At 48.9% G+C, this 69866-nt stretch overlaps 2 protein-coding genes across 2 annotated transcripts; one reads left to right on the top strand and one right to left on the bottom strand.

Annotated features, from left to right (window-relative positions):
- Positions 1-224: 224 nt before the first annotated feature.
- LOC142363603 (creatine kinase B-type-like) lies at positions 225-7927 on the bottom strand. Its single transcript, XM_075439303.1, has 8 exons — positions 7841-7927; positions 7022-7234; positions 5729-5883; positions 4677-4809; positions 3608-3779; positions 1921-2044; positions 1014-1203; positions 225-466 (listed from the first exon to the last, which is right to left on the bottom strand). The coding sequence occupies exons 2-8, from the start codon at positions 7212-7214 to the stop codon at positions 288-290; spliced, it is 1146 nt and encodes a 381-aa protein (XP_075295418.1). The 5' UTR covers positions 7215-7234; positions 7841-7927; the 3' UTR covers positions 225-287.
- A 6362-nt stretch (positions 7928-14289) lies between these two features.
- LOC142363643 (tRNA (adenine(58)-N(1))-methyltransferase catalytic subunit TRMT61A-like) lies at positions 14290-35177 on the top strand. The gene is made up of 3 exons (XM_075439582.1): positions 14290-14650; positions 24211-24477; positions 34849-35177. Exons 1-3 carry the CDS (start codon positions 14320-14322, stop codon positions 35175-35177), a joined length of 927 nt encoding a protein of 308 aa, XP_075295697.1. The 5' UTR covers positions 14290-14319.
- The last annotated feature ends 34689 nt before the right edge of the window (positions 35178-69866 follow it).

Consider the following 69866-nt stretch of genomic DNA (forward strand, 5'->3'; position numbering starts at 1 on the left):
AGGAAGATGTGCTAACACACAAAAACAGCCCATCTAGCATAACTAAGAAAACCAAGTCGCTTAATTCTCAAAGACATTTAAGCTCACACATCCAAGACATCTCAGGACAAAACAATAGTTCATTTTGTTTTCAGCAACATCTCAGCCATCAAAAAAATAAACTCTAACACAGATGGATGGAAGACTTCTCTACAGTGTAACTAAGTGGGCTCTGACTCCAGGGGTTTGAATTGGAGTGACATTTTATTATTCATCCAATAAGTTAGGAAGCATGAGAACAAAGTGCTTTATTTCTGAGCTGGTATGAGGTCATCAATGGACTGGCCTTTTTCAAGGCGTTTCTCCATTTCGATGAGCAGCTTCACACCATCCACCACCATCTGCACCAGCTCCACCTCAGAGAAGCCAAGGCGATCAGCATTGGAGACATCAAACACTCCTCCGACAGCAGCTGTGTCCACACCACCTGGAGAAAGAGACTTAGTCAGTACACCAACCACTGCTGGAGCAGGTGAGTCTACCTTTCCTCCCTCACTAGCTTGAGGTGGGAACACAGCAGGGCAATTGTCTACAAGCTGCCACTGCTGCCCCCTCCTACACACAAGGAGATAAAGCTGCATGGGACTGCCAGCATGAGCCACAGAACATGCCATTAGGCCAGCTCTTTGCTCTTTTAACCCATGAGCAAGCTAACATGTGGTCAGAAGTAACCACTGTAGCTATTTCCTAGCCAGAAGTTACATCAGGGTTCCCACCCCTGCTTACAACAGGAACAGCTGCCACCAAGTCCCCCTTATCTGGTGCTCAGAATACCACACAGGACACACCCAGACAGCCAGATACAGTAAGGTACAAGCAGAGCACTAGCACCCCCAGCTTCAAGATACTATTTTGAGGCTTGGCTATCTCCATGTGCTTTTACCAGGGTGCCTTTTGGACAGTCTGACAGACTCTTCCAGGTTTTTGCTGGTTTCTTAGGGCAGCCTGAGTAGGACATCACTATCACCTCTCACCTGTGCCCCGTTTCTGCAGCCGAAGCCTCTTCAGGACTTCTCCAAACTTCTCATGTTTCCCAAGGTTTGGTAGCTTGATGTGCACACCAGCACGGAGCCCTGTTCCCAGGTTGGATGGGCAGGTCAGAATGTAGCCCAAGTGTGGATTCCACATGAACTCGTAGTTTTTGGACTTGAAGAGAGTTTCTATCTATAAATAGAGAGAATGTATGTTTAGAGATTGTTCTCTGCCTGAAGGATGCAGGTCATCCATTAGTGCTCATCTACAGCTTCAGTTACATAGCAACAGCCACAACAGTTTGAACAGCTATTTAAGGCAGGCCCATAAGCCCCTTCCATTTGGAAAAAAAGAGGGCCACCAGTAAGTTGCTTTATCTTGCTCCTAGCAGTGAGACAGGCTAAGTTTAAGTTACACTACAAAATCTGAAGTCACTATCTTTTGGGAAGCTTGATTTAGTACATGTCAAGCTGGCACATCTGTTTGGATTAGGGAAGCGGCTGGTAAGGCTCAAGTTCATATCAAGACCAAAAGCATAGAAGAGCTTTCAGCCTAGAAACTTCAGTTCAGCTTTGCCTGTCCACGTTCAAGGAATTTCTCCTCCCACCCAGGGTCTCTAAACACTCCATTTATAGAACCATGTAGAAATTCTTGAAGTACAGCTTAGACACTTGGGTAAGAGTGCCACATTAGAGGAGTTATTCTAGATTTCATAGCTGCAATGCTTTGCCAGTATAGGTGTTCCAGAGCCCTCACAGCTCTGGATCTCATCATGGTGTTCCCACAGACCCCAGCTATGAAGCACCACCATGCAGGACGCGGGAAAGGGCTTGGAAGAGTTTGCATTCTCAGCTCTAACCAGAGAAACACGTACTATCTGAACCTACAGCTCGGGCAATATTGACTTACCTGTGTTAGCCCAGTACAGAAGCGGGTAAATACTTCCTTCATGTTGCCACCTTTCTGCATGGAAATAACTCTAAGGTGATCCTCCTCATTGATCCAAACAAGGAAGGTCTTGTTATCATTGTGCCTAGAAGACAAAGCAAACAACTTTTTGTCTGTCCCACCTGACATTTTCAGTATAGTTATTACATCACCAAATTACTCATCATTGTAGCTTTTATTTCGAGAGGCTCACTTAGTTGCCTCTTCAAATAAATTAATCTTACTTCTTTTGTCCACACAGGACTCAATGGAGTTAAGCTAGTAGTTTTCACCCTGCTCTTTTCAAGAGGTAGTTTGAATTGGCCTGTATCTAAACAGGGAAGAATGAGTAATAACATGACATTAGCCAGTCTTACACTAGCAAACCCTAAAATCCATCCATCCCCCTAGCTCACTTGTCACCTAACTTTACAAATTTAGGAGATTTCACCTGTTCAGCAGAATTTTCAGAAGGGTGATCAGTACAGACTTAGAGGCAGCCCTGTACAGTGATCTTCATAATGACACCACGCTGACAATGTATAACAAAGCCTTTTATCAGGAATTTTGTCAGATTCTGTTCAACTGCACTTCGTACCTTACCAGAGAACTAAGCTGAGTTTTCACTATTAATTTTAGATCAGGGCTCTTCCAAGACACCGTCAAAGCCTCCGAACACCAATGAGCCCCTCTTGTCCTAGCTTGCAGCTGGAAGCAAGTACTATCAATATTTATCATGCTGATAATTTCTCAGCTTGATTAGGATCAAAAATTAACTAGTACCTGAGGAAAGCTATTTACGCAGACAACACTGAGACTTTACACTTCAAGTTAGTAGATTAGTCATGCTCAGATGACAGCGCTATCTAGTGCTGGCGGTCTCCAGGTAGATGATGCAATCTTAAAGGTGACCTACAGAAACAAAGCATTCTTCCTCTGCGTTGTACTGAAGCAGCTACAGTAATAAAGTCAGAGTATTCCAGTTGAAAAAACCTAGCCCTTGGCTTAGAAGGGAGCAAGTTAATTATGCTGCAGAAGCTCCCGAGATGCAGAGTTTTATGTAGGTGACCTACATCCGACAAGCAGAATCCTTCCATTCCACACCTCTTCATCAGTCAACTCATGTCACCGAGTGTCTGGGGGCTGGGGGGAAGGGGGAATCTTATCACTAGTCCAAGTAAAGCCATACTAGTCCAGCATCAGTGAGCCTCTGCACGCAGAAGCAATGAGACTGCAAGGAAGCAACTATGCATCCAGTACCAAGTCTGAGCTAAGCCAACGCTACGGTTTGTTACCACACATTACTCTAAGCTCCCAGGACAAGAGCTGAAGGTAGTGGCACATCTGCTCCTTTACAAGTCATCTACTTTCACAACCTGCTTCAGTTATTGCCTGGTGCTTCACTAATCTGTGCTGGATGGGTAGGCTCTGGTCACAGGCTAGTCGAACTGGCTTGTTTCTACCAGCCCAATGTGGTTCATGGTAACACTTGTCCAAATTCTGCTGGTTTACATGTAGCTTCCCCAGAGGATAACACACATTTCTCATTAGATTCTGTAACAGAAGTTCAGAAGCTGTCACTTTGCCCAACAGTACGAGCCACAAGCAAATCTGCAAGATTTTTTTTTGCAGGGACTTTGTACAACTCCTCCCTTCCAGGCATACTCACCAGATACCCCTGGCATCAGGCCAATCTCGTGCCATCCCAGATGCCAACAGCAGAGGAGAAACTGGCTTGTCAAACAAGAAGTGATCATCAATCAACTGTTGCTGCTCTGCATCAGTCATGTTCCTCAGAGCATAGTACTTCCCCTTGAGATCACCTTCCAGGCTACCCAAAGCTGAAAGAGACAGTCACTTTTAGGATGGGACCAGAGATGCCAGACACTACCAGCACGTCAGAGACCACACACAAAGTATGGCAAGGTCTGATCTGCTGGGTTTGGTTCCTCCCTCGCTTTAATCTGCAATGGCAATGCCCTCACAGCATTACGGAACTTCGGCAGCATCAGATGATGTGTCTGCACCTTCCAGGCTGATACAAGTAGCCTTTGTTCCTCACATGCAGTATAGAATCATTACTGCTGCTTAACTGTAGAAGTGCAGTGCTTTCTTCCAAGGAGAATCAAGGTCATCAATACACAAACACTATTATTCTAGTCAAGGACTGTTACCCTGCCCTTGAGAGGTTTTGGAACAACTACACTCTCAGTTTCCAGAGCTGCACCTTGAGCATATCTTTTCCTCTCAATAGAGTTGGGAGGCAATAGAAAAAAAAACTTGCAGCTGAGGAGTTCCACTGAAAACTAGGGCTTACTCTAGTCCACATTTGGAGCAAGACTACACCTCTAAGCAAGCTGAACATTAATGAAAGTCAACTAAAAAGCAGCCACAAAATACTGCAACCGTGACTCAAGCCCTGAAGTTGCTACGTACCTGTTGTATTTCAAGTTTGAGTCATGATGAACCAAGATCTTTCCCCACACACATAGAAAGAAGCTGTCAAGATTGGCAAAGGTCAACTTCATGCAGTCCAGCTTCCCTCTGACATGTGCTCTTGCTCTCAGCTACAAACTGCAATGCTGAGGCAGCTGTAATGTAACCAGCCTTTTCCAGGACAGGCTCTGTGTTCAGACTAAGTACTGAGGCAGGCAGCTTTTGCCAACTGCCTCCATTTTCAAAATGCAAAGAACGCCTCTTGCGCAAAGGATCTAAGTAGTTTCCCTGACGCGCTTTACCTTCAACAGAGAGCTTTTCGATAGCCCGCCTCTCTCCTCGACTACAGTGCGGGGGAAGGCAGAATCCACGGATGCTTCTACCGGTTCTGACACGGGAACTTAGCACGTAATTGGGATCCAGGTCATCGCCTCCCTACAAGGTTAGGAAACCAGTGAGTACAACTGTGTTGCCAAGATACCTACCATAAGTCCATGTAGCTTCCATGCATTGAAGCATACATCTCAAACTTGAGATATTGACTAATTGGCCTGTAAGCCAGTGTCTTATTTCAGGACCATTTTCTTCAGCATTAGTTCAAGCATATGTGTAACACAACCCTTGTTTTGAGGCTAAGGCTACAGCTACTAAGTAGTGCCAGAAGACGGAGATACAACCAGACTATCAGTTTTATCCCCATTTCAAACTAAGGTCTGGGCTTCCGTTACCCCTTCAGATCTGCAATCTAGAGGTGTCAACATGAGGCAAACCCTTGTTGCTTAGGTAGGCGTTTACTCTTGCAAATAAGAACTATTCACTACTGTCATCCAAAGTCTCTTTTCAAGATGACCTATGGCTTGCCAATCAACGTGGCATTAGGAATTCCTCAAGTCTACAGTAACATTTGAAATCCATGAAGTGGGCAGAAATCCTTACTCCTAGCCATAACAAAGTCTGTTCTATAGCACAAGACCACCAGGTGACATTTAAGATCCAAGATAAGATCGTAGAAAGTGTTCAGTTTGATGACAGTCTGTGAGCCCTAGGCCAGTGCTGTTTAGCTTGACTTAGCCCACAGTTTATGGAAATACATGTTGAACATGTTTGGCACACCCTACATTGCAGCAGCACATGAAGCAAGCTGCTGCTGCATGCCAGCTGCCCGGTTCTACCCAGCCACTGACATCCTACAGCAGCAAGATCTTAAGTCTGATTGGACTGGACACACAGCCTATGGGTCTGTCCTGGGTGAAAGTGAGGGGACAGAGACTGAGCAGTCAAGTTTAGGCAGCTGCCAACAACTTTACCCAGCCCTCAGACAAGTAAGCATCAGTAATTGATCAAAAGTTCATACCTGCAGGTTATCAGCATTCAGGTCGGTCTTGTGCTCATCAGTTGGTTTGTAACCACCATGCCTGTCTTCGATAACTGGATCAAAGAGTTCCTTAAACACGTCATAGGACTCTTCATCACCAGCTACGCATCCTACTGTCATTATGAAGGGATGGCCTAGAGTGGTAATAAAGTCAGAAGAGATAAGTTTGGGTGATGTTTGGCTGTATTCCAGCACAGCACTAACCAGGCAAGTTCTTTAGTGGTAGGTCTAGTCACTTCGAAACGTATTCTTACATACAAACACTTGGAGAAGCCCTACATTTTACACTGCATCCAGTTAGGCAGATGCAGTGCTATGGAAAGCCACAGCTATTGCCATTAAATCACGCTCATTTGTCAAGCTTGGTTTAGGACAAATTTGCTCAGCACATCCAGTTTCACTAGCTAGTTTAGACCACCAGATACAACTTTATGTCTGAACCGTCATGCTTTGCTGTAGGCAAGCATGCTTGGCTTTTTGTTCCTTCTGCTACAGACAGAGCTGCATTTCCGTAGTCTGCTCATAAATACCACCTCCACAAGATTAGCTTGAAGTCACCACACTCTTAAGCACCAGTTACTCCAGCTGGCTCACACAGAATATTCTCAATGCATTTTACCAGGATTATCAACCCTAGTCTGAATGACATCATCCAGGGTGAAGCCACTGGGCGTGGCTCTGTCTCTCAGTTTCTTGTATAAATCCAGGGTTAGAACTTTGGCCATGTGGTTGTTGTGGGTGCTCAGGTCCGGGTACTCCTCATCAGGAGGCAGTCTCTGATTATTTAGTTGGGCCATTTTGATATTGCTAGAGTAAAAATAAATACTGTAATGTTAACATGAAAACACATCTGCTCCCCCTTTTTTCATAGAAGTGCTAGAGAACATCACATAATCAGTTTGGAATAGGTATAGACCACAACAGCCAGGTAAACCCGCATAACGTCAGGATTGGGTTTTTCCCTCCCCCGATTGTGTTATAATTAGAATGCATTTGGGGTTTTGCTTTTCTTTTTTTGTTCGGATTGAAAGTATTTGGCAGAGCAGTTCCATAATCGAAGTGTCTGGGAACCGATGTGTCAGATCACAGCAAGGAAGGTGGCTCGACAGAACAAGGCCTCTTAACACAGCCATGGGTTCAGAGCCATCTGGCAACACTTTATGAGATTTGCCTCTCAGCAGCTCAAGAGCTTTGGGTGTTGTTGTCCAGAAGCACTTCCAGTAAGGAGGGAGAGCAGATCCTTACGCAGATCTAACGGTCCCCAGCCGTTACCTGGGTTGTCAACCCCAGTCTGGATGACATCGTCCAGCGTAAATCCACTGGGAGTCTGTTTATCCCTCAATTTCTTGTACAGGTCCAGGGTCAGCACCTTGGCCATGTGGTTGTTGTGAGCGCTCAGGTCAGGGAACTCTTCTTCGGTACAGTACTTCATCTTCAAAAGGTTGTGGCTGTTTGAGAAGGGCATGTCTGACCCTACCGCAGTCACTAGGGGAGAAAGAGGGGAAGCCTATCACGGGGGGCTTGGTAGGCCCCCGAAACGCCTGGGGTGGGAAGCCGGAGCCCAGGCAAGGTCACCTTGGCTGTTGCTCCACCCCTGCCTTTCACACCTTCGCTGCCGCACCACCTTCCAGAGAAGCCAGGAAGGAGGAAAGAAAAAAGTTCTTCGCCTCCACCAGCCCTGCCCCGGGATCTGTGAGGACGCGGCAGGGCAGGGGCTCCCCGCTCCTCCGGCCCCGGCCCGATGAGCGGCCGTGCCCGGCGAGCCACCCCGAGCTGGGAAGCACCCAGCAAGGCGTTATACAACGGGCGGCTCCCTCAGGGGACCCGGCTGGGGCGAGCATATGTCACTACCCTGCTAAGTACCGGGTTAATCCGGTGTTAGAGTGGGAGCACGCCCGGCCAGCACCTGCCCCGCCGGAGCTCCGTGCCACATCCCCCAACCCTTCCCCGCGCTGCCCCCCCGCAGCCCTGCTCCCCCTCCTCAGCCGGACCGGCTCCACCCCACGCGACGAAGGGAAAAAGAGTAATTTTTTTTTTTTTCTTAAATGTGATTTGAAAACTGAAGGACGGCTCGGCTGCCCCGGGACTTACCGAGGGCTCCGCAGCCACAGCAAGGACCTCCGCACCCGCCCTGCGCCCCGCCGCCGCCCGAGCCGGACTGGAGCCGCGTCACAACCGCCGAGCCTCTTTTATAGGCAGCTCCACCCACCGTCCCATTGGCCACTATTTATAGCCCATTCATTCCATTGGGCGGGGCGCGGGGGGGCGGGGCGAGCGCCTCACCGCTGGCCGGGCCCGGGCTTGCCGCCATTTTGCTTGGCCTCGGGGAGGCAGAGCGGTGTGGGGCTGGCGGGGTTGCGCCGGGGCTGCTCCCCGCAGCGGTCACTTCGCCAAACGTGGACACGCGTGCGGAACTTCATCTCCACGTCCCATTGGCCAAGGGTTGTCCGCAGGCGGCGGTGCCACGGGCTCCTGCTGCGCCTCAGCTGGACAGGAAGCGGGGTGGTGGTGTAAAGCGCAGCCAGTCTCCTGCTCTTGTCCTGCGCCAGACTCTCCTGCTCTTCTCATGCGCAAAAAAAACAAAGCCTGAAGTTTTAGCGGAGAGTGGTTGCTTTCCCGCTGAAGACAGAGGCAGGAAGGCTGGGATTTGACCCATCTAAAGCTCACCGGGAATTCCTGAAAATAGTGACTTCCATCGGTCTCTTCTTAGGAACCAGGGTTTGTCCCAACGCTAAGACGCAGTTGGGAATCCCAGTGTTTGCAGAAATAAATACACTAGTGACGTGAACGACTATCTTGCTCTGACTTTCACCTTTACATAACAGTTTCTCTTTCTCTGACGTGCGTTTCTCACAACAGAACCCAGGTTTATCCTGCTGTCCAAACAGACTGTACTTGCCCACGTGAACACGGATCTGCGTCGGCAGGTTCCTTTGTGTGACACAAGTTGTGAATGTCGGGAGGCGTCAGCTGGAACTCCTTCCCCACCACAGATCTTTCAGCACCACAACCAGTGCCCTCACCCCGACCACGAGAAGCTTGTGCGCTGTACAGAACTGCTTCAGATTTAAAAAAAAAAATAATGTACATATAGAGGGAACCATTACAAAATCAAAAGCATAGACTGCTTCAAATAAAAATGCGTTGAGTTTGGCTGCCATCCAGATTTCCGAGTTATTCCAGGTCTGATAGACTGAGATGATGAGCATGCAGATCTCCCCTAGAAGCCACGGGCTCGGCATCTGTGCAAAGCTGCTCTCTCATCTCCCGGATCAAAGAACTAATCCTCTCTGTAGTTCTCCTCTGCCTTTTAACCTCACAAAGTCTTCCCTGACGTTTCACTAGTTTCACACAACGCTCATGCTTCAGAATAGTGTAAGTTGCAAATGATGTCATCGCTAAGCAAGCATGAAAAGAATGTGTAAAATTGTACCGAGTCCTCAAAATAAATGTAACATTGCGGGATGACCTCAGTTGGAAACAGTTCTGACTGTAGATTTTTTTTAATGTAAAACACTCAGGTTTTATTTTTAACTTAGAACAATAGAAATAAAACTAAGAGCATTTTCTTACATTGCACCATATTTTTGTGCTGTTTTTCTTCACAAAAAAAAAGTGTGTCAGGGTAGGTACTGAAGGCTCCTTTTGTCTTCCTCCTTAATCTGTTGCCACGCAAACACAGAAGCAACCAACTGTTCTGTACTATAATAGTTCTGGAGATTCTGTGGAGTCAAGGTCACCTCAAGAACCAAAATCCAAGGATCCATTTCTGTTCACGGGATACGCTCCTTCCCCCCTGGTCTTGCAGAACAGGGAATACCAGTAGCTGGCAGTATTCTTAGTGTGCCAGTCATTACAGCACTTCCGACACAAACAGACACCTCTTCTTCACAAAAGTTTTGTCTGAACAGGAGACATGGCAAGAGAGTCACAGGTGGAAAACCACCAAAATAAATCCCATTTACGTGTTTAATAAACAATGCACCCGCTACTCCCTTTTCCTCACCACTCTTTGACAAATTCCCAGCATGCAGGAAGTCAGAAGTGGCTATTACCTCACTGGGCTTTATTCAGACGGCACTTTAAGATTTGCTGAAAGCTGTGTGTAAATTGGATCCGACCTTTGTTACAGCACCCCATCCCAGCTTCCCTAATGACTTAATTAGAGATGCTGTGCAGTGTGTCAACAGTCTCTGATCAACCATTTTATCTAGCTCATCTGCTGAGAGAATGCTTTCTTTGGATAAGCCTGTATGGGCTGTTAGACGGTGACAAAGACACCCATACGTACTGGTACTGTCCGTGCTGGGATGATACCTTAGTGCATAGTGACTGACACGCTATGTTGCCGTTCTGCAGCTCAGGGTGGAAAGGTGGGGTGATGACTCCAGAGATCTCTGCACTGAGCTTTACCAATGAAGAATTAAGGGAAGTTAATCATGGGCCATGCAGCTAACTTCCTAAGAGGCTTAATTATAAATGTTGTGCAGTGTACAACTGCAAGAGGAGATGGGTGTTAGCTAGTGAATGGGTCTTCTGAAATTACTCACGTGAACGTAAGATGAACCTGAAGAATTAGGGGATAAACATCTTGAAAATCTAGGAAGAATATTCCAAATTAGGAAATAGCAAAAGAAAGTTGTTTGCTACAAGCAACTGAACTGTTTCCAATCCCTAACCGACAACTAAACAGCACTTGAAAATTAAACATAACTCTCATGTCTCCGTAGATTAAAGAAATTGGTTATAGCTGCATCTGCTTAACTTCTCAAATGAAACTTCTCATCCTATTTACATTTATCACTTAAAATATATTTGCCTAGTTATTATCCTTGGCATATTTTTTCACACTGTTTAGGCAGCCTGTTGAAAATTACTGATCGTTTCCAGTGAGCTGAGTGCCTGTGGAACCTAGGAGTTGCTGAGTGTCTTGATCTTGTACACAGTCCAGCCCACAGTGATCTGAACAACAGTTAATCATGGGAAAGAAAGGACGTAAGAACAGAAACAGTGACAAATGCAACCAATGACACTAAAAATGACAGAAAAAAACCAAGGTAGGTACAAATATAAAGGCGCAGTAGAGCCATGATTGCCAGTGAGGAAAAGAGTTGAGTAGGAGTTTGCAGTTTAAGAAACCTCTGAAACTGCATATGTTATGTTTAGATTAGATGGAGGAGAGTTTCATAACTCAATAACACAGACTACTGCAATTATGATATGGGCAGGTCAAGAGCATAACAAAAACACACGTTCTCACTGAAGGCAATGCGCAAAAACTCCCTTATACTTGATGGAATCACATTAATTAAAAAAATCACAAACTGTCTAGATCTAAACGGCTTTCCATTATCGTGTTCTTGATGGTGGAAGGATGACTTTTTCTCCACTATTGTGCACTACAGGACCCTGGTGAAGGCAGCACGGTACAGAGCGCTATCTGATTTAGCTGGGACTGTTACCTGCACGTCCCGGGTGATTCACCTGCTCCCTGCTGTGCCCGTACCCCTCCCGTGCCCAGTGGCCTGGGCTTGTTGCGAGCAGCAGATGAGGCGATACTCTCCTCCTCTGCTCCTCCTTGCCTCCTGACTCCATCCCCCAGGCTGCCGGGGCACGCGGGGCTCCCCACACCTCTTCAATCCTGAACACGAGACTCAAGTAGGAGTCAGTACCGTGCTATTTGGGGTTTAGATAACGATTCCGCTGCTTCTGAGCCCACGCTGTGGTTTCTCCTGCAGCCTTACGAAACCCGTAGAGAGAGCTCGGTTGGCCTGGAGCTGCCTTTGCCCTGAGCGGGCTGCCCCGGGGGAGGGCAGGCAGAGCTTTCTGGAAGCTGGGCCGGCCGATGGCGAAGGCAGAGCCATCCCCTGGGGAAGGGGCTTCCTCCCTGCTCAGGGCCCCCAAACACGATGGGTGACAAACACCAGCTCCCACTGGGCTCACTGGTAACGCGCGCGGCCCCTTGCAGCAGCCCGCCGCCCACGGGGACCCCTCCAGGTTCACCATGAGGCACGGCACAGGGGGCCTGCCGGCTCTGGGTGGAAGCCGGTCGGGAGAGGGAGAGGTGTGTCTTGGTTTTTTGTCTGAAGGGAACAACAGAATCGTTTCGGTCGTTTGATTTATGAGGCTGCGAGGGGTCGCCTGGCTCGTTGGGTTTAGGTTGCTGGAGTCATGGCAAGCCCGTAGAGGAGTCCGAACCCCCAGCTGCCAGCCCCTGCCTCACCTTCCCTGACGCCCGCCAGCCCCGTGAGGCAGAGGTGACCCTGTACCATGCCACGTGCGCGCTGCCCAGCGAGTGGAGATGGGGCAACAAGAGAGACGGGGCGACAACAGGCACGAGGCCCTGCGTTGGCAGGGAGTGGAAAACGGTTGAAAATGCATGAAAATGAGTGCCTGTAGATCTCTGTGCTCCTTTCCGTAGGGGAGTGGCAGGAAGGAAAGAGACTATCGAAACTCTTCCCAGACCCCAAATTTACCCCAAGTGTGTGGGTATAACGTTCCAGGTGAGATCTGAGCCTGAGAGGTCTGTCGCTTGGGATGTCAGCACTCACTGTTGTTACAGTCAGCTGTGGTAAGTGCAGCGGCTCAAAGGAAGGCAAAGAAACTGGAAGCCAGTTTGTGTAATCAAAGGGAGAAGAATTCTCTCCATGACCCTGCTTTGGTAGGGGGTTTGGACTAGATGATCCCCAGAGGTCCCTTCCAACCCCTGCTATTCTATGCTTCTGTGCTTCTGTCTCTGTAGACATGCTGCAGGGACGTTGCTTTTGTACAGGGGTGTAACTATAGTCTAAATACTCTGAACGAAATAGATTACAGTCAAGTTCCTTTCAAACTAAGAGCTGAAAACTACACTGCATTAATAAAAACTAAACAAACTGAAGCATAGGAATTTCTACTTGAACATGAGGAAGAACTTCTTCACTCTGAGGGTGATGGAGCACTGGAACAGGCTGCCCAGGTAGGTTCTGGAGTCTCCTTCTCTGGAGATATTCAAGACCCGCCTGGACAAGGTCCTGTGCAGCCCGCTGTAGGTGACCCTGCTTCAGCAGGGGGGTTGGACCAGATGACCCACAGAGGTCCCTTCCAACCCTGAACATTCTGTGATTCTGTGTAATAATACCTAGAATGAAAACTACGAGTGCCATTTATGAAAGATTAAGAAGATGAATATAATCAGAACGTGCAAGCTATAAAACATCATTAAGTATTTGTACTACCTCACAAAGTCCAGTATGTGTACATTTTTGAATTCATGGGAAGCCCTTTTTACTATTTCACCGTAAGTCCAGACAGGCCAATTCTGCTTCAGCATCTGAATACCTGACGCAATAAGCACGTCATAAGCTTTGGAAGTTGTGGCCACAAGCACATCTGTTTATTGGTCTCAATGACTGCAGCAGAAAAATTATAAATCTAGCTGCTTTACAGCAAATTGAACTACAAGTTTTGGTCAACAAAAACAGACTAGAATTTGAGAACTAAAAGTTTTTAATGAAAGCGATGAAGTAGGACCAAGCTGTTACATGTCAAATACAAAAGCACAGGAATCATATCATTATTCTGAAACTAAAAGTGACACTGCTTTGAATTGTCTCATGGAAGAGGTACCAGAAAACTGAATTTCAAAGCCTTCTGTCATAGGCTTTAATTTCTAACTTTGGGATCACTGCTACTTCATTAAACAATTCCTTCTACAAACTGATCAACCTGAAGCTTAGACAGTTAACAGGCAATGCCAGGTTCCATTGTAAGCTGTCTTCTGATTTCTAGGTTGTCTTCTCAAAGACAACAAAATGTGATTGTAATTCTCTAAATTACAGCTCTGAGACCATGGGGCTAAAGGGATACAACTGTTTGCGTTAGCTTGCAAATAGTTGTTTACGTGTAGTTGCAGCACAGATCACTTCCCAGGTAATTACTTTGCACCCCCACTGTCAAATTAAAGGCCACATATTCTGTTTTCCTTGTAGTTAGTTAAATTTATGCATAAATTATTGCAGATACTACCTTTATCCTATCTCTAAAACTTCATTTGGAAAAATTCCAAGTAAACTTTTGTTATCAGTCCTAATAACTAGTGAGTGATACCCAGGCAAGTAGCAGTTGTCTTATATTGTAAATCACCAAGGGGTAAGCCAGCAGATGGAAATAAAAGCTACTAGTTAACAACATACTCGGAGAGCTTCTGAAATGGAATTGAACAGAGTGCTGAAACTGCTACTACCTTGCAAGTTTCTCGGTGGTATTGTGGAGCAGGCTGAGTAAATTATAATGTATTTGCTAAATATTTTTTAAAACGTACCGTAAAATACTGGTTGTATTGAAATCTGTGGGATCTTTCAATTGATTTTAATTGGATCAAGAGAGCAGCGGGGGGGAGGTCCCTGAACTTCACGGAGTTCTCTTGCTAACGTCTCATTTGCACAGTGTGTTCTTGTTCTTGATTGGGGTAAATAAAATAACTTGGTTTTGTGTCTGTAGTTTCAGCTCCATCATGATCCTGCAAAACTCTCTTGACATATTTATTCTCTTCTAGGTGACAACCACCAGCCAAGTACAAGACTGTCACAATGAGTTTTGTTGAATATGGAGATACAATAAAGGATGGTGACACAGCTATTGTGTTCTTGGGCCATGATTCCATGTTTCCTGTGAAAGTCCAGCATGGCACTGTAACTCAGACTAAGTACGGGGTCATCAGGCATTCCACAGACCTCATAGGCAAGAAGTATGGCTCCAAAGTGACCTGCAGTAAAGGAGGATGGGTGTTTATTCTTCATCCAACTCCAGAACAGTGGACCATGAATCTTCCACACAGGACGCAGATTCTATATTCCACTGACATCTCTATAATCACCATGATGTTAGAACTGAAGCCAGGCTCCATAGTGTGCGAATCAGGTAATTAATATGTTGAAATCCTTTATGAAGAACTAACACCAACACTTTCATGAAAAAACGGGCTTGTCTTTACATTTTGAAAAAATTCTCTTTTTTTTTTTTTCCCTTGTGATAATAATTTTCCCAGTCTGCACATGGAGTAGTTCTATTTCATGTGCACGTGCTATCAGCTGCTGTTTCTTCAACATATAATGCTACCTCAGTATGCTGGCCTCATCTGCAGGTATACCTCTGAGTATGTGTTCGATTCGTTCATCTGCTTAAAATAAATATATAAACATTTGTCTTTCCCTTTTCTGAAACTGTTGTTAAGTACTTTTAAATACATGCTTTGAATCGAAATTCAGGCATTGTATTTGCAGTTTGAGAGAAAATGATTGAGATAAACCAGTGAAAGAGACTCTGATGACAGGGCGTTGAACCAACAAAAGAAATAAATTGGCAGTATTTATATAATGTGATACCATATAAGTACATGTATTTTTGTCTTTCTCTTCCTAAGCGTGATCCATTTGTAGCACTGCAACTGCATGCAAAACCACTGTAGCTGTATAATACAGTGGATGATGTGTTAACCACAGGGCTGTGTTTTGTTTCTAAACTAGGTTTCATTTAATACAGCTTCCATGATTTTGCTTAATTTGAAAGTAAGGAGCAAAATTTTATATTAATAGGCATTTTCCTGGTTAGATACAGGTTATAATAATGCCTTCATGACTATTACTGCAGGCAGTATGAGGCTTGTTTGATTTGATTGCATCTCTCTAGTTTGGAAAAATACAAACTGAGGTAGTTTGTCCTTGTTTTTTCTGGCTGTTTCCTTTGAGTCTTTTTATGCAGCGGTTTCATACACTTCCCTCTCAGGCATAGATAAGGCAAAGGATCAGCGTGATGGGCTTGTGCTGCACTGTGTTTTGCATTTAACATTTCCCATTCCCACCCAAGCATAATTTTGGGCAGCTTTTCAAGCATAATGACCACTTTCCAACACAACTGAAACGCCGCTTATCTCTGCATCCAGTTGCACCCGTTAAGAAGGAGGTGGTACATGGAGCTGGATGCTGTATAGCAGCACTTCCACAGGCAAAGCCGCATGCAGAAACCTCTGGTACTGCTAGAATGGTTGGGTCCTGTGAGTTTTTAATTTGGTTTGGTTTGGTTTATAGTAAGATCAGGCATTTTTAAGGTTGTCATGGGAAGTAGCAGTATTGTTCATTGGGCAGCTCTTCACCTCTTCCCCTCCCTGCTATGTTTACACAGGATGGGAAAAATAAACACAGCAAATTATTCAGGGTGGGGGAGATTTGAATTTCTCTGTGTCCTGCCTCGCTTGGAATAGGTGAATGTTAAAAGTACAGAGATGCACATAGAAAGTTTTCCGTAATGTTAAAGGTACTAGAGAGGTTGAAAAAGTTTAAAAGCTCGTTTATCTAAACAGCCAAGAAATGGAAACACTTGATGAGGTAACCTATCCAGATTCCCAAAAATGTTATGAGTCAGAAGTCATAGCCACAAACAATCCTTTTCGCTAAAGGGAAACTGTCCCCAGGTTTATTTTAATGCCTGTGCTGCGAAAGTACTGTAACTTGAGCTTTCCAGGGAAAGTGAAGCTTTACTACCAGAATTTTGCTTGTATAGCTTGAAAGATTCACTGTTCACAGAGAAAGAAAGAAAGAGTATTGCATCAAATTCCTCTGGTTAACCTTGAAGCAAGAGATCTTACTGCAAATTTGCTTGCAACTGACCAGAAGTGGTGATTTGAATTAAAAGTTTTACACGTATTGACAACTGGAGCCTCCAGTGTGATGATGTAACCTACTTTGGTGCCATCCTGGATTAGACAGCATTCAGTGATCCAAAATCATTAGTTCTGGATTAACCTTGCGTGGCCCAGGCGGAACCGGCCCAATGGCGATTAATAGAAACAAGACAGGAAATCTGGTCTAGTAATGACATTGGAGTCTGCTTCCTGCTGGTGCTGGTTTTAGATGTATTTTGAGCATTAATTAGCATGGAGGTCTGTCTTTTTTATTATTTGAAATTGAACCGATATACATAGTTACGGTATGGACTGGCAAAGCAGGCACTGTAAGGAGGCCAGGCTCTTTTCCTCTCGTCTTACTAATTAGACTGTGGAAGAGTGCCCTGTGTTTACCCAGCGTGAGAAAGCAGAATTATGGATTAGTCTCCACAACTGTATGAAGAAAGGATTGATAAAGTAATGACCTCTGTGTCATGTTGTAATGCTGTGGATATGAGTGTAAACGATCTTTTGTGTGTGATTAGAAAAATTCAGTAGAATAACCGGAAGGCTTAATTTTATATCACTTGAATTATGCGGTTCAAATTGATTAGTCATGATTTTTCATAAATGATATAAACATGTATTAATACAGTTTTTACTATTTTTAACCATCTTTAATAAATACGTGAAGAGCAACCCTGTCAGCAGTGCACGCATAATTAAAATGACCGAAGCATACTCTGTTGAGGTTATAAGGGAACTCGGCATCTGCCTGATGTTTCATGATGGAGGTGTAGAAATATGATCCTTTTTCTGTCTTCTGCTAATACCTAATTTATAAAGGTATCTTGAGATTTAAAAACTGTTAGCACTGTTGCTGGAGCTAAGATCTCTTGAAAGCATTGGTCCCTGGTCTGAGGAATTCCCCACTCTGGTACAGTCTAACAGCCCGATCTTTCCAGAATTAAAGGACACTTGAGATAGCAGCTAGAATACTTGCTGTGGGTGGTCTGGTAGTGTGGAACTTTAATTCAGGTAACTCTGATCCCATTTGTGTTCGTTGCATGTGCAGCCACAGTCTAGATAAAGGAATAAGCCGAATCTTTTTTTTATTTTTTGTGTCGCCACACTCTCCAAAACTAATCTTGATGTCAACTTCCCAGGCAAGGTTATTGTCAGTCCAGTGATTACAGCTGCCTATAGTAGAAGAACTCCATATGCCAACAAATTTTGAGGTTTTTACATTTATTTTTCTAGTACACTGGAAACAATATGAAACCTTTGAGGTATTTTTTCCAAACAAAGGAGTGGGGAACCCTTTTTTATGTCTTTCCAATCCCCAGGAATCTAGGATTTTTTAATGGCCTCTCTCCCTGGTAAGGCCTGAACAAATGTCTGTCCTAGACCTGCATGTGAAACCTCATTTAATCTGATAAATCTCACAAGTATTTTGGCTTCAATGGAGCATTGTATTTATAGATAAAATGTAATTTAGTCAAAAGTATTCTAACCACCACTCCAGTGATCCTTCAGCGTTCAACAAAAGCAGACTCACATGAACAAAAACGTTAATTGGATTTTTCGTTTCCCTTCAGCTAAATCCCAAATTAAAAATTGCTAAACCCTGTTCATTGCCACACAGCAATGGATTCCTGAGCCCACAGACTGGATTTTGGAAGACTGAAAACAGCATTCTGGGTTCTCATAGTTTCTCTGTGGCAGAGTAATGAGAGCTGCTGGACAGCTTTACACTAGAGCTTCTCAAAAGCAATTATGAAATTTTCAAACTCACAACCTGGGTATAGATTTTATTAAGAGTACACTCATAAAAAATTAATGAGGACTTAATGATTAATGGATACTCAATAGATGATTAATATTTTATTGTGCAGTCCCAGCAAGTCAGCTGTATGCTTATGACTCTTCTGAAGTGCATAGAGACTTTTTGACAAATGCTGCTCATGTCCTTATAGTTTTGGGGGCATAAGTATATGTAAACTCTTTGCAGCTCTATCTTTAGGGTAAAGTACAGACCAAAGTTTCTAAGTAGTAATTTCATTTTGGAACGTGCTCATACTAATGATGTTTTATAACCCCTCCTGTATTTATGTCTTAGCAGCTGTTCAGGTTAGAGTGAGAGAAGAATTCGAAAACCCAATGCTTGTATAGCACTTTTTGAAGTATAAGGCAGGCCTCATCAGTACACACATTGGCGAGCATAGTACTCTCTTGATATATCAAAGAAATGAACCAAAACTGTGGCCACATGAGGCATCACTAATGTATTCAGACTTCTGGCTGACCTGCAGCTGATAAGGAATGCTGTTCATACCCTAAAGCGTTTGTTTCCAGACTTTCTGGACTTACTTTCATCTTATCATTTCACTTGATCACCACGCGGGTGTCTCATGCAGCTCTGAACTTAACAATATTATGTTCGTTTGCAGAAGATCCCTCCCTAAAGGATTCCCCATTCTTGAATCTCTAAGGAAGAATTCTTTGTAGTCTTCGCATTGCCATTGCTTTTGTAGGCAGTGCCAGTCATGAGAAGTTGCCTACTGTCCTTCCCCCAACTCCTCAGTCTGGTCAGTGAGCTGTGGCCCTCTCTGACCTCCAGCCTGTTGCAGAAAATGCCTGTTTCAGTATGGTGTTCACAACAGGAGAAAGAGTTTGTCTTCTGTAAAGAAAGCTTCTTGATTCGCTGTTTCCTCTTTCAGCCACCAGCTCATCTCCTTAAAACTTTTCCCCACTCTCCTCCTCTCTCTCCCTGTCTCTGCTCTTGCTGTGTCTCACCTCTGCCACCATGATCTGTGCCCTTGACTGTCTTCGCAGTAAGATCTTTGGGTTAGTTTCCATCAGATGCTTAATACTTCTTCATATATTTGCTAAAAAATATTAATTATTCTCCTGTTACACAGACTTGTCATGTACAGTGAGCAGTCTTTCTCTGTTCAGTGTTTCTTGACAGATATTAGCTGTGGAGTTGTTAGCTCTGTCTGAAGATTCATTTCCCTTTGCTTTGAGGCTCCTTCCGTTCTCATGGCTGACTCATGACCTGTCTTATTATTTGCTGGGTCTAAGTGGCGTAGCTAGGACACCAATAGAGCAACGCTGTCATTGTTTTGTTGTATTTACTCATTTTAGAATATCTTAGGTAGCCAAACATTCAGCAGAAACTTCATTTCTATTAAAATGTTACTAGATATTGTATTGACCCAGTATTAAGTAATACCCTGCATACTTTTCACTTTTCCTCTTTTCAAGCAATATGAACCTATGTATGCACTTAAAGAGCTTCTTCAGCTGTATTCCAAAGTGCATTTGCTTGTGCACTGCTGTAAACATTTATAGGTCCTAAATCACTATTTGTAGTTCCTTTTTTAAAAAGAAGCACCCACGATGAGAAATTTTTAGGGAAGACAAGTCTAGCAATAGCCTGCAATGAGGAAATGTAGTGGAACACAGAATCAGGTCACTTATGTTTATAGCACGGGTGGGATTCCAGAAGGTTAGACAAATATCCTTTGCAATAAGAAAACCAGACTAAACAGAAAACAGTGTAAAAATGTACTCTCTTACTCAGTTATCAGTCAAGTGCTATGCTAGATGCTGTGGTAACACTCATGTTTTCTCTTGACAGCATTCTGATGTGTATCTGTACTGTACTGAAATACCATGTGGTGTTTTTGAACAGCTCAGATGTTCTCCACAGGTGAAAAACGATCTTAACATGGACATTGACTCAAGCTGGCTGAGGTGTGTGGAGGCTGCTCTGCAGAACACCTGTCATTTGAATAAGCAGAGAGTGAGAAGAACAGATCTGTTTGAGGTCAGGGAAATGATCAGGGAGTTCCTCTGATTAGCTTTCTTGTCTACAAATCAAAAGGAAGTAATCAGTAGGTGCTGAGCTGAAGTGTTTCATCTAGGAGTCCACTTGTGAGGATTGAAATCCTTCTAAAACTGCAGTGTTTTCCTTGTCTTGGCAAAGGGCAGAAACACTCCCCTGAGCTTAGGTGTATCAGAGAAGACGAACGGGGTGTGCTTGAGCCCAAGATGAAGGGAAGGATACTAAATCAGTCTGCAAGGTCGTTAGCCACCTAACTCGTGTGGTTTTAACACAGGATCTTGATTCATGCCTTTGAACAGAGATGGACACTTTCCTAGTCTGCATGCTGATCCCCTACACAGTGTCTCCTCCCTCAGATTTTGAGCTTAGAGTATGGTATGTTGGGGACCCTGCAGTGTCTCATTAAATGCCAGCAATGCAGATGTCTGCTTTTTGACTAAGGTGTTTAAGATCACAGAATAGTCTGTAAAAGAGCATAATATTTTCCAAAGGCACTAGCAGTGACCTAAGTTCTCACCTAAGTGTGAGAACAACAACTGTGGTGTTAAGAATGTCTTCAGTACAGTTTGAGTTGTCGTCATTTTACCTCTCTTCTATAGAGTCCATTCATGATTAATACGCTGTAATTAAATGGACATTGTCCTGTGGTAGAGAGCATACAGTTTCTAAGGCTGTTTATAGTGCAAGCTGTCAGAAAGGCAAGCATCCTGGTGTAAAAATTAGGAACGGTATTTGTTCTAGAAGTTGTCTTACCTTCTGCTTTCTAGGTCAAATGAGGAACATGGGCATCTCACTGCACCTGTATGAGAACGACAATCTGTTGAAGTCCATCCAGTTCTTAACTTGCCTCTCTGATACAAAATATTAATTTTTGAGCATTCAGGTTTTTGGTTCATTTATATACAGGTAATTCAGCTATGATATTTCAGGTTTGCTGTAGCATTCTACTTCATGTCTTCAGTAGTACTCCTTGCGTTTTGCTGCTTTCCTGACTGATTCTATATTGTGCTAAGGATACCTCTCATTTCACAAGGAAGCCTGAACCTGAACCTGACTAGAACTTACTCCAGACAGGTGCCTAAGTCTCTTTGTCATATATTGCTGAATACTGTGTTTTTCAGTAGTGGTTTTGAAATATGGACAAAGAAAAATTGAAAAGTAATTGAGAAGGTGGCGGGAGGACTCAAATGTTGATTGTTGCAGATTTGCAGGGGAGAAGGTAAACATTCATTTCCCCTTCTGCAATATCAGAGAAGCACAGGGTTGAACCTCTGCCTTCTATAGATGGTGCTGCTTGGGCTTCAGGGGTTGTGTTAAGTACGGACTCATGCTGAACTGCCAGACCCTCATATTCGTGATGAATCACATCAAGTGTGATGTCAGGCACATGAGAGTTGAGGGTCTTCATCATTTCACAGGACTGGGTTTAGAATCTGTTGTCTCTTCAAGGAGAGGTTTTACAATGGTGGGTGATTGAAAACCATCTTGTTCTTTGTTTCCTGCAGTTTTGAGAGCGTTGTCACAGAGAAGGCAGGCAGCATCTTCAGAAATACTCTCATTAATTATGTTAGTGTGATAGAATTTGATATATTAAAATGTGATATGTATGTATTATTCTCAAGTTTGTGGTAGCCAGTCAAGAAGAAATGGTTCCTGGCAACTTTGTTTAACAAAAGCTCGGTCTGTAATAAGCCTGCAAGTGGTGACTTCCAGCATCCTGGGTTTTGTTCAGGGTTTGGCTTGGAGTGTTTGTGAAAAAAAACAGAGTGCCAGAAAAGAAGCCAAAAAATCTTAATGGGTTTTCCTAGGGAGGAGACAAACTGTATCTTCTGGGGTGTTTTTAAGAGCAGGTTTAAAAGGAAAGTGATTAAAAATGTAAAAGAATATGAACAAGGAAACTGGATACACACACAAGCTGCCTCGCTCTTCTGCTTACAGCCCAGCTGTGCTGACAGGCCTTCTGTTCACTCCTTCAGATTAGCAGAGAGAGATACAGAAAGTGTGCAGCATTACCCATTTGAGAGGTAGAATAATTAAATTCTGTCAGTTTGCAAAAGATCTCAGTTGTGCAGTCCTGCCTTCTGGCATGAAATGTAAAGGCAGAATTTCAGTCATTTTAGCGTCCTGTGAACAACAGTTCCCTGCTCTTGTCATTAAAAAAACCCCAACAGTGAAATGCTGTGTTTTTGCTATGCACATATATCACTGAGTTTTTACAACCATGTGGCTACTGTGCTACCATCACTCCTTTTGACCAGGGAAGAGTTTATGTTGGCATTTAGAGTGTACAGGTCCCATGACCAGATAGTTTTCCATGTGTGCACATGTAAGTGTCTTTTGCATTTCGTTTGCTTTATTTTAATACTGGCATGAATGCATGGATTTTCACTTTAAAAAAGTGTGTGTCATAGTTTCTCTCTTCCCTTGGATCTCTTTGGAGCCAGTGCTAAAATCTGTAGGTCCTCCCTCTCTGTCTAATCTGCCCATTAAGACTGGGGCGTGGATGCTGGTCTGCTCGTTGGGGTCAGAGCCCTTTCAGAGGGAAGCAGAGGAGCGGTGCTGATGCCGCAGTGCAGTCAGTTGATCTGGTGGCAAACATGGGCCCTGAGCTCTGTTTACAGTCTGAATGGCTCCCCTTTGAGGGCTGTCGGATTAAATCGAGTGCCACAACAATATTTCTCCCCTTATGTGACTAGAGGGCAAGAACCTTGGATCCCTCAGGAAACTCTGACTTCCTATACAGTTACGGAACGTATTACTCCAATTAAGCAGCTGTACCAGCCCCTCTGTCCCCTAATTAATTTCTTTTCTAGTAGTTTCTGAGCTTTCTTCACCACTGTTGTACTTCAGGTTCTGTCCTTTATACATTTTCGAAGTTTCATATTAGTTGAAAGAACTTGCTTCAGGCTGAAACTCAGCCTGAACAGTCATTGAAGATAGCTAGAAACAGATTTTCTTTCCACGGGAGACATGTGTTGCAAGTACAGAATTGTAAATCAATAAACACATAATTTGGGGTTGCTGTGGTGTTTTGAGTTTGGGGGGTTATTCTGTTAAATGCCACTTGAGTGAGTAATTTCTGATGTGAATTGGTATATGGGTGTTTTCTTCAGTGAAAACGTTGGTTATTAGTCATTCATCTATTTAATACACCAGTGGATCTTTTAAAGTAAGTTTCCTAAATTATCAAATTGAAACAAGGAAAAAAATCTGTGTCTTAATAGTTAGTTCCCAGTTGTACATCGTAATTGTAGTTAGATAAAATTTCAGGTATATGATGGATCTCATTGGACTTCATTAAGATTGTGTAGGTGTGTATGTATGTGAGTGAAACGAGGTGGTTTGGTCAGTGTGACTGCAAGGAGCCCAGAGGCCTTAGTTTTGGATAATTTCGGTGGGAGTTGAGGATAGCCAGTGTCTCTTAAGAGGCCTGGGCAAACAGACTCCATATCCTGAAGGCCATTTGTTTGCATGGATGTCAACAGGATTTTTGAGCTTGGACCCTTGCCAACATCTTGTCTTTGTTTTAATGAAGTACAAGGTTTTGAGAATATGTTAAAATTTGCCTTCATCTCTTTTCACTCTGGAAGACTGGCACTTTGAGAAAAACTCTCTGGTTAACTTCCCTGATTTTTTCCTGTGGCATTTACTTCCTTGTGTTCTCTTCTGTGCCTTCTTAGAGCTAGAGCTGACCCTTGGCATATTTTACTATGCCAGGGAGATAGGACGGGTCCCGAGTTTGCCAGATTTTTAATTAATGCTTTGAGGACCCTGAAGACTGTTTCCTAGCTCATTTAGTTCCTCTCTCCTTGTGAAGGAAGGATTGTTCTCTTTCAGTAGTTTAACCAATGGTTTCTGTTCATTTGAGTTTTGAGTAAGTGTTCCAAGCAGGAGGACTAATGGAGAACACCTTTATTCTAATGTTTAGCACTGTTAGAAGATATTTCATGAGCTGTTTGTCTCTTCTAGGTACGGGCAGCGGATCCCTCTCCCATGTTCTCATCAGGATTGTGGCTCCCACAGGGCACCTGTACACAGTGGAGTTCCACCAACAAAGGGCTGAGAAGGCCAGGGAGGAGTTTCGGGAGCATGGCGTGGAGCATCTGGTCACCGTAACCAACCAGGATGTCTGCAAAAATGGGTTTGGTGTCTCAAACATTGCGGATGCTGTGTTCCTAGATATTGCATCTCCATGGGAAGCCATAGGACATGCAAAGTCAGCGTTAAAAGCTGAAGGTAACTGCACTTGCCTCTTTCTGCTCAGGAAGCACTATGCATGCACACCGCTCTGCCTTTGAGCCGCATGCTAGATCTGCTCGCTTCCACTGTGTGATCACTGTTCTCAAATGTTGAATTCTCTAGGCAGTTCTAAGGCTGAAAAACCTTCAGATGAGGTCTTCAATTGACAGTAGAAGATTTGAAAGAAGAACAGCTTTTTCCTACAGGCATGTGCTAGCTGCTACAATTAGCACGGGCAGTTTATAAAAAACCCTTTGAAACTTTGTCAGGTGCATTTTGCTAGATCTGGGAGTGTGTGGGAAGCAGCAGTAACAATAAATGCTGAAAGCAAATTTCTTTGTCAATTCAGTGGAAAGGTGTCTGTATAAAAGGTGTTCAGATGCACTTCACATCAATCATTGCAGATTTGGACCTGTTTAACAGAGCACCCCATCAGTAATGCTAAAGAAATTGTGGTTATAGTTAAATATGCTTGCCAATTTCTGCCTTAAGTCTCTGCTGTTGGAGGTAACAAGAAGTTTGCCGTTGGTTGTAGCGCGAATGGAACAGAAAGGCTATTCTAGCTTATGCCAGTTACTCCAGGATGGTGACAGCAAGTGAGAACTACCGTCGAGTTATTGGATGGATTTCATCAGTTTATTGTAAATCTTTTCCCTATTGAAAAATAAGCTTCAGTGAATAAATTATTCTTTTATCCTGGAATTAGCTTTCCCCTGATTAACGTTATACTAGTGTAACTATACTAGTGTGGATCTGAACCTTTTGTCTACAAAAGTGCCTTTTCTAATCAAGAGAGCATGGACATCAGAACACTGCCCGTGCTCGGATACAAGTTTAGTAAAACTTGATTATGTGCCAAGGCCCAGTTCTTTGTTAAAATACATAATCACAAACCTGACTTGAAGTGAATTGCTAGGTCTTCTAGAAATCACAAAGTTTAAGCTTCTTCTTAAAGGTCACTGAATGTGCATTACCTTGCTGAGTCGGGACTGTTTGGCTGCCTTTGCTACTACTGAGAATTTTCTCGAAGGCTTTCCAATACCTATGTAACACATGCTTTGTTTAAAAAGTGAATAAATAGAGAGACTTGTTAGCACTCTGTACCTGCAAGAGTTACAGCTCAATTTGTAGCTGCTTTCCAGTGTGTCCTGGGAGAAAATGTAATTTTTGCTGCACTGTAGGATGCCCTTCCCATGCTCAAATTATCTAATTTAGTGAGCACAACACTCAGCTGACTTGCCAGCTTAGAAGGTGCTGCATTGCGCAGTCCAATTTGAATTATTGAAGTGGTGCATGTTTAGAATACTAAGCAGAGCTGCTTGAACAGTTTCAGGTTTTGAATCATTGTCTCGCTCCAGCATTTGAAATCCTAGAAAAGGTATTATAGTCCCAAACTGGCCATACCATCTGGCTATACTTTTCCGTGCTATGCTACAATGTTACATCTGCTTAGGCAATATAAATAATACTTTAAATCCCGTATTTTTCTGTTTGTGGTATCGTGCCCTGTAGGTACCAGTCAAAAGGCGAAGTTGCTGATCCTTGCTGCAGTTTTTGCTGCAAACAGCCACCAGCACCTGAGATCTGGTATTGGTCCAAGGCTCATCTTTTGGGTTGCATAGTACCTGAGTGAGCCGGGGGACATTTTTTTTATTTTGCTATTTTGTGTATAAACAAAAGCTGTTTTTCGTATAAAATGTAATTGATTGCAGTAGTAATAAGTACAAACTTACACACATTTCTGTTTTATTCCAAATCATGTGGGTAGTTTCGTTGTGTTTTTTTTTTACTGCTGTAAAATCTAAAATATGATGGGAGGGTATCTGTAACTGCTTCCGTTTCTCTACCGCAGGCAGATAATTTTATAGTGCTCCTTTGTTTTGTTTTCAAATAGTTAAATCTCTTCTACAGTAAGAACATTCTGTACACATACTGCCGTTGTTCACCGCTGTTCCAAGGGTTAGTATAGTGATAAAGCATCACTGGAGAAAATGAGTCGTTCCACTCTTCCCTCCACGTCCTCTCTCTCACATCTGGACAGGGTCACTTTTGAACCATTCACACTGTGGGTTTTATTGTGAAGTGCCATGCAAATATCGCAGCTGTTCTGCCAGAGAGTGGTAGTTCATTCCCTAAGTCTTCAGGTATTTTGAATGAAATCAGAGCTAAGAAAATTTGATATGTAGCATCAGCTAGCCTCCTCTTTAAAAACACAATATTCAATATGGAGTGTTCAGCTGAGACAGTATGTAAGAGTGAGTTCTTAACGTTAACAAAACCTTATCAAATCAGTATTTTCTCTCCTACTTAAGCTCAAGATCCTGAATAGTTGCAGCTCCTAGTGGGCTGAGTGTTAATGATCCTCTTTGCAGAGTACATTTATCACTCACGTTATGCCTTGCAGTATGCTCTAAATACACTACTCAGAGTAGCTTGGCCTCCCATTTAAAGCACTGCCAACCTCTGAAGAGCTGGAAGAATAAAATGGCACAGTAGGTTCATGACTAGAACTTTCTTGTTCTCTGGTTCCTAGGGAACTTTCTTGTTCTCAGCTTCCTAGGGAAGCTAAGGAAGTGTGGGCTGGATGAGTGGTCGGTGAAGTAGATAGAGAACTGGCTGAATGGCAGAACTCAGAGGGTTGTCATCAGCGGCGCTGAGTCTAGTTGGAGGCTGGTAACAAGTGGTGTCCCCCAGGGGTCAGTACTGGGCCCAGTCTTGTTTAACTTCTTCATCAACGACCTGGGTGAAGAGTTAGAATGTACCCTCAGCAAGTTTGCTGATGACACCAAACTGGGAGGTGTGGTGGACACAGCGGAAGGCTGTGCTGCCATTCAGCGTGACCTGGATAGGCTGGAAAGCTGGGCAGAGAGGAACCTGATGAGGTTCAACAAAGGCAAATGCAGGGTCCTGCACCTGGGGAGGAACAACCTCATGCACCAGGACAGGCTTGGGGTGGACCTGCTGGAGAGCAGCTCTGCGGAGAGTGACCTGGGTGTCCTGGTGGACGACAGGTTAACCATGAGCCAGCAATGTGCCCTGGCTGCCAAGAAAGGCAATGGGATCCTGGGGTGCATCAAGAAGAGCGTGGCCAGCAGGACGAGGGAGGTTCTCCTTCCCATCTACACTGCCCTGGTGAGGCCTCATCTGGAGTACTGTGTCCAGTTCTGGGCTCCCCAGTTCAAGAAAGATGAAGAGCTACTGGAGAGAGTCCAGCAGAGGGCTACGAGGATGGTGAGGGGACTGGAGCATCTCCCCTACGAGGAGAGGTTGAGGGAACTGGGCTTGTTCAGCCTGAAGAAGAGAAGGCTGCGAGGGGACCTTATAAATGCCTACAAATATCTGAAGGGTGGGCGTCAGAAGGATGGGGCCAAATTCTTTTCAGTAGTGCCCAGTGACAGGACAAGGGGCAATGGGCACAAACTGAGGCACAGGAAGTTCCGTCTGTACATGAGGAAGAACTTCTTCCCTCTGAGGGTGATGGAACCCTGGAACAGGCTGCCCAGGGAGGTTGTGGAGTCTCCTTCTCTGGAGATATTCAAGACCCGCCTGGACAAGGTCCTGTGCAGCCTGCTGTAGGTGACCCTGCTTCGGCAGGAGGGTTGGACTAGATGACCCACAGAGGTCCCTTCCAACCCCTACTATTCTGTGATTCTGTGATTCTGTGATTCTGTGGTGCTGTGCTCTGCTGAAGTACAGGCTTGCATCTCAGCTGCATCCCTCTGTGCCGATTTCACCAGTCACGCTTTCAGCAGAAATGTTGCAGAAATGTTGCTTCTAATAGCCCTCAGGCATGGCTGCACTGCAGAACCTGCTTTCATTTCCAGACCTGCACTGTTTTTCTTTTGCAGTATCTGCTGATTAATGCTTTTCTGTAGTCATAGCTGCTGTTCCCAATACCTGACCTTGGTGGTTTTTGCAATGGTGCTGTTAACACCTTCAGGCTAAATTTTAAAAAAATGAAGAGAATGAAAACATTGTGAGGTAACAAAAATATTCTCAATATTCTACTGTTCTTAAATGCCCTGAAACTTTTGACTCACAGTCATCTCACAGCTGAATACTGGAGTGCTTTGAATATAATTCTGCACCCACCTACTCAACTCTCATAAATATTGTCTATTTCTTCCAAGGCTGTGCAATATGAGGCAGAAACCCATTTGTACAGTATTTTTCATACAGGTTTTAAAGTTTCAGGTAGGGAGATGGAAAAATACATCAGTTGGTGTCTTGCGTTACAAGTAACTGCTTGGTGGTGTTTAAATTAACAGCCTGAGTCAAAATTATTAAAACCACCTCTCTTTTATTTCCTTTCTTTCTCTTAAGAGATTTTGCTCTTAAATCCAGACTTGCCACTCTCTGTTGAGCATCATAAAGTCCCTAAAATATGAGTTTTTGTAAAATTGTGATCCTTGAGATATCACCTTAATCAGGTAACGTGGTGCTTTCAGGTCTTCCCCCAAACTCTGCAGGGAAGGTTCCCTCTGAATATCTTGCTGTTTGGGCCTCTGCGTTTCCTGCTGTCACAGAGGCCCTTCAGCAGTACTCTGCTCTTTGTAGCAGTAGTTGATTTTTACTTCCAGATTCTTTTGTTTGTTTCATTTTTTCACAATGGACTTAAGACAGGTCTTGTTTGCATTTTTTTGCCCTTAGCATAGCCATCATTTGTTGTCCTAACATGCCAGATTTGGTTATTACATATGCTGTATAAGAGAATAAATAATATCTCATCCTCCCAGTAGCCTTTGGTGCAGGTAAGGCATTGCCTGATTTAGCTAGCTTCACTTTTCACTTGGGCTTGCCTCCCTGCTCCTCTGAGCTTTCAGGGAATGCCATGTCCATGTGGAAAATCTCACTGGCTGTTTTTCTGGGGCCTCAGAGTTGTTCATTGGTCCTGTTTTTAAACCAACCGTGTGTGGCTTTGAGGAGCAGCTGAAATCCCTGGCCACACGTCTCACCCCTGTGGTATCTGGGGTACCCCAGGCTGAGTCACCTTGAGAAGAAGGCAGTGGCATCCAGGATGATGTTGTTTGGGCTCGGGATACCTCAGGAACGCACGGGGACTGTGTTAAGGCAGGACGTGAAGCCTGACAGTCTAGCATGCTGTTCAGACTGTCCTCCTTCACCCATGCAGGTGGGACTCAAGTCCGTGTCAACACTGCTCATGTCCCGAGGAGATTGTTTTGGAATAAATGGATGAAGCAAAAAGTGCTTGCTAAAATGTCAGCACCAGCCTTTGCTAGTGTGGTGCCTGCTTTGATCCGAAAGAGAATAAACTCAAGGTAAGGTTAAAAATGCGCAAACTAACTTTAAATTGAAGCATATCCTCTCAACATTGAAAGGCCATCTGATCTAGTGCAAAGCTGCCCCGAGAGGATCTGGGCCCGCGTGCTAACCCAGAAAGCAGCTTCATCTGGTTCCCAAGCGCTGGCTGTTTGCTGGGCCAGCCCCAGTAGTTGTGTCTTGTTGGAGGGCATTAACCTAACTCTGGTCTGTCAGGGCTTGGTAGGTCAGATGCACAATATGGGCCTCACCTGAAGTAAAAGTGGTTCTGTCATGTGTTGAGAGTCAAGCAGAAGGATTCCTGCATCGTAATCCCTGCTGTGGAGTGCTGGCCAAAGCTGTCAGCCTTTACAGTTTGTAGGAAGTCATTTGGGATGAAAGGATCCTGAAAGGAAGTTGTTGGGTTTTGTTCCCCAATTTGGAGCCCACTGATTTTTTAATGTCTTTGTTGCATGCTTTTGCTGGCCCATAACAGTGAGGAGGAATAAATTCCTTTCGAAGGGTGCACCTACAAACGTAGAGGTTAAGGTCACATTTGCAGAAAATCATATCAAGCTGCTACTAATGAGCTGGCAAGTGATTTGGAGAAGATTTTATTTTCTGAATCAAGAAACATCCTTTAATTTCTTCCAACAGCCGAATCCTCTAATTTCACTTGTCAGGGAAGCTGCCTCAAATCGCCCACGAGCACACTCACTGAAAGGAAGTTCTGTCCCCTTTTACAGAGGAAGTATTTTTAGTGTCCTCCTAGCACAGAGTAAATGCCGTGGTGATGCTGCTCAGTGACTCTCCTGCCTCGCCCCTATATAATGATAATGCCTGTGTGATTTTTTTCTTCCGTGAGATCTTTGTAACGTAATCTTCCAATTATGACAATGAACTGAAGTCCCAAAATGCAGAGCTGTGTTCTCTTACCAGAGATAAAAATGCTGTGTTATATTCTTTACATCACAGAACCATTTCTGAAATTGCAGGCCCTTTTCCCTGGAACTTAATGGTGCTGCACTACACATGTTCTCTTCACATCTTCTGAATAATATTGGGATGATGAAAAAACCTGTCAGAGCACTTGTGACACATACTATAACCTACAGAGGGGAGAGCACATAACTTGGACGCATTTTCTGTATTGTAAGCATGCACTGGAGTTCTTATCAATTGGGTAGCACTGCCAGATTTTCCATACTTGAAACCTAATGCAGTTGTTAGCTAAATAGAGCTGGTAGAGGTATTAGCCCTTGCTTACACAAACCAGAAAGAGAATTGTCTGGAGTTGCACGGGAATATACCAGGAACTGCTCTTGAAGGAGGAGTGTCTTTCAATGCACTGAGTGCTTGTAAAGATGCAAGGGTGTGTCCCTTGATTATTAAGTAGATAGTGTCTGTTCTGTGTTTCAAAATGTGCAGCGCTATGTGGATGCAAAGCTCCTCTTCCTCCTTCCCTTAAGCTCGCTGCTCTAGTCATTCCAGTCTGAACTGTACTTCAGTTTTCATAGGTTCTTGACCCTGTTGCTGGTTACGGTGACTGCCAGGACTGTGTGGGCTTGTTCCAGCCTACGAGTTTGGGAGATTTAACCTCTCTATTAAATGCTTCAAACTAACTCACTCCCTGTAAAATTGAAGGTGGGAAAAAACCTAAGTCTTTTATACAGTCTCATTATTCCCTTCTCCTCAGCTGTAGCACTTGTCAGATGCATTATACATGAATAAACACATTTTTAGACAGCTCTTCAGATCAAAAAGCTCACACAGCTTCCCAATATGAACAGGATTAATCTCAGATAATTACTATATCAATTTATGATGACACATAGATCTCATTAAACAAATTTAGGAATGGTATGTTTCCTAAAAGGAGGACTCTGAAAGAACATAAACTCATTTTATACCAAAAAGTTGCCATTTAGTTGTTTTCACTGCTCTCTAGTCTAGTCCACCCCTTTGTGATGCACAGACAGAGCAGTGTGCCCCAGCGAGCAGAGAGGGGGGGAGTCACGCGTCTTTTCTTCATTCATTAAGGAATCCTCGGCATGGCAAGACAAAGCAATGCATATTCAAGTCCTTTAAGCCCTAAATGCCTCTTGATGTCTGAAGGACAAGAGGGCTCTTAGAGAATCTGAGAATTGTGAATGCTGAAATCTAGATTTATATCTGTTTGGTGATTGTGACAGAAGGGGTGTTGCCTAGCTGGTAATCCGGCGGGGTGCAGAGGGCAGCCTACAGCGTGCAGAATTCAGAACCATCTGCTCCATTGAAGATGAAAGGGCCTCTGCTCCTGGAACAGAAGAGCATGTCCTTCTGAGTGCTGGTGTTCTGCTGCTCAGAGTCCACTTCTTTTTGCTGGTCTGAACGCACCCTGGCAATTGAATCTTCCCAAATCTCTCTATTTTAGACAGACTTTTGCAATTTGGAACTGCAGTTTTGTTGTTGCTTTCCAACCTGCTGCTAATTGTAGCTTTCCAGTCTTCTTTTAATATCGGCCTAAGCAAGCAAGTCCAGCCTGAGAGTCAAATGCGGCCTGCCTGATGGTATGTACAGGAAAAAGCAGAGGAGACGCCTCTCCCACTTCTTAGGGAGTAAAGAAAGATGCTTGGTGGTTTTGCTTCTAAGCTCTTTGTAGGTGTGTTTATTTGGGAGAGATGTTTAATAACCAGAACAATAGGTATGAAAGTGAAAAAATGAAATTGGCAGAACTACTAAAACCCACTGGATGCTCTCAGTTACACGGAATACCAGCTATTACGCTGTTTTCTCACTCGTCATACCTGAGAAGCTCCCAGCAGTGCAATTAAGTAAAGTAATGTTATTTTTCATGCTTCCTCTCTGGATATTAGCTATTGCAAGAAAGAGCTTTCTTCCCTACCAAGTGGCTTGAAAGCCCATTTTCTGCAACCCTACTCCCCCAAGCAGTCTGCTTTGCAAGGAGGCAGTCTTGATAAATCATCACCAAATTTGGTGTTGACATGCTGTGCTCAGCTGACCATCCTTAGGCAAAATGAAGGGTGCTCTGCCTTTAATTGAAGGCTTGACAAGAACTGTGGGCGGCTCTGAAGCTTGTATGGCACCAGCTGTGTGCAGGCTTCTTAGTTTTTGACTGTAAATCTAGAGCATGTGAATTTGAAAGCCTGAACATATCTCGAAACCCTTGTTGTCAGAAGAAATAAGAACAGACTTACTGTAAATGTAAATATATTTCCATTTTTTGTTGCAGTATAGAAGACAAAAACAAAAAACCTGAATGAAATAGTAGTAAGACTCTGGTCTCTGCAAATTCTTGCTTTGAAGACAAAGAGTTATTGTGAACTGACATTTAGCTAAGTTAGACATTTGTTCAGTTCCCTACACAACAAGAATATAACATCTTTCTTTATGACCTGTGTGCATTGTAGTAACTTTCTAATTACATAACAGAGATTTCTTCCTGAGCTTTTCTCTTTTACGTCTACAGACGTGGTAGAAGCATGTACTGCTTTGGCCAGAAAATATTAGCTGTCTGATTCAGAATGATTTTGGTATCCCTGGTCATGCTGGTGAACATATAAAACTAATTTCATGGGAGCTAGTGGACTGGGTGTGCAATTAAATTGGCGTTAACAGAGTTGGTTAATAATGACACACACCAGCATTAATTTTGCAGGTGATTATTAGATTTGTTTTTTCATTGTCACTCCAGGGAATTACTTGTCCAGGGTACTTTGATCTGAAGATGCATGATAAGAACCCCTGGCTGTGGAGACTTTATTTCAGGACTAAAATTAAATCCTACTTAGAGTATGGTGGATTAACGGTCATGGAAAGTGTTCTTCCCCAGTCAGTACCCAGCACATAATTGCTGCACAGTAAACTAGAGTGCTACATGATGCTTTCAGACCTGATGCTTTCTTTTTTTAGAGATGTGACTTTAGAAACGAAAAAGGAAAAAACCAAGGAGTTTGAGATAAAGCAGGCTGCATGTAGTCCCAGCATAGCCTCTATTTTTAGCCCGATGCTTCGCTCTCGCTTGCACAGGTTCTTTAACTACTTAGGCAACTGGTGTTGGAAGGCTTGACTGCATGAGCCGGGGAGACGGCTGGGAAGGAATGCAAATCAGGTCAGCAAGCATTTCCATCTATTTGTAATAAGTAAAACAATAGCTGAAGCTGCCTTGCCCAGTGTTCCTTCCCCAGCACAAAAGCTCTTCAGGAAGGGCAGTTGCCGTGTGGGACACTGTGTCCTGGGTGAAAGCACATGCCCTGGCTTTATGGCAGACAGTGTCCTTATAATTCTTTGATCTGATTTGGCTGTGGCTTTTCAGAGTAAATCTGAATCATTCTGTTCTCAGCTGTTAAGGTGACATTGTAGCACGCAGAAAGTTGTAGGGGGCCTATTAATACTCTGTATTTAGAATCAAAAATCTGAGCTGTGCACAGACAAGGAGACAAGTGTTAGTTTATGACTTAGAAGTACTGTCCCAGAGTTTGGAAGCATTTGCTTTAAAACTGCCCGTTGTGGTATCCAGTAAACTTTAATGCTCAGGAGACATGCTAGTCAGTTTGACTAAAAGGGTAAAGCCTTAACAGCACTCCATCTATGGCCTGGAGAGATTACTTTATTCTGTACACGCATACCATCATTCTGAAATAAACACAGCCGCTTGTGTCAGAGTGAGTGTGCATGCACACTTATATTCTAATGAAGGCAACTCTGTACAGTGTGTGGGGAATGACTTCTGGCTTTGTATGGGTGCCAACTTCAGCTCGGTGCCTCAATCCAGAATAGTGGATAGTGATTCCAAAAGAGTGGCTGCTCTAAAGGGATCAACTTTAGCGGTTTTATCGTGAACAAATGTGGTGGGCAGCAGTGGATTTGGAAGATGAATCAATATGCTGTTGCAATTTTTAAAGGGTCTGAAGCATCATGTGGAGTCATCCATGTTTGGTTTTGTGCACTTCAAACACGCATAGTTGCCTCATGGAGATTTTCTTGAAGAATGTTTTCGTTTTGTCTGTATAATAGGAATTCTGTGTGCATCTGGAAGAATGTGAAAAAGACAATAAGTGCTTTGTTTTTGTTGTTGCTCTCTTTTCCACTACCTGTCTCATTTTGCAGGTGGCCGCATCTGCTCTTTCTCTCCCTGCATTGAACAAGTCCAGAGAACGTGCCTAGCGATGGAAGAATATGGTTTTACAGAGATTAACACCTTGGAAATTCTGCTCAGAGTGTACAATGTAAGGACAATTAACTTGCAAATCCCTGACCTTGGAAAAGCAGCGGAGGATGATGCTAGCACTGGCTTTGACAGCAGCAACCCATCAAATCAAGGAAGTTGGTGCACCAATCTGCAGCAAGGAACTGTGCAGTTCAAAAGCGGCGTGCCGCTCAGGGAGATGGTGGGGCACACTGGGTACCTGACCTTTGCCACCAAGAGCCTCTTTTAGTACGTGCGGAGTTTGCGCAGTTTGGAGCATTTTGTGTGCTTGTGTGTGTGTTCTGTTTTTATGGTTCTTTTTTGTAGGGCATCCAAATTTTTATTTGTCAGGGAATTCCATATATAGTCAGATTGGGTTGGAATATGCTTTGTTTAAATAGCGCACAAGCATTAACCAGAGCAGCATCAAGGGAATGTTGAAACTCTGGAATGGTGCTCCACTTGCCGTCAGAAAGAAGATAAATTAGTAGCAAATGGCCATTCCCATTCAACGGAAAGTACAGAATAAAGATCTCTACCGATAACAAAGCAAAACACATAGCACACTAATTGCAAATAAGTTGGATTTTTTCGTCCTCTTTTCCGAATTACTTTCTCAGGTTTACATTTTTATGTTTTCCTAGCACTACTAGACACTTCTATTTTTTAACTTCTCTAGTGTCTGGGTAGCTCTTATGAATGTGAGAGTGCCTATTTGCATGCTTTTGGATACGAAAGTTGTGAGGTCATAGAGTTGCCAGAAAGACTGATCACAGAATTAGCGTTTCCTTGGAACAGAGTTTGGCTACATGGAGGATTACTGGCAGTGCTCAGGAACACAACCTCTTACTCCATTCCAGGGTGGCATCTGCAAATCATTTAGATTACACAAAGGTCGAGGAATTATGCTGATTGCTGGATTTGGTTTAAATTAGTATATTGTGCTCAATTTGTAGTAGAAAGTTGGACCTGGGTTCATACTGTAGTCTGCTAATAGATCGTCCACTTTCATAGCTGATGAATCCACTGTGAAAATTCACTGAACAGCTGGTTAACATTGTCTGAACACCACTTTGTAAGCGCTGTGGCGGAGGTTCTGTTCGTCTGGTGGTTTGTGTGCATTACGGTGTAGTGTCTTCCTGCAGCTGAATGACAGAAAGATTGCTCTTGGCAGAAATTGTCTCCAGATTGCAACAACAATGCAAACTTAGTAAAATCCTCAACAAGCTTTATTAATTAAACTTTCAGATCATTTACTCTTTGATCTTCCATACAAAGCTGGTGGGTGTGAAAAACTGTTTCAATACTGGATTAAATTTTGTATTTGCAGATTAAAATAATGATGTAAATTTATAAAGGTCCTTCTTTCTTTTTCTTTTTCTTTTTCTTTTTCTTTTTCTTTTTCTTTTTCTTTTTCTTTTTCTTTTTCTTTTTCTTTTTCTTTTTCTTTTTCTTTTTCTTTTTCTTTTTCTTTTTCTTTTTCTTTTTCTTTTTCTTTTTCTTTTTCTTTTTCTTTTTCCTTTTCTTTTTCTTTTTCTTTTTCTTTTTCTTTTTCTTTTTCTTTTTCTTTTTCTCTCTCTTTTTCTTTTTCTTTTTCTTTTTCTTTTTCTTTTTCTTTTTCTTTTTCTTTTTCTTTTTCTTTTTCTTTTTCTTTTTCTTTTTGTTTTTCTTTTTCTTTTTCTTTTTCTTTTTCTTTTTCTTTTTCTTTTTCTTTTTCTTTTTCTTTTTCTTTTTCTTTTTCTTTTTCTTTTTCTATTAATTCACAAATACTTTTATTCCAGCCACTAGTACTGTCTTTGGAAGCGCTTAGCTGCGCCCTGCGTTAGATAGCTGAGTATAGTGGTTGCTATGTGAGAAAAATAACCACTCATGAACTGCTGCCTGAACATTTCAACATGATATCCCTTCCCCATTCTTGACAAAAATAAACAAAGCTAAGCTTTTAACGTGTTATAGCACAAAGCTAATCCATAACGGTTTAAAGAAAGCTCAAAATTTTAGAGTCCTGCTCCGAAAATGTGAACGTCTGCAGATAGCTCGCAGTCAGAAGGGGCTAGCCTGGAAAGCTGTTGCTCAGCCTCATCTACCCATGGCACCTCTGGCACAGAGGCACAGAGACTGGGGCTGCTTGCTTGTCTTCCCACTCAAACATCAAACGAAAGTTAGTTTCTCCGTGCAGGGGGACTCCAGCAGGCCTGCTCTGAAAATGCGAACGTCTGCAGATGGCTGGCAGCCAGAAAGAGCTAGCCTGGAAAGCTGTTGCTCAGCCTCATCTGCCCATGGCACTGCGCGCACAGAGGCACAGAGACTGGGCCTGCTTGCTTGTCTTGCAACCTCAAACTTCAAACGTAGCTTAGGTGGTCCGTGCAAAGGGACTTCGGCAGCCCTGCTCCCAAAATGCGAACGTCTGCAGATAGCTCGCAGTCAGAAAGAGCTAGCATGGAAAGCTGTTGCTCAGCCTCATCTGCCCATGGCACTGCTCGCACAGAGGCACAGAGACTGGGGCTGCTTGGTTGTCTGGCCACCTCCAACTTCAAACGTAGTGTTAGGTGTCCGTGCAGGCGGCCTCCGGCAGCCCTGCTCCGAAAATGCAGACGTCTGCAGATAGCTCGCAGGCAGAAAGAGCTAGCCTGGAAAGCTGTTGCTCAGCCTCATCTGTCCATGGCACTGTTCGCACAGAGGCACAGAGACTGGGGCTGCTTGCTTGTCTTGCTTCCTCAAACTTCCAACGCAGTTTTGGGGTCCATGCAGAGGGCCTCCGGCAGCTCTGCTCTGAAAATGCGAACGTCTGCAGATAGCTCGCAGGCAGAAAGAGCTAGCCTGGAAAGTTGTTGCTCAGCCTCATCTGCCCATGGCACTGCTCGCACAGAGGCACAGAGACTGGGGCTGCTTGCTTGTCTTGCTACCTTCAACTTCAAACGTAGCGTTAGGTGTCCGTGCAGGTGGCCTTCAGCAGCCCTGCTCTGAAAATGCGAACGTCTGCAGATAGCTCGCAGGCAGAAAGAGCTAGCCTGGAAAGCTGTTGCTCAGCCTCATCTGCCCATGGCACTGCTCGCACAGAGGCACAGAGACTGGGGCTGCTTGCTTGTCTTGCCACCTCATATTTCAAAAGAATCTTAGGTGGTCCGTGCCGGGCGCCTCCAGTAGCCCAGCTCTGAAAATGCGAACGTCTGCAGATAGCTCGCAGGCAGAAAGAGCTAGCCTGGAAAGCTGTTGCTCAGCCTCATCTGCCCATGGCACTGCTCGCACAGAGGCACAGAGACTGGGGCTGCTTGCTTGTCTTGCTACCTTCAACTTCAAACGTAGCGTTAGGCGTCCGTGCAGGTGGCCTTCAGCAGCCCTGCTCTGAAAATGCGAAGGTCTGCAGATAGCTCGCAGGCAGAAAGAGCTAGCCTGGAAAGCTGTTGCTCAGCCTCATCTGCCCATGGCACTGCTCGCACAGAGGCACAGAGACTGGGGCTGCTTGCTTGTCTTGCCACCTCCAACTTCAAACATACCTTTAGGTGTCCGTGCAGGTGGCCTCCGGCAGCCCTGCTCTGAAAATGCGAACGTCTGCAGATAGTTCGCAGCCAGAAAGAGCTAGCCTGGAAAGCTGTTGCTCAGCCTCATCTGCCCATGGCACTGCTCGCACAGAGGCACAGAGACTGGGGCTGCTTGCTTGTCTTGCCACCTCGAACTTCAAACATACCGTTAGGTGTCCGTGCAGGTGGCCTCCGGCAGCCCTGCTCTGAAAATGCGAACGTCTGCAGATAGTTCGCAGCCAGAAAGAGCTAGCCTGGAAATCTGTTGCTCAGCCTCATCTGGCCATGGCACTGCTCGCACAGAGGCACAGAGACTGGGGCTGCTTCCTTGTCTTGCCACCTCCAACTTCAGAATTATGTTAGGTGGTCCGTGCCGGGCGCCTCCAGCAGCCCTGCTCTGAAAATGCGAACGCCTGCAGATAGCTCGCAGCCAGGAAGAGCTAGCCTGGAAAGCTGTTGCTCAGCCTCATCTGCCCATGGCACTGCTTGCACAGAAGCACAGAGACTGGGGCTGCTTGCTTGTCTTGTCCCCTCAAACTTCAAAACTATATTAAGTGTTTCGTGCCGGGCGCCTAAGGCAGCTCTCTTCTAAAAATGCGAAAACCTGCAGATAGCTCGCAGCCAGGAAGAGCTAGCCTGGAAAGCTGTTGCTCAGCCTCATCTGCCCATGGCACTGCTCGCACAGAGGTACAGAGACTGGGACTGCTTGCTTGTCTTGCCACCTCCAACTTCAAAAGTAGCGTTAGGGGTCCGTGCAGGCGGTCTTCAGCAGCCCTGCTCTGAAAATGTGAACGTCTGCAGATAACTTGCAGCCAGAAAGAGCTAGCCTGGAAAGTTGTTGCTCAGCCTCATCTGCCCATTGCACTGCTCGCACATAGGCACAGAGATTGGGGCTGCTTGCTTGTCTTGTCCCCTCAAACTTCAAAAGTATATTAAGTGTTTCGTGCCGGTCGCCTAAGGCAGCCCTGCTCTGAAAATGCAAACGTCTGCAGATAGCTTGCAGGCAGAAAGAGCTAGCCTGGAAAGCTGTTGCTCAACCTCTTCTGCCCATGGCACTGCTCGCACAGAGGCACAGTGACTTGGGCTGCTTGCTTGTCCTGCCCCGTCAATCTTCAAAAGTATCTGAGGTGGTCCGTGCCGGGCGACTCCGGCAGCCCTGCTCTGAAAATGCGAACGTCTGCAGATAGCTCGCAGCCAGAAAGAGCTAGTCTGGAAAGCTGTTGCTCAACCTCTTCTGCACATGACACTGCTCACACAGAGGCACAGAGACTGGTACTGCTTGCTTGTCTTGCCACCTCAAACTTCAAACGTAACATTGGGGATCCGTGCAGGGGGCCACCAGCAGCCCTGCTCTGAAAATGCCAAAGTCTGCAGATAGCTCGCAGCCAGAAAGAACTAGCCTGGATAGCTGTTGCTCAGCCTCATCTGTCCATGGCACTGCTCGCACAGAGGCACAGAGACTGGGGTTGCTTGCTTGTCTTGCCAATTCAAACATCAAAATTATCTCTTGGGGTCCGTGCTGGTGGCCTCCAGCAACGCTGGTCTGAAAATGCGAACGTCTGCAGATAGCTCGCAGCCAGAAAGAGATATCCTGGAAAGCTGTTGCTAAGCCTCATCTGCCCATGGCACTGCTCGCACAGAGGCACAGAGACTGGGGCTGCTTGCTTGTCTTGCCACCTCCAACTTCACACATACCGTTAGGTGTCCGTGCAGGTGGCCTCCGGCAGCCCTGCTCTGAAAATGCGAACGTCTGCAGATAGTTCGCAGCCAGAAAGAGCTAGCCTGGAAAGCTGTTGCTCAGCCTCATCTACCCATGGCACTGCTCGCACAGAGGCACAGAGACTGGGGCTGCTTGCTTGTCTTGCCATCTCAAACTTCAAACGTAGCTCTGGGGGTCCGTGCAGGTGGCCTCCAGCAGCCCTGCTCTGAAAATGCGAACGTCTGCAGATAGCTCGCAGGCAGAAAGAGCTAGCCTGGAAAGCTGTTGCTCAGCCTCATCTGCCCATGGCACTGCTCGCACAGAGGCACAGAGACTGGGGCTGCTTCCTTGTCTTGCCACCTCCAACTTCAGAATTAGGTTAGGTTGTCCGTGCAGGGCGCCTCCAGCAGCCCTGCTCTGAAAATGCGAACGCCTGCAGATAGCTCGCTGCCAGGAAGAGCTAGCCTGGAAAGCTGTTGCTCAGCCTCATCTGCCCATGGCACTGCTCGCACAGAGGCACAGAGACTGGGGCTGCTTGCTTGTCTTGCCCCCTCAAACTTCAAACGTATCGTTAGGGGTCCGTGCAGGCGGTCTTCAGCAGCCCTGCTCTGAAAATGCAAACGTCTGCAGATAGATCGCAGGCAGAAAAAGCCAGCCTGGAAAGCTGTTGCTCAGCCTCATCTGCCCATGGCACTGCTCGCACATAGGCACAGAGACTGGGGGTGCTTGCTTGTCTTGCCACCTCAAACTTCAAACGTAACTTTGGGGGTCCGTGCAGGTGGCCTCCGTCAGCCCTGCTCTGAAAATGCCAACGTCTGCAGATAGCTTGCAGGCAGAAAGAGCTGGTCTGGAAAGCTGTTGCTCAACCTCTTCTGCACATGACACTGCTCACACCGAGGCACAGAGACTGGTACTGCTTGCTTGTCTTGCCACCTCAAACTTCAAACGTAATATTGGGGATCCGTGCAGGGGGCCACCAGCAGCCCTGCTCTGAAAATGCCAAAGTCTGCAGATAACTCGCAGCCAGAAAGAACTAGCCTGAATAGCTGTTGCTCAGCCTCATCTGTCCATGGCACTGCTCGCACAGAGGCACAGAGACTGCGGTTGCTTGCTTGTCTTGCCAATTCAGACATCATAATTATCTCTTGGGGTCCGTGCTGGTGGCCTCCAGCAACGCTGGTCTGAAAATGCGAACGTCTGCAGATAGCTCGCAGCCAGAAAGAGATATCCTGGAAAGCTGTTGCTCAGCCTCATCTGCCCATGGCACTACTCGCACAGAGGCACAGAGACTGGGGCTGCTTGCTTGTCTTGCCACCTCCAACTTCAAACATACCGTTAGGTGTCCGTGCAGGTGGCCTCCGGCAGCCCTGCTCTGAAAATGCGAACGTCTGCAGATAGTTCGCAGCCAGAAAGAGCTAGCCTGGAAAGCTGTTGCTCAGCCTCATCTACCCATGGCACTGCTCGCACAGAGGCACAGAGACTGGGGCTGCTTCCTTGTCTTGCCACCTCCAACTTCAGAATTAGGTTAGGTGGTCCGTGCAGGGCGCCTCCAGCAGCCCTGCTCCGAAAATGCAAACGTCTGCAGATAGCTCGCTGCCAGGAAGAGCTAGCCTGTAAAGCTGTTGCTCAGTCTCATCTGCCCATGGCACTGCTCGCACAGAGGCACAGAGACTGGGGCTGCTTGCTTGTCTTGCCCCCTCAAACTTCAAACGTATCCTTAGGGGTCCGTGCAGGCGGTCTTCAGCAGCCCTGCTCTGAAAATGCAAACGTCTGCAGATAGATCGCAGGCAGAAAAAGCCAGCCTGGAAAGCTGTTGCTCAGCCTCATCTGCCCATGGCACTGCTCGCACATAGGCACAGAGACTGGGGGTGCTTGCTTGTCTTGCCACCTCAAACTTCAAACTTAACTTTGGGGGTCCGTGCAGGTGGCCTCCGTCAGCCCTGCTCTGAAAATGCCAACGTCTGCAGATAGCTTGCAGGCAGAAAGAGCTAGCCTGGAAAGCTGTTGCTCAACCTCTTCTGCCCATGGCACTGCTCACACAGAGGCACAGAGACTGGGTCTGCTTGCTTGTCTTGCCACCTCAAACTTCAAACGTATCATTGGGGATCCGTGCAGGGGGCCACCAGCAGCCCTGCTCTGAAAATGCCAAAGTCTGCAGATAGCCCGCAGCCAGAAAGAACTAGCCTGGATAGCTGTTGCTCAGCCTCATCTGTCCATGGCACTGCTCGCACAGAGGCACAGAGACTGGGGTTGCTTGCTTGTCTTGCCAATTCTAACGTCAAAATTGTCTCTTGGGGTCCGTGCTGGTGGCCTCCAGCAACGCTGCTCTGAAAATGCGAACGTCTGCAGATAGCTCGCAGGCAGAAAGAGCTAGCCTGGAAAGCTGTTGCTCAGCCTCATCTGCCCATGGCACTGCTCGCACAGAGGCACAGAGACTGGGGCTGCTTGCTTGTCTTGCCACCTCGAACTTCAAACATACCGTTAGGTGTCCGTGCAGGTGGCCTTCAGCAGCCCTGCTCTGAAAATGCGAACGTCTGCAGATAGTTCGCAGCCAGAAAGAGCTAGCCTGGAAATCTGTTGCTCAGCCTCATCTACCCATGGCACTGCTCGCACAGAGGCACAGAGACTGGGGCTGCTTGCTTGTCTTGCCACCTCCAACTTCAGAATTATGTTAGGTGGTCCGTGCTGGTCGCCTCCAGCAGCCCTGCTCTGAAAATGCGAACGCCTGCAGATAGCTCGCAGCCAGGAAGAGCTAGCCTGGAAAGCTGTTGCTCAGCCTCATCTGCCCATGGCACTGCTTGCACAGAAGCACAGAGACTGGGGCTGCTTGCTTGTCTTGTCCCCTCAAACTTCAAAAGTGTATTAAGTGTTTCGTGCCGGGCGCCTAAGGCAGCTCTCTTCTAAAAATGCGAAAACCTGCAGATAGCTAGCAGCCAGGAAGAGCTAGCCTGGAAAGCTGTTGCTCAGCCTCATCTGCCCATGGCACTGCTCGCACAGAGGTACAGAGACTGGGACTGCTTCCTTGTCTTGCCACCTCCAACTTCAAACGAAGCGTTAGGGGTCCGTGCAGGCGGTCTGCAGCAGCCCTGCTCTGAAAATGTGAACGTCTGCAGATAACTTGCAGCCAGAAAGAGCTAGCCTGGAAAGATGTTGCTCAGCCTCATCTGCCCATTGCACTGCTCGCACATAGGCACAGAGACTGGGGCTGCTTGCTTGTCTTGCCATCTCAAACTTCAAACGTAGCTTTGGGGGTCCGTGCAGGTGGCCTCCGGCAGCCCTGCTCTGAAAATGCGAACGTCTGCAGATAGCTCGCAGCCAGAAAGAGCTAGCCTGGAAAGCTGTTGCTCAACCTCTTCTGCCCATGGCACTGCTCACACAGAGGCACAGAGACTGGGTCTGCTTGCTTGTCTTGCCACCTCAAACTTCAAACGTATCATTGGGGATCCGTGCAGGGGGCCACCAGCAGCCCTGCTCTGAAAATGCCAAAGTCTGCAGATAGCCCGCAGCCAGAAAGAACTAGCCTGGATAGCTGTTGCTCAGCCTCATCTGTCCATGGCACTGCTCGCACAGAGGCACAGAGACTGGGGTTGCTTGCTTGTCTTGCCAATTCAAACGTCAATATTGTCTCTTGGGGTCCGTGCTGGTGGCCTCCAGCAACGCTGCTCTGAAAATGCGAATGTCTGCAGATAGCTCGCAGGCAGAAAGAGCTAGCCTGGAAAGCTGTTGCTCAGCCTCATCTGCCCATGGCACTGCTCGCACAGAGGCACAGAGACTGGGGCTGCTTGCTTGTCTTGCTACCTTCAACTTCAAACGTAGCGTTAGGCGTCCGTGCAGGTGGCCTTCAGCAGCCCTGCCCTGAAAATGCGAACGTCTGCAGATAGCTCGCAGGCAGAAAGAGCTAGCCTGGAAAGCTGTTGCTCAGCCTCATCTGCCCATGGCACTGCTCGCACAGAGGCACAGAGACTGGGGCTGCTTGCTTGTCTTGCCACCTCGAACTTCAAACATACCGTTAGGTGTCCGTGCAGGTGGCCTTCAGCAGCCCTGCTCTGAAAATGCGAACGTCTGCAGATAGTTCGCAGCCAGAAAGAGCTAGCCTGGAAATCTGTTGCTCAGCCTCATCTACCCATGGCACTGCTCGCACAGAGGCACAGAGACTGGGGCTGCTTGCTTGTCTTGCCACCTCCAACTTCAGAATTATGTTAGGTGGTCCGTGCTGGTCGCCTCCAGCAGCCCTGCTCTGAAAATGCGAACGCCTGCAGATAGCTCGCAGCCAGGAAGAGCTAGCCTGGAAAGCTGTTGCTCAGCCTCATCTGCCCATGGCACTGCTTGCACAGAAGCACAGAGACTGGGGCTGCTTGCTTGTCTTGTCCCCTCAAACTTCAAAAGTGTATTAAGTGTTTCGTGCCGGGCGCCTAAGGCAGCTCTCTTCTAAAAATGCGAAAACCTGCAGATAGCTAGCAGCCAGGAAGAGCTAGCCTGGAAAGCTGTTGCTCAGCCTCATCTGCCCATGGCACTGCTCGCACAGAGGTACAGAGACTGGGACTGCTTGCTTGTCTTGCCACCTCCAACTTCAAACGAAGCGTTAGGGGTCCGTGCAGGCGGTCTTCAGCAGCCCTGCTCTGAAAATGTGAACGTCTGCAGATAACTTGCAGCCAGAAAGAGCTAGCCTGGAAAGTTGTTGCTCAGCCTCATCTGCCCATGGCACTGCTCGCACATAGGCACAGAGATTGGGGCTGCTTGCTTGTCTTGCCACCTCAAACTTCAAAAGTATATTAAGTGTTTCGTGCCGGTCGCCTAAGGCAGCCCTGCTCTGAAAATGCAAACGTCTGCAGATAGCTTGCAGGCAGAAAGAGCTAGCCTGGAAAGCTGTTGCTCAACCTCTTCTGCCCATGGCACTGCTCGCACAGAGGCACAGTGACTTGGGCCGCTTGCTTGTCCTGCCCCGTCAATCTTCAAAAGTATCTGAGGTGGTCCGTGCCGGGCGACTCCGGCAGCCCTGCTCTGAAAATGCGAACGTCTGCAGATAGCTCGCAGCCAGAAAGATCTAGTCTGGAAAGCTGTTGCTCAACCTCTTCTGCACATGACACTGCTCACACAGAGGCACAGAGACTGGTACTGCTTACTTGTCTTGCCACCTCAAACTTCAAACGTAACATTGGGGATCCATGCAGGGGGCCACCAGCAGCCCTGCTCTGAAAATGCGAAAGTCTGCAGATAGCTCACAGCCAGAAAGAACTAGCCTGGATAGCTGTTGCTCAGCCTCATCTGTCCATGGCACTGCTCGCACGGAGGCACAGAGACTGGGGCTGCTTGCTTGTCTTGCCAATTCAAACATCAAAATTATCTCTTGGGTTCCGTGCTGGTGGCCTCCAGCAACGCTGGTCTGAAAATGCGAACGTCTGCAGATAGCTCGCAGCCAGAAAGAGCTAGCCTGGAAAGCTGTTGCTCAGACTCATCTGCCCATGGCACTGCTCGCGCAGAGGCACAGAGACTGGGGCTGCTTGCTTGTGTTGCCAGCTCCAACTTCAAACATACAGTTAGGTGTCCGTGCAGGTGGCCTCCGGCAGCCCTGCTCTGAAAATGCGAACGTCTGCAGATAGTTCGCAGCCAGAAAGAGCTAGCCTGGAAAGCTGTTGCTCAGCCTCATCTACCCATGGCACTGCTCGCACAGAGGCACAGAGACTGGGGCTGCTTGCTTGTCTTGCCATCTCAAACTTCAAACGTAGCTTTGGGGGTCCGTGCAGGTGGCCTCCGGCAGCCCTGCTCTGAAAATGCGAACGTCTGCAGATAGCTCGCAGCCAGAAAGAGCTAGCCTGGAAAGCTGTTGCTCAGCCTCATCTGCCCATGGCACTGCTCGCACAGAGGCACAGAGACTGGGGCTGCTTGCTTGTCTTGCCCCCTCAATCTTCAAACGTATCGTTAGGTGTCCGTGCAGGCGGTCTTCAGCAGCCCTGCTCTGAAAATGCAAACGTCTGCAGATAGATCGCAGGCAGAAAAAGCCAGCCTGGAAAGCTGTTGCTCAGCCTCATCTGCCCATGGCACTGCTCGCACATAGGCACAGAGACTGGGGGTTGCTTGCTTGTCTTGCCAATTCAAACGTCAAAATTGTCTCTTGGGGTCCGTGCTGGTGGCCTCCAGCAACGCTGCTCTGAAAATGCGAACGTCTGCAGATAGCTCGCAGCCAGAAAGAGATATCCTGGAAAGCTGTTGCTCAGCCTCATCTGCCCATGGCACTGCTCGCACAGAGGCACAGAGACTGGGGCTGCTTGCTTGTCTTGCCCCCTCAAACTTCTAACGTATATTTGGGGGTCTGTGCAAGGGGCGTCCGGCAGCTCTGCTCTGAAAATGCGAACGTCTGCAGATAGCTCGCAGGCAGAAAGAGCTAGCCTGGAAAGCTGTTGCTCAGCCTCATCTGCCCATGGCACTGCTCGCACAGAGGCACAGAGACTGGGGCTGCTTGCTTGTCTTGCCACCTCATATTTCAAAAGAATCTTAGGTGGTCCGTGCCGGGCGCCTCCAGCAGCCCAGCTCTGAAAATGCGAACGTCTGCAGATAGCTCGCAGGCAGAAAGAGCTAGCCTGGAAAGCTGTTGCTCAGTCTCATCTGCCCATGGCACTGCTCGCACATAGGCACAGAGACTGGGGCTGCTTGCTTGTCTTGCCATCTCAAACTTCAAACGTAGCTTTGGGGGTCCGTGCAGGTGGCCTCCGGCAGCCCTGCTCTGAAAATGCGAACGTCTGCAGATAGCTCGCAGCCAGAAAGAGCTAGCCTGGAAAGCTGTTGCTCAACCTCTTCTGCCCATGGCACTGCTCACACAGAGGCACAGAGACTGGGTCTGCTTGCTTGTCTTGCCACCTCAAACTTCAAACGTATCATTGGGGATCCGTGCAGGGGGCCACCAGCAGCCCTGCTCTGAAAATGCTAAAGTCTGCAGATAGCCCGCAGCCAGAAAGATCTAGCCTGGATAGCTGTTGCTCAGCCTCATCTGTCCATGGCACTGCTCGCACAGAGGCACAGAGACTGGGGTTGCTTGCTTGTCTTGCCAATTCAAACGTCAAAATTGTCTCTTGGGGTCCGTGCTGGTGGCCTCCAGCAACGCTGCTCTGAAAATGCGAACGTCTGCAGATAGCTCGCAGGCAGAAAGAGCTAGCCTGGAAAGCTGTTGCTCAGCCTCATCTGCCCATGGCACTGCTCGCACAGAGGCACAGAGACTGGGGCTGCTTGCTTGTCTTGCCACCTCGAACTTCAAACATACCGTTAGGTGTCCGTGCAGGTGGCCTTCAGCAGCCCTGCTCTGAAAATGCGAACGTCTGCAGATAGTTCGCAGCCAGAAAGAGCTAGCCTGGAAATCTGTTGCTCAGCCTCATCTACCCATGGCACTGCTCGCACAGAGGCACAGAGACTGGGGCTGCTTGCTTGTCTTGCCACCTCCAACTTCAGAATTATGTTAGGTGGTCCGTGCTGGTCGCCTCCAGCAGCCCTGCTCTGAAAATGCGAACGCCTGCAGATAGCTCGCAGCCAGGAAGAGCTAGCCTGGAAAGCTGTTGCTCAGCCTCATCTGCCCATGGCACTGCTTGCACAGAAGCACAGAGACTGGGGCTGCTTGCTTGTCTTGTCCCCTCAAACTTCAAAAGTGTATTAAGTGTTTCGTGCCGGGCGCCTAAGGCAGCTCTCTTCTAAAAATGCGAAAACCTGCAGATAGCTAGCAGCCAGGAAGAGCTAGCCTGGAAAGCTGTTGCTCAACCTCATCTGCCCATGGCACTGCTCGCACAGAGGTACAGAGACTGGGACTGCTTGCTTGTCTTGCCACCTCCAACTTCAAACGAAGCGTTAGGGGTCCGTGCAGGCGGTCTTCAGCAGCCCTGCTCTGAAAATGTGAACGTCTGCAGATAACTTGCAGCCAGAAAGAGCTAGCCTGGAAAGTTGTTGCTCAGCCTCATCTGCCCATGGCACTGCTCGCACATAGGCACAGAGATTGGGGCTGCTTGCTTGTCTTGCCACCTCAAACTTCAAAAGTATATTAAGTGTTTCGTGCCGGTCGCCTAAGGCAGCCCTGCTCTGAAAATGCAAACGTCTGCAGATAGCTTGCAGGCAGAAAGAGCTAGCCTGGAAAGCTGTTGCTCAACCTCTTCTGCCCATGGCACTGCTCGCACAGAGGCACAGTGACTTGGGCCGCTTGCTTGTCCTGCCCCGTCAATCTTCAAAAGTATCTGAGGTGGTCCGTGCCGGGCGACTCCGGCAGCCCTGCTCTGAAAATGCGAACGTCTGCAGATAGCTCGCAGCCAGAAAGATCTAGTCTGGAAAGCTGTTGCTCAACCTCTTCTGCACATGACACTGCTCACACAGAGGCACAGAGACTGGTACTGCTTGCTTGTCTTGCCACCTCAAACTTCAAACGTAACATTGGGGATCCGTGCAGGGGGCCACCAGCAGCCCTGCTCTGAAAATGCGAAAGTCTGCAGATAGCTCACAGCCAGAAAGAACTAGCCTGGATAGCTGTTGCTCAGCCTCATCTGTCCATGGCACTGCTCGCACGGAGGCACAGAGACTGGGGCTGCTTGCTTGTGTTGCCAGCTCCAACTTCAAACATACAGTTAGGTGTCCGTGCAGGTGGCCTCCGGCAGCCCTGCTCTGAAAATGCGAACGTCTGCAGATAGTTCGCAGCCAGAAAGAGCTAGCCTGGAAAGCTGTTGCTCAGCCTCATCTACCCATGGCACTGCTCGCACAGAGGCACAGAGACTGGGGCTGCTTGCTTGTCTTGCCATCTCAAACTTCAAACGTAGCTTTGGGGGTCCGTGCAGGTGGCCTCCGGCAGCCCTGCTCTGAAAATGCGAACGTCTGCAGATAGCTCGCAGCCAGAAAGAGCTAGCCTGGAAAGCTGTTGCTCAGCCTCATCTGCCCATGGCACTGCTCGCACAGAGGCACAGAGACTGGGGCTGCTTGCTTGTCTTGCCCCCTCAATCTTCAAACGTATCGTTAGGTGTCCGTGCAGGCGGTCTTCAGCAGCCCTGCTCTGAAAATGCAAACGTCTGCAGATAGATCGCAGGCAGAAAAAGCCAGCCTGGAAAGCTGTTGCTCAGCCTCATCTGCCCATGGCACTGCTCGCACATAGGCACAGAGACTGGGGCTGCTTGCTTGTCTTGCCATCTCAAACTTCAAACGTAGCTTTGGGGGTCCGTGCAGGTGGCCTCCGGCAGCCCTGCTCTGAAAATGCGAACGTCTGCAGATAGCTCGCAGCCAGAAAGAGCTAGCCTGGAAAGCTGTTGCTCAACCTCTTCTGCCCATGGCACTGCTCACACAGAGGCACAGAGACTGGGTCTGCTTGCTTGTCTTGCCACCTCAAACTTCAAACGTATCATTGGGGATCCGTGCAGGGGGCCACCAGCAGCCCTGCTCTGAAAATGCCAAAGTCTGCAGATAGCCCGCAGCCAGAAAGAACTAGCCTGGATAGCTGTTGCTCAGCCTCATCTGTCCATGGCACTGCTCGCACAGAGGCACAGAGACAGGGGTTGCTTGCTTGTCTTGCCAATTCAAACGTCAAAATTGTCTCTTGGGGTCCGTGCTGGTGGCCTCCAGCAACGCTGCTCTGAAAATGCGAACGTCTGCAGATAGCTCGCAGGCAGAAAGAGCTAGCCTGGAAAGCTGTTGCTCAGCCTCATCTGCCCATGGCACTGCTCGCACAGAGGCACAGAGACTGGGGCTGCTTGCTTGTCTTGCTACCTTCAACTTCAAACGTAGCGTTAGGCGTCCGTGCAGGTGGCCTTCAGCAGCCCTGCCCTGAAAATGCGAACGTCTGCAGATAGCTCGCAGGCAGAAAGAGCTAGCCTGGAAAGCTGTTGCTCAGCCTCATCTGCCCATGGCACTGCTCGCACAGAGGCACAGAGACTGGGGCTGCTTGCTTGTCTTGCCACCTCGAACTTCAAACATACCGTTAGGTGTCCGTGCAGGTGGCCTTCAGCAGCCCTGCTCTGAAAATGCGAACGTCTGCAGATAGTTCGCAGCCAGAAAGAGCTAGCCTGGAAATCTGTTGCTCAGCCTCATCTACCCATGGCACTGCTCGCACAGAGGCACAGAGACTGGGGCTGCTTGCTTGTCTTGCCACCTCCAACTTCAGAATTATGTTAGGTGGTCCGTGCTGGTCGCCTCCAGCAGCCCTGCTCTGAAAATGCGAACGCCTGCAGATAGCTCGCAGCCAGAAAGAGCTAGCCTGGAAAGCTGTTGCTCAGCCTCATCTGCCCATGGCACTGCTTGCACAGAAGCACAGAGACTGGGGCTGCTTGCTTGTCTTGTCCCCTCAAACTTCAAAAGTGTATTAAGTGTTTCGTGCCGGGCGCCTAAGGCAGCTCTCTTCTAAAAATGCGAAAACCTGCAGATAGCTAGCAGCCAGGAAGAGCTAGCCTGGAAAGCTGTTGCTCAGCCTCATCTGCCCATGGCACTGCTCGCACAGAGGTACAGAGACTGGGACTGCTTGCTTGTCTTGCCACCTCCAACTTCAAACGAAGCTTTAGTGGTCCGTGCAGGCGGTCTTCAGCAGCCCTGCTCTGAAAATGTGAACGTCTGCAGATAACTTGCAGCCAGAAAGAGCTAGCCTGGAAAGTTGTTGCTCAGCCTCATCTGCCCATGGCACTGCTCGCACATAGGCACAGAGATTGGGGCTGCTTGCTTGTCTTGCCACCTCAAACTTCAAAAGTATATTAAGTGTTTCGTGCCGGTCGCCTAAGGCAGCCCTGCTCTGAAAATGCAAACGTCTGCAGATAGCTTGCAGGCAGAAAGAGCTAGCCTGGAAAGCTGTTGCTCAACCTCTTCTGCCCATGGCACTGCTCGCACAGAGGCACAGTGACTTGGGCCGCTTGCTTGTCCTGCCCCGTCAATCTTCAAAAGTATCTGAGGTGGTCCGTGCCGGGCGACTCCGGCAGCCCTGCTCTGAAAATGCGAACGTCTGCAGATAGCTCGCAGCCAGAAAGATCTAGTCTGGAAAGCTGTTGCTCAACCTCTTCTGCACATGACACTGCTCACACAGAGGCACAGAGACTGGTACTGCTTACTTGTCTTGCCACCTCAAACTTCAAACGTAACATTGGGGATCCGTGCAGGGGGCCACCAGCAGCCCTGCTCTGAAAATGCGAAAGTCTGCAGATAGCTCACAGCCAGAAAGAACTAGCCTGGATAGCTGTTGCTCAGCCTCATCTGTCCATGGCACTGCTCGCACGGAGGCACAGAGACTGGGGCTGCTTGCTTGTCTTGCCAATTCAAACATCAAAATTATCTCTTGGGGTCCGTGCTGGTGGCCTCCAGCAACGCTGGTCTGAAAATGCGAACGTCTGCAGATAGCTCGCAGCCAGAAAGAGCTAGCCTGGAAAGCTGTTGCTCAGACTCATCTGCCCATGGCACTGCTCGCACAGAGGCACAGAGACTGGGGCTGCTTGCTTGACTTGCCACCTCCAACTTCAAACATAGCGTTAGGCGTCCGTGCAGGTGGCCTTCACCAGCCCTGCTCTGAAAATGCGAACGTCTGCAGATAGCTCGCAGCCAGAAAGAGCTAGCCTGGAAAGCTCTTGCTCAGCCTCATCTGCCCATGGCACTGCTCGCACAGAGGCACAGAGACTGGGGCTGCTTGCTTGTCTTGCCCCCTCAAACTTCTAACGTATATTTGGGGGTCTGTGCAAGGGGCGTCCGGCAGCTCTGCTCTGAAAATGCGAACGTCTGCAGATAGCTCGCAGGCAGAAAGAGCTAGCCTGGGAAGCTGTTGCTCAGCCTCATCTGCCCATGGCACTGCTCGCACAGAGGCACAGAGACTGGGGCTGCTTGCTTGTCTTGCCACCTCATATTTCAAAAGAATCTTAGGTGGTCCGTGCCGGGCGCCTCCAGCAGCCCAGCTCTGAAAATGCGAACGTCTGCAGATAGCTCGCAGGCAGAAAGAGCTAGCCTGGAAAGCTGTTGCTCAGTCTAATCTGCCCATGGCACTGCTCGCACAGAGGCACAGAGACTGGGGCTGCTTGCTTGTCTTGACACCTCAAAATTCAAACGTAGCTTTGGGGGTCCGTGCACGTGGCCTCCGGCAGCCCTGCTCTGAAAATGCGAACGCCTGCAGATAGCTCGCAGCCAGGAAGAGCTAGCCTGGATAGCTGTTGCTCAGCCGCATCTGCCCATGGCACTGCTCGCACAGAGGCACAGAGACTGGGGCTGCTTGATTGTCTTGTCCCCTCAAACTTCAAAAGTATATTAGGTGTTTCGTGCCGGGCGCCTAAGGCAGCTCTCTTCTAAAAATGCGAAAACCTGCAGATAGCTCGCAGCCAGGAAGAGCTAGCCTGGAAAGCTGTTGCTCAGCCTCATCTGCCCATGGCACTGCTCGCACAGAGGTACAGAGACTGGGACTGCTTGCTTGTCTTGCCACCTCCAACTTCAAACGTAGCGTTAGGGATCCGTGCAGGCGGTCTTCAGCAGCCCTGCTCTGAAAATGTGAACGTCTGCAGATAACTTGCAGCCAGAAAGAGCTAGCCTGGAAAGCTGTTGCTCAGCCTCATCTGCCCATGGCACTGCTCGCACAGAGGCACAGAGACTGGGGCTGCTTGCTTGTCTTGCTACCTTCAACTTCAAACGTATCGTTAGGGGTCCGTGCAGGTGGCCTTCAGCAGCCCTGCTCTGAAAATGCGAACGTCTGCAGATAGCTCGCAGCCAGAATGAGCTAGCCTGGAAAGCTGTTGCTCAGCCTCATCTGCCCATGGCACTGCTCGCACAGAGGCACAGAGACTGGGGCTGCTTGCTTGTCTTGCCACCTCAAACTTCAAACATACCGTTAGGTGTCCGTGCAGGTGGCCTCCGGCAGCCGTGCTCTGAAAATGCGAACGTCTGCAGATAGTTCGCAGCCAGAAAGAGCTAGCCTGGAAATCTGTTACTCAGCCTCATCTACCCATGGCACTGCTCGCACAGAGGCACAGAGACTGGGGCTGCTTGCTTGTCTTGACACCTCCAACTTCAGAATTATGTTAGGTGGTCCGTGCCGTGCGCCTTCAGCAGCCCTGCTCTGAAAATGCGAACGCCTGCAGATAGCTCGCAGCCAGGAAGAGCTAGCTTGGAAAGCTGTTGCTCAGCCGCATCTGCCCATGGCACTGCTTGCACAGAAGCACAGAGACTGGGGCTGCTTGCTTGTCTTGCCCCCTCAAACTTCAAACGTATATTAAGTGTTTCGTGCCGGTCGCCTAAGGCAGCACTGCTCTGAAAATGCAAACGTCTGCAGATAGCTTGCAGGCAGAAAGAGCTAGCCTGGAAAGCTGTTGCTCAGCCTCTTCTGCCCATGGCACTGCTCGCACAGAGGCACAGTGACTTGGGCTGCTTGCTTGTCCTGCCCCGTCAATCTTCAAAATTATCTGAGGTGGTCCGTGCCGGGCGACTCCGGCAGCCCTGCTTTGAAAATGCGAACGTCTGCAGATAGCTCGCAGCCAGAAAGAGCTGGTCTGGAAAGCTGTTGCTCAACCTCTTCTGCACATGACACTGCTCACACAGAGGCAGAGACTGGTACTGCTTGCTTGTCTTGCCACCTCAAACTTCAAACGTAACATTGGGGATCCGTGCAGGGGATCACCAGCAGCCCTGCTCTGAAAATGCGAAAGTCTGCTGATAGCTCGCAGCCAGAAAGAACTAGCCTGGATAGCTGTTGCTCAGCCTCATCTGTCCATGGCACTGCTCCAACAGAGGCACAGAGACTGGGGCTGCTTGCTTGTCTTGCCAATTCAAACGTCAAAATTATCTCTTGGGGTCCGTGCTGGTGGCCTCCAGCAACGCTGGTCTGAAAATGCGAACATCTGCAGATAGCTTGCAGCCAGAAAGAGATATCCTGGAAAGCTGTTGCTCAGCCTCATCTGCCCATGGCACTGCTCGCACAGAGGCACAGAGACTGGGGCTGCTTGCTTGTCTTGATTCCTTCAACTTCAAGCGTAGCGTTAGGCGTCCGTGCAGGTGGCCTTCAGCAGCCCTGCTCTGAAAATGCGAACGTCTGCAGATAGCTCGCAGCCAGAATGAGCTAGCCTGGAAAGCTGTTGCTCAGCCTCATCTGCCCATGGCACTGCTCGCACAGAGGCACAGAGACTGGGGCTGCTTGCTTGTCTTGCTACCTCCAACTTCAAACATACCGTTAGGTGTCCGTGCAGGTGGCCTCCGGCAGCCCTGCTCTGAAAATGCGAACGTCTGCAGATAGTTCGCAGCCAGAAAGAGCTAGCCTGGAAAGCTGTTGCTCAGCCTCATCTACCCATGGCACTGCTCACACAGAGGCTCAGAGACTTGGGCTGCTTGCTTGTCTTGCCAGCTCAAAATTCAAACGTAGCTTTGGGGGTCCGTGCAGGTGGCCTCCGGCAGCCCTACTCTGAAAATGCGAACGTCTGCAGATAGGTCGCAGGCAGAAAGAGCTTGCCTGGAAAGCTGTTGCTCAGCCTCATCTGCCCATGGCACTGCTCGCACAGAGGTACAGAGACTGGGACTGCTTGCTTGTCTTGCCACCTCCAACTTCAAACGTAGCGTTAGGGGTCCGTGCAGGCGGTCTTCAGCAGCCCTGCTCTGAAAATGTGAACGTCTGCAGATAACTTGCAGCCAGAAAGAGCTAGCCTGGAAAGTTGTTGCTCAGCCTCATCTGCCCATTGCACTGCTCGCACATAGGCACAGAGATTGGGGCTGCTTGCTTGTCTTGTCCCCTCAAACTTCAAAAGTATATTAAGTGTTTCGTGCCGGGCGCCTAAGGCAGCTGTCTTCTAAAAATGCGAAAACCTGCAGATAGCTCACAGCCAGAAAGAGCTAGCCTGTAAAGCTGTTGCTCAGCCTCATCTGCCCATGGCACTGCTCGCACAGAGGCACAGAGACTGGGGCTGCTTGCTTGTCTTGCCACCTCCAACTTCAAACGTAGCGTTAGGGGTCCGTGCAGGCGGTCTTCAGCAGCCCTGCTCTGAAAATGTGAACGTCTGCAGATAACTTGCAGCCAGAAAGAGCTAGCCTGGAAAGTTGTTGCTCAGCCTCATCTGCCCATTGCACTGCTCGCACATGGGCACAGAGATTGGGGCTGCTTGCTTGTCTTGTCCCCTCAAACTTCAAAAGTATATTAAGTGTTTCGTGCCGGGCGCCTAAGGCAGCTGTATTCTAAAAATGCGAAAACCTGCAGATAGCTCACAGCCAGAAAGAGCTAGCCTGTAAAGCTGTTGCTCAGCCTCATCTGCCCATGGCACTGCTCGCACAGAGGCACATAGACTGGGGCTGCTTGCTTGTCTTGCCACCTCCAACTTCAAACGTAGCGTTAGGGGTCCGTGCAGGCGGTCTTCTGCAGCCCTGCTCTGAAAATGCAAATGTCTGCAGATAACTTGCAGCCAGAAAGAGCTAGCCTGGAAAGCTGTTGCTCAGCCTCATCTGCCCATGGCACTGCTCGTACATAGGCACAGAGACTGGGGGTGCTTGCTTGTCTTGCCACCTCAAACTTCAAACGTAACATTGGGGATCCGTGCAGGGGGCCACCAGCAGCCCTGCTCCGAAAATGCGAAAGTCTGCAGATAGCTCGCAGCCAGAAAGAACTAGCCTGGATAGATGTTGCTCAGCCTCATCTGCCCATGGCACTGCTCGCACAGAGGCACAGAGACTGGGGCTGCTTGCTTGACTTGCCACCTCCTACTTCAAACATAGCGTTAGGCGTCCTTGCAGGTGGCCTTCAGCAGCCCTGCTCTGAAAATGCGAACGTCTGCAGATAGCTCGCAGCCAGAAAGAGCTAGCCTGGAAAGCTCTTGCTCAGCCTCATCTGCCCATGGCACTGCTCGCACAGAGGCACAGAGACTGGGGCTGCTTGCTTGTCTTGCCCCCTCAAACTTCTAACGTATATTTGGGGGTCTGTGCAAGGGGCGTCCGGCAGCTCTGCTCTGAAAATGCGAACGTCTGCAGATAGCTCGCAGGCAGAAAGAGCTAGCCTGGAAAGCTGTTGCTCAGCCTCATCTGCCCATGGCACTGCTCGCACAGAGGCACAGAGACTGGGGCTGCTTGCTTGTCTTGCCACCTCATATTTCAAAAGAATCTTAGGTGGTCCGTGCCGGGCGCCTCCAGCAGCCCAGCTCTGAAAATGCGAACGTCTGCAGATAGCTCGCAGGCAGAAAGAGCTAGCCTGGAAAGCTGTTGCTCAGCCTCATCTGCCCATGGCACTGCTCGCACAGAGGCACAGAGACTGGGGCTGCTTGCTTGTCTTGACACCTCAAAATTCAAACGTAGCTTTGGGGGTCCGTGCAAGTGGCCTCCGGCAGCCCTGCTCTGAAAATGTGAACGTCTGCAGATAACTTGCAGCCTGAAAGAGCTAGCCTGGAAAGCTGTTGCTCAGCCTCATCTGCCCATGGCACTGCTCGCACAGAGGCACAGAGACTGGGGCTGCTTGCTTGTCTTGCTACCTTCAACTTCAAACGTATCGTTAGGGGTCCGTGCAGGTGGCCTTCAGCAGCCCTGCTCTGAAAATGCGAACGTCTGCAGATAGCTCGCAGCCAGAATGAGCTAGCCTGGAAAGCTGTTGCTCAGCCTTATCTGCCCATGGCACTGCTCGCACAGAGGCACAGAGACTGGGGCTGTTTGCTTGTCTTGCCCCATCAATCTTCAAACGAAGCTTTGGGGGTCCGTGCACGGGGCGACCGGCAGCGCAGCTCTGAAAATGCAAACGTCTGCAGAAAGTTCACAGGCAGAAAAAGCTAGCCTGGAAAGCTGTTGCTCAGCCTCATCTGCCCATGGCACTGCTCGCACAGAGGCACAGAGACTGGGGCTGCTTGCTTGTCTAGCCCTCTGAAACTTCAAACGTAGCTTTGGTCGTCCGTGCAAGGGTCATCCGGCAGCCGTGCTATGAAAATGCGAACGTCAGCAGATAGCTCGCAGGCAGAAAGAGCTAGCCTGGAAAGCTGTTGCTCAGCCTCATCTGCCCATGGCACTGCTCGCACAGAGGCAGAGACTGGGGCTGCTTGCTTATCTTGCCCCCTCAAACTTCAAACGTAGCTTAGGTGGTACGTGCAGAAGGCCTTCATCAGTGCTTCTACGAAAAAGCGAACGTCTGCAGATAGTTCGCAGGCAGAAAGAGCTCACGGGGAAAGCTGTTGCTCAGCCTCATCTGCCCATGGCACTGTTCGCACAGAGGCACAGAGACTGGGGCTTCTTGCTTTTCTTGCACCCTCAAACTTCAAACGTAGCTTAGATGGTCCGTGCAGGGAGCCTTCAGGAGCCCTGCTCCGAAAATGCGAACGTCTGCAGATAGCTCGCAGGCGGAAAGAGCTAGCCTGGAAAGCTGTTGCTCAGCCTCATCTGCCCATGGCACTGCTCGCACAGAGGCACAGAGACTGGGGCTGCTTGCGTGTCTTGCCCCCTCAAACTTCAAACACAGGTTTGGGTGTCTTTTCAGGGGGGCTCCGTCAGCCCTGCTCCGAAAATGCGGACGTCTGCAGATAGCTCGCAGCCAGAAAGAGCTAGCCTGGAAAGCTCTTGCTCAGCCTCATCTGCCCATGGCACTGCTCGCACAGAGGCACAGAGACTGGGTCTGCTTGTTTGTCTTGCTCCCTCAAACTTCCAACGTAGCTTAGGTGGTCCGTGCAGGGGGCCTCAAGCAGTCCTGCTCTGAAAATGCGAACGTCTCCAAATAGCTCGCAGGCAGAAAGAGCTAGCCTGGAAAGCTGTTGCTCAACCTCATCTGTTCATGTCACTGCTCGCACAGAGGCACAGATACTGGGGCTGCTTGCTTCTCTTGACCCCTCAAACTTCAAAAGTATCTTTGGGGGTCTGTGCACGGGGAATCCGGCAGCCCTGCTTTGAAAATGCGAACGTCTGCAGATAGCTCGCAGTCAGAAATGTCTAGCCTGGAAAACTGTTGCTCAGCCTCATCTGCCCATGGCACTGCTCGCACAGAGGCACAGAGACTGGGGCTGCTTGCTTGTCTTGCCACCTCTAACTTCAAACGTATCTTTGGGGGTAGGTGCAGGGGGCCTCCGGCAGCCCTGCTCTGAAAATACGAACGTCTGCAGATAGCTCGCAGGCAGAAAGAGCTAGCCTGGAAAGCTGTTGCTCAGCCTCATCTGCACATGGCACTGCTCGCACAGAGGTACAGAGACTGCAGCTCCTTGCTTGTCTTGCCTCCTCAAACTTCAAACGTATTTTAGGTGGTCTGTGTAAGTGGTTTCCGGGAGCGCTGCTCTGAAAATGCGAACGTCTGCAGATAGCTCGCAGCCAGAAAGAGCTAGCCTGGAAAGCTGTTGCTCAGCCTCATCTGCCCATGGCACTACTCGCACAGAGGCACAGATACTGGGGCTTCTTGCTTTTCTTGCCCCCTCAAAGTTCAAACGTGGATTATGCTGTCCGTGCAGGGGGTCTTCAGCAGCCCTGCTTCGAAAATGAGAACGTCTGCAGATAGCTCTCAGCCAGAAAGAGCTAACCTGGAAATCTGTTGCTCAGCCTCATCTGCCCATGGGACTGCTCGCACAGAGGCACAGAGACTGGGGCTGCTTGCTTGTCTTGTCCTCTCAAACTTCAAAAGTATATTAAGTGTTTCGTGCCGGGCGCCTAAGGCAGCTCTCTTCTAAAAATGCGAAAACCTGCAGATAGCTCGCAGCCAGGAAGAGCTAGCCTGGAAAGCTGTTGCTCAGCCTCATCTGCCCATGGCACTGCTCGCACAGAGGCACAGAGACTGGGGTTGCTTGCTTGTCTTGCCAATTCAAATGTCAAAATTGTCTCTTGGGTTCCTTGCTGGTGGCCTCCAGCAACGCTGCTCTGAAAATGTGAACGTCTGCAGATAGCTCGCAGCCAGAAAGAGATATCCTGGAAAGCTGTTGCTCAGCCTCATCTGCCCATGGCACTGCTCGCACAGAGGCACAGAGACTGGGGCTGCTTGCTTGACTTGCCACCTCCAACTTCAAACATAGCGTTAGGCGTCCTTGCAGGTGGCCTTCAGCAGCCCTGCTCTGAAAATGCGAACGTCTGCAGATAGATCGCAGCCAGAAAGATCTAGCCTGGAAAGCTGTTGCTCAGCCTCATCTGCCCATGGCACTGCTCGCACAGAGGCACAGAGACTGGGGCTGCTTGCTTGTCTTGCCCCCTCAAACTTCAAACGTATATTTGGGGGTCTGTGCAAGGGGCGTCCGGCAGCTCTGCTCTGAAAATGCGAACGTCTGCAGATAGCTCGCTGCCAGGAAGAGCTAGCCTGGAAAGCTGTTGCTCAGCCTCATCTGCCCATGGCACTGCTCGCACAGAGGCACAGAGACTGGGGCTGCTTGCTTGTCTTGCCCCCTCAAACTTCAAACGTAGTGTTAGGGGTCCGTGCAGGCGGCCTTCAGCAGCCCTGCTCTGAAAATGCGAACGTCTGCAGATAGCTCGCAGCCAGAAAGAGCTAGCCTGGAAAGCTGTTGCTCAGCCTCATCTGCCCATGGCACTGCTCGCACAGAGGTACAGAGACTGGGGCTGCTTGCTTGTCTTGCCCCGTCAATCTTCAAACGTATGTGAGGTGGTCCGTGCTGGGCGACTCCGTCAGCCATGCTCTGAAAACGTGAACGTCTGCAGATAGCTCGCAGGCAGAAAGAGCTAGCCTGGAAATCTGTTGCTAAGCCTCATCTGCCCATGGCACTGCTCGCACAGAGGTACAGAGACTGGGGCTGCTGGCTTGTCTTGCCACGTCAAATTTCAAACAGAGGTTTGAAGGTCTGTGCAGGGGAGCTCCGTCAGCCATGCTCTGAAAATGTGAACGTCTGCAGATAGCTCGCAGCCAGAAAGAGCTCACCGGGAAAGCTGTTGCTCAGCCTCATCTGCCCATGGCACTGTTCGCACAGAGGCACAGAGACTGGGGCTTCTTGCTTTTCTTGCCCCCTCAAACTTCAAACGTAGCTTAGGTGGTCCGTGCAGGGGGCCACAAGCAGCCCTGCTCTGAAAATGCGAACGTCTCCAAATAGCTCGCAGGCAGAAAGAGCTAGCCTGGAAATCTGTTGCTAAGCCTCGTCTGCCCATGGCACTGCTCGCACAGAGTTACAGAGACTGGGGCTGCTTGCACCTCAAACTTCAAACACAGGTTTGGGGGTATGTGCAGGGGAGCTCTGGCAGCCCTGCTCCGAAAATGCAGACGTCTGTAGATAGCTCGCAGCCAGAAAGATCTAGCCTGGAAAGCTGTTGTTTAGCCTCATCTGTTCATGGCACTGCTAGCACAGAGGCACAGAGACTGGGGCTGCTTGCTTGTCTTGCCCCCTCAAACTTCAAACGTAACTTTGGGTGTCCGTGCTCGGGGAATCCGGCAGCCCTGCTTTGAAAATGAGAACGTCTGCAGATAGCTCGCAGCCAGAAAAAGCTAACCTCGAAAGCTGTTGCTCAGCCTTATCTGCCCATGGCACTGCTCGCACAGAGGCACAGAGACTGGGGCTGTTTGCTTGTCTTGCCCCATCAAAATTCAAACGAAGCTTTGGGGGTCCGTGCACGGGGCGACCGGCAGCGCAGCTCTGAAAATGCAAACGTATGCAGATAGCTCGCAGGCAGAAAAAGCTAGCCTGGAAAGCTGTTGCTCAGCCTCATCTGCCCATGGCACTGCTCGCACAGAGGCACAGAGATTGGGGCTGCTTGCTTGTCTTGCTCCCCCAAACTTCAAACGTACCTGTGGGTATTTGTCAGGGGTCCTTCGACAGCCCTGCTACAAAAATGCGAACGTGTGCAGATAGCTCGCAGGCAGAAAGAGCTAGCCTGGAAAGCTGTTGCTCAGCCTCATCTGCCCATGGCACTGCTCGCACAGAGGCAGAGACTGGGGCTGCTTGCTTATCTTGCCCCCTCAAACTTCAAACGTAGCTTAGGTGGTAGGTGCAGAAGGCCTTCATCAGTGCTTCTACGAAAAAGCGAACGTCTGCAGATAGCTCGCAGGCGGAAAAAGCTAGCCTGGAAAGCTGTTGCTCAGCCTCATCTGCCCATGGCACTGCTCGCACAGAGGCACAGAGACTGGGGCTGCTTGTTTGTCTTGCTCCCTCAAAGTTCCAACGTAGCTTAGATGGTCCGTGCAGGGGGTCTCAAGCAGTCCTGCTCTGAAAATGCGAACGTCTCCAAATAGCTCGCAGGCAGAAAGAGCTAGCCTGGAAAGCTGTTGCTCAGCCTCATCTGTTCATGTCACTGCTCGCACAGAGGTACAGATACTGCGGCTCCTTGCTTGTCTTGCCTCCTCAAACTTCAAACGTATTTTAGGTGGTCTGTGTAGGTGGTTTCCGGAAGCGCTGCTCTGAAAATGAGAACGTCTGCAGATAGCTCGCAGCCAGAAAGAGCTAGCCTGGAAAGCTGTTGCTCAGCCTCATCTGCCCATGGCACTACTCGCACAGAGGCACAGAGACTGCGGCTTCTTGCTTTTCTTGCCCCCTCAAAGTTCAAACGTAGATTATGCTGTCCGTGCAGGGGGTCTTCAGCAGCCCTGCTTCGAAAATGAGAACGTCTGCAGATAGCTCTCAGCCAGAAAGAGCTAGCCTGGAAAGCTGTTGCTCAGCCTCATCTGCCCATGGCAGTGCTCGCACAGAGGCACAGAGACTGGGGCTGCTTGCTTATCTTGCCCCTTCAAAATTCAAACGTAGCTTAGGTGGTACGTGCAAAATGCCTCCATCAGTGCTTCTCCGAAAAAGCGAAAGTCTGCAGATAGCTCGCAGCCAGAAAGAGCTCACCGGGAAAGCTGTTGCTCAGCCTCATCTGCCCATGGCACTGCTCGCACAGAGGCACAGAGACTGGGGCTTCTTGCTTTTCTTGCCCCCTCAAACTTCAAACGTAGCTTAGATGGTCCGTGCAGGGAGCCTTCAGCAGCCCTGCTCCGAAAATGCGAACGTCTGCAGATAGCTCGCAGGCAGAAAGAGCTAGCCTGGAAAGCTGTTGCTCAGCCTCATCTGCCCATGGCACTGCTCGCACAGAGGCACAGAGACTGGGGCTGCTTGCTTGTCTTGCCAACTCAAACTTCAAACGTAGCTTAGGTGGTAATTGCAGACGGCCTCCATCAGTGCTTCTCCGAAAAAGCGAACGTCTGCAGATAGTTCGCAGCCAGAAAGAGCTCACCGGGAAAGCTGTTGCTCAGCCTCATCTGCCCATGGCACTGTTCGCACAGAGGCACAGAGACTGGGGCTGCTTGCTTCTCTTGCCCCCTCAAACTTCAAACGTAGCTTAGATGGTCCGTGCAGGGAGCCTTCAGCAGCCCTGCTCCGAAAATGCGAACGTCTGCAGATAGCTCGCAGGCAGAAAGAGCTAGCCTGGAAATCTGTTGCTTAGCCTCATCTGTTCATGGCACTGCTAGCACAGAGGCACAGAGACTGGGGCTGCTTGCTTGTCTTGCCCCCTCAAACTTCAAACGTAGCTTTGGGAGTCCGTGCACAGGGAATCCGGCAGCAATGCTTTGAAAATGCGAACGTCTGCAGATAGCTCGCAGGCAGAAAGAGCTAGCCTGGAAAGCTCTTGGTCAGCATCATCTGCCCATGGCACTGCTCGCAGAGAGGCACAGAGACTGGGGCTGCTTGCTTGTCTTGCCCCATCAAGCTTCAAACGTAGCTTTTGGGGTCCGTGCAGCGGGCATCCGGCAGCCATGCTCTGAAAATGTGAATGTCTGCAGATAGCTCGCAGGCAGAAAGAGCTCACCGGGAAAGCTGTTGCTCAGCCTCATCTGCCCATGGCACTGTTCGCACAGAGGCACAGAGACTGGGGCTTCTTGCTTTTCTTGCCACCTCAAACTTGAAACGTAGCTTAGATGGTCCGTGCAGGGAGCCTTCAGCAGCCCTGCTCCGAAAATGCGAATATCTGCAGATAGCTCGCAGGTAGAAAGAGCTAGCCTGGAAAGCTGTTGCTCAGCCTCATCTGCCCATGGCACTGCTCGCACAGAGGCAGAGACTGGGGCTGCTTGCTTATCTTGCCCCTTGAAACTTCAAACGTAGCTTAGGTGGTACTTGCAGAAGGCCTCCATCAGTGCTTCTCCGAAAAAGCGAACGTCTGCAGATAGCTCGCAGCCAGAAAGAGCTCACCGGGAAAGCTGTTGCTCAGCCTCATCTGCCCATGGCACTGTTCGCACAAAGGCACAGAGACTGGGGCTGCTTGCTTTTCTTGCCTCCTCAGACTTCAAACGTAGCTTAGATGGTCCGTGCAGGGAGCCTTCAGCAGCCATGCTCCGAAAATGCAAACGTCTGCAGATAGCTCGCAGGCAGAAAGAGCTAGCCTCGAAAGCTGTTGCTTAGCCTCATCTGTTCACGGCACTGCTAGCACAGAGGCACAGAGACTGGGGCTGCTTGCTTGTCTTGCCCCCTCAAAATTCAAACGTATCTTTGGGGGTCCGTGCACGGGGAATCCGGCAGCCCTGCTTTGAAAATGAGAACGTCTGCAGATAGCTCGCAGGCAGAAAGAGCTAGCCTGGAAAGTTGTTGCTCAGCCTCATGTGCCCATGGCACTGCTCGCACAGAGGCACAGAGACTGGGGCTTCTTGCTTTTCTTGCCCCCTCAAAGTTCAAACGTAGATTATGCTGTCCGTGCAGGGGGTCTTCAGCAGCCCTGCTTCGAAAATGAGAACGTCTGCAGATAGCTCTCAGCCAGAAAAACCTAACCTGGAAAGCTGTTGCTCAGCCTCATCTGCCCATGGCACTGCTCGCACAGAGGCACAGAGACTGGGGCTGCTTGCTTCTCTTTCCACCTCAAACTTCAAACACAGGTTTGGGGGTCTGTGCAGGGGAACTCCGGCAGCTCTGCTCCGAAAATGCAGACGTCTGCAGATAGCTCGCAGCCAGAAAGAGCTAACCTGGAAAGCTGTTGCTTAGCCTCATCTGTTCATGGCACTGCTCGCACAGAGGCACAGAGACTGCGACTGCTTGCTTGTCTTGCCCCCTCAAACTTCAAACGTAGCTTAGGTGGTTATTGCAGACGGCCTCCATCAGTGCTTCTCCTAAAAAGCGAACGTCTGCAGATAGTTCGCAGCCAGAAAGAGCTCACCGGGAAAGCTGTTGCTCAGCCTCATCTGCCCATGGCACTGTTCGCACAGAGGCACAGAGACTGGGGCTGCTTGCTTTTCTTGCCCCCTCAAACTTCAAACGTAGCTTAGATGGTTCGTGCAGGGAGCCTTCAGCAGCCCTGCTCCGAAAATGCGAACGTCTGCAGATAGCTCGCAGGCAGAAAGAGCTAGCCTGGAAAGCTGTTGCTTAGCCTCATCTGTTCATGGCACTGCTAGCACAGAGGCACAGAGACTGGGGCTGCTTGCTTGTCTTGGCCCCTCAAACTTCAAACGTAGCTTAGGTGGTCCGTGCACGGGGAATCCGGCAGCAATGCTTTGAAAATGCGAACGTCTGCAGATAGATCGCAGGCAGAAAGAGCTAGCCTGGAAAGCTCTTGGTCAGCATCATCTGCCCATGGCACTGTTCGCACAGAGGCACAGAGACTGGGGCTGCTTGTTTGTTTTGCTCCCTCAAAGTTCCAACGTAGCTTTTGGGGTCCGTGCAGCGGGCATCCGGCAGCCATGCTCTGAAAATGCGAATGTCTGCAGAGAGCTCGCAGCCAGAAAGAGCTCACCGGGAAAGCTGTTGCTCAGCCTCATCTGCCCATGGCACTGTTCGCACAGAGGCAGAGACTGGGGCTGCTTGCTTATCTTGTCCCCTCAAACTTCAAACGTAGCTTAGGTGGTACGTGCAGAAGGCCTTCATCAGTGCTTCTACGAAAAAGCGAACGTCTGCAGATAGCTCGCAGGCAGAAAGAGCTCACGGGGAAAGCTGTTGCTCAGCCTCATCTGCCCATGGCACTGTTCGGACAGAGGCACAGAGACTGGGGCTTCTTGCTTTTCTTGCCACCTCAAACTTCAAACAGAGGTTTGAAGGTCTGTGCAGGGGAGCTCCGGCAGCCCTGCTCCGAAAATGCAGACGTCTGCAGATAGCTCGCAGCCAGAAAGATCTAGCCTGGAAAGCTGTTGATTAGCCTCATCTGTTCATGGCACTGCTAGCACAGAGGCACAGAGACTGGGGCTGCTTGCTTGTCTTGCCCCCTCAAACTTCAAACGTAACTTTGGGTGTCCGTGCACGGGGAATCCGGCAGCCCTGCTTTGAAAATGAGAACGTCTGCAGATAGCTCGCAGCCAGAAAGAGCTAGCCTGGTAAGCTGTTGCTCATTCTCATCTGCCCATGGCACTGCTCGCACAGAGGTACAGAGACTGGGGCTGCTTGCTTGTCTTGCCACCTCAAAATTAAAACGTAACTTTGGGGGTCTGTGCAGGGGAGCTCCGGCAGCCCTGCTCCGAAAATGCAGACGTCTGCAGATAGCTCGCAGCCAGAAAAAGCTAGCCTCGAAAGCTGTTGCTCAGCCTTATCTGCCCATGGCACTGCTCGCACAGAGGCACAGAGACTGGGGCTGTTTGCTTGTCTTGCCCCATCAAACTTCAAACGAAGCTTTGGGGGTCCGTGCACGGGGCGACCGGCAGCGCAGCTCTGAAAATGCAAACGTCTGCAGAAAGTTCACAGGCAGAAAAAGCTAGCCTGGAAAGCTGTTGCTCAGCCTCATCTGCCCATGGCACTGCTCGCACAGAGGCACAGAGACTGGGGCTGCTTGCTTGTCTAGCCCTCTCAAACTTCAAACGTAGCTTTGGTCGTCCGTGCAAGGGTCATCCGGCAGCCGTGCTATGAAAATGCGAACGTCAGCAGATAGCTCGCAGGCAGAAAGAGCTAGCCTGGAAAGCTGTTGCTCAGCCTCATCTGCCCATGGCACTGCTCGCACAGAGGCAGAGACTGGGGCTGCTTGCTTATCTTGCCCCCTCAAACTTCAAACGTAGCTTAGGTGGTACGTGCAGAAGGCCTTCATCAGTGTTTCTACGAAAAAGCGAACGTCTGCAGATAGCTCGCAGGCAGAAAGAGCTCACGGGGAAAGCTGTTGCTCAGCCTCATCTGCCCATGGCACTGTTCGCACAGAGGCACAGAGACTGGGGCTTCTTGCTTTTCTTGCACCCTCAAACTTCAAACGTAGCTTAGATGGTCCGTGCAGGGAGCCTTCAGGAGCCCTGCTCCGAAAATGCGAACGTCTGCAGACAGCTCGCAGGCGTAAAGAGCTAGCCTGGAAAGCTGTTGCTCAGCCTCATCTGCCCATGGCACTGCTCGCACAGAGGCACAGAGACTGGGGCTGCTTGCGTGTCTTGCCCCCTCAAACTTCAAACACAGGTTTGGGTGTCTTTTCAGGGGGGCTCCGGCAGCCCTGCTCCGAAAATGCGGACGTCTGCAGATAGCTCGCAGCCAGAAAGAGCTAGCCTGGAAAGCTGTTGCTCAGCCTCATCTGCCCGTGGCACTGCTCGCACAGAGGCACAGAGACTGGGTCTGCTTGTTTGTCTTGCTCCCTCAAACTTCCAACGTAGCTTAGGTGGTCCGTGCAGGGGGCCTCAAGCAGTCCTGCTCTGAAAATGCGAACGTCTCCAAATAGCACGCAGGCAGAAAGAGCTAGCCTGGAAAGCTGTTGCTCAGCCTCATCTGGCCATGGCACTGCTCGCACAGAGGCACAGAGACTGGGGCTGCTTCCTTGTCTTGCCACCTCCAACTTCAGAATTAGGTTAGGTGGTCCGTGCAGGGCGCCTCCAGCAGCCCTGCTCTGAAAATGCGAACGCCTGCAGATAGCTCGCAGCCAGGAAGAGCTAGACTGCAAAGCTGTTGCTCAGCCGCATCTGCCCATGGCACTGCTTGTACAGAAGCACAGAGACTGGGGCTGCTTGCTTGTCTTGTCCTCTCAAACTTCAAAAGTATATTAAGTGTTTCGTGCCGGGCGCCTAAGGCAGCTCTCTTCTAAAAATGTGAAAACCTGCAGATAGCTCGCAGCCAGGAACAGCTAGCCTGTAAAGCTGTTGCTCAGCCTCATCTGCCCATGGCACTGCTCGCACAGAGGCACAGAGACTGGGGCTGCTTGCTTGTCTTGCCACCTCCAACTTCAAACGTAGCGTTAGGGGTCCGTGCAGGCGGTCTTCAGCAGCCCTGCTCTGAAAATGCAAATGTCTGCAGATAACTTGCAGCCAGAAAGAGCTAGCCTGGAAAGCTGTTGCTCAGCCTCATCTGCCCATGGCACTGCTCGTACATAGGCACAGAGACTGGGGGTGCTTGCTTGTCTTGCCACCTCAAACTTCAAACATAACATTGGGGATCCGTGCAGGGGGCCACCAGCAGCCCTGCTCTGAAAATGCGAAAGTCTGCAGATAGCTCGCAGCCAGAAAGAACTAGCCTGGATAGCTGTTGCTCAGCCTCATCTGTCCATGGCACTGCTCGCACAGAGGCACAGAGACTGGGGTTGCTTGCTTGTCTTGCCAATTCAAATGTCAAAATTGTCTCTTGGGGTCCGTGCTGGTGGCCTCCAGCAACGCTGCTCTGAAAATGCGAACGTCTGCAGATAGCTCGCAGCCAGAAAGAGATATCCTGGAAAGCTGTTGCTCAGCCTCATCTGCCCATGGCACTGCTCGCACAGAGGCACAGAGACTGGGGCTGCTTGCTTGACTTGCCACCTCCAACTTTAAACACAGCGTTAGGCGTCCGTGCAGGTGGCCTTCAGCAGCCCTGCTCTGAAAATGCGTACGTCTGCAGATAGATCGCAGCCCGAAAGATCTAGCCTGGAAAGCTCTTGCTCAGCCTCATCTGCCCATGGCACTGCTCGCACAGAGGCACAGAGACTGGGGCTGCTTGCTTGTCTTGCCCCCTCAAACTTCAAACGTATATTTGGGGTTCTGTGCAAGGGGCGTCCGGCAGCTCTGTTCTGAAAATGCGAACGTCTGCAGATAGCTCGCTGCCAGGAAGAGCTAGCCTAGAAAGCTGTTGCTCAGCCGCATCTGCCCATGGCACTGCTCGCACAGAGGCAGAGACTGGGGCTGCTTGCTTATCTTGCCCCCTCAAACTTCAAACGTAGCTTAGGTGGTACGTGCAGAAGGCCTTCATCAGTGCTTCTACGAAAAAGCGAACGTCTGCAGATAGCTCGCAGGCAGAAAGAGCTCACGGGGAAAGCTGTTGCTCAGCCTCATCTGCCCATGGCACTGTTCGCACAGAGGCACAGAGACTGGGGCTTCTTGCTTTTCTTGCACCCTCAAACTTCAAAAGTAGCTTAGATGGTCCGTGCAGGGAGCCTTCAGGAGCCCTGCTCCGAAAATGCGAACGTCTGCAGATAGCTCGCAGGCGGAAAGAGCTAGCCTGGAAAGCTGTTGCTCAGCCTCATCTGCCCATGGCACTGCTCGCACAGAGGCACAGAGACTGGGGCTGCTTGCGTGTCTTGCCCCCTCAAACTTCAAACACAGGTTTGGGTGTCTTTTCAGGGGGGCTCCGGCAGCCCTGCTCCGAAAATGCGGACGTCTGCAGATAGCTCGCAGCCAGAAAGAGCTAGCCTGGAAAGCTCTTGCTCAGCCTCATCTGCCCATGGCACTGCTCGCACAGAGGCACAGAGACTGGGTCTGCTTGTTTGTCTTGCTCCCTCAAACTTCCAACGTAGCTTAGGTGGTCCGTGCAGGGGGCCTCAAGCAGTCCTGCTCTGAAAATGCGAACGTCTCCAAATAGCTCGCAGGCAGAAAGAGCTAGCCTGGAAAGCTGTTGCTCAGCCTCATCTGTTCATGTCACTGCTCGCACAGAGGCACAGAGACTGGGGCTGCTTGCTTGTCTTGCCCTCTCAAACTTCAAACGTATATTTGGGGGTCTGTGCAAGGGGCGTCCGGCAGCTCTGCTCTGAAAATGCGAACGTCTGCAGATAGCTCGCTGCCAGGAAGAGCTAGCCTGGAAAACTGTTGCTCAGCCTCATCTGCCCATGGCACTGCTCGCACAGAGGCACAGAGACTGGGGCTGCTTGCTTGTCTTGCCACATCAAACTTCAAACGTAGTGTTAGGGGTCCGTCCAGGCGGCCTTCAGCAGCCCTGCTCTGAAAATGCGAACGTCTGCAGATAGCTCGCAGCCAGAAAGAGCTAGCCTGGAAAGCTGTTGCTCAGTCTAATCTGCCCATGGCACTGCTCGCACAGAGGTACAGAGACTGGGGCTGCTTGCTTGTCTTGCCCCGTCAATCTTCAAACGTATGTGAGGTGGTCCGTGCTGTGCGACTCCGTCAGCCATGCTCTGAAAACGTGAACGTCTGCAGATAGCTCGCAGGCAGAAAGAGCTAGCCTGGAAATCTGTTGCTAAGCCTCATCTGCCCATGGCACTGCTCGCACAGAGGCACAGAGACTGGGGCTGCTTGCTTGTCTTGCCACCTCAAACTTCAAACAGAGGTTTGAAGGTCTGTGCAGGGGAGCTCCGGCAGCCCTGCTCCGAAAATGCAGACGTCTGCAGATAGCTCGCAGCCAGAAAGATCTAGCCTGGAAAGCTGTTGATTAGCCTCATCTGCCCATGGCACTGGTCGCACAGAGGCACAGAGACTGGGGCTGCTTGCTTGTCTTGCCCCCTCAAACTTCAAACGTAACTTTGGGTGTCCGTGCACGGGGAATCCGGCAGCCCTGCTTTGAAAATGAGAACGTCTGCAGATAGCTCGCAGCCAGAAAGAGCTAGCCTGGTAAGCTGTTGCTCATTCTCATCTGCCCATGGCACTGCTCGCACAGAGGTACAGAGACTGGGGCTGCTTGCTTGTCTTGCCACCTCAAAATTAAAACGTAACTTTGGGGGTCTGTGCAGGGGAGCTCCGGCAGCCCTGCTCCTAAAATGCAGACGTCTGCAGATAGCTCGCAGCCAGAAAAAGCTAGCCTCGAAAGCTGTTGCTCAGCCTTATCTGCCCATGGCACTGCTCGCACAGAGGCAC

Source organism: Opisthocomus hoazin, chromosome 19, assembly GCF_030867145.1.
Source record: "Opisthocomus hoazin isolate bOpiHoa1 chromosome 19, bOpiHoa1.hap1, whole genome shotgun sequence".
NCBI classification, from domain to species: domain Eukaryota; kingdom Metazoa; phylum Chordata; class Aves; order Opisthocomiformes; family Opisthocomidae; genus Opisthocomus; species Opisthocomus hoazin.

Coding starts and splice junctions, on each gene's coding strand:
- LOC142363643 (XM_075439582.1), top strand. CDS start 14,320: ATGAGTTTTGTTGAATATGGAGATACAATAAAGGATGGTGACACAGCT. Junction 14,651..24,210: donor CTCCATAGTGTGCGAATCAG/GTAATTAATATG, acceptor TGTCTCTTCTAG/GTACGGGCAGCGGATCCCTC. Junction 24,478..34,848: donor GTCAGCGTTAAAAGCTGAAG/GTAACTGCACTT, acceptor CTCATTTTGCAG/GTGGCCGCATCTGCTCTTTC.
- LOC142363603 (XM_075439303.1), bottom strand. CDS start 7,214: ATGCCCTTCTCAAACAGCCACAACCTTTTGAAGATGAAGTACTGTACC. Junction 5,884..7,021: donor GACTGGGGTTGACAACCCAG/GTAACGGCTGGG, acceptor TTACCACTCTAG/GCCATCCCTTCATAATGACA. Junction 3,780..4,676: donor CGAAAAGCTCTCTGTTGAAG/GTAAAGCGCGTC, acceptor TGTCTCTTTCAG/CTTTGGGTAGCCTGGAAGGT.